Source organism: Delphinus delphis, chromosome 4 (assembly GCF_949987515.2).
Source record: "Delphinus delphis chromosome 4, mDelDel1.2, whole genome shotgun sequence".
Taxonomy (NCBI): Eukaryota; Metazoa; Chordata; class Mammalia; order Artiodactyla; family Delphinidae; genus Delphinus; species Delphinus delphis.
This window is the reverse complement of record NC_082686.1, coordinates 65,880,324-65,952,412: the sequence shown is the minus strand read 5'-3', so window position 1 is coordinate 65,952,412 and position 72,089 is coordinate 65,880,324. Positions and strand designations below refer to the sequence as shown.

The following is a 72,089-nucleotide window of genomic DNA, read 5'->3' as shown; positions in this document are numbered from 1 at the left end:
TAAGGGACTAACCTAAGACACCACAGATACAAAATGATGGAGCTGAGAGTTAAATTCAGCCTGGGCTTTGTCCATTGCAGTATCACTCATTATACCCAATGGTCCTAGGATGTGTGAAATGAAGCCAGACTCCATGTACTGGGATGGAGGCTGAATTGACCCAGGGACCCTGAGGTGTGCCCTGCATTCAGTTGATCTACTGTTTACAGTAAACCTACTGCTTACAGCACTGTTGTTCAGATCCTGTGGGGGACCCACTCCAATAGACAGTCTGATTCACTTTAATTCTACCAAGCAGCCAGAAATATTTAAACACTGTAAGCAGAGGGAGAAGTCAGATTTCATAGAAGAAAAGTTACAAGTAATATCAAATTAAAAGGTTGAGTATGGCCTTCTGTAATGTTGAACAAAAATGTCCTACAGATTGCAGAAAAAAATCACTGACTGTGCGCTGGGAAGCTCTGGAGAGGAGAGGCTTTAGAACACAGGGATTAGGAAAGAATGGTGGGATAATCCAAGAATTCATACAGAGCCCAAGGATCCGAAAGGTTCGTTTTCTCTAAGACTCACATTAAAGTGGTGAATCAAGTCCACTCTCCTTCACCCCACCCTGTCCTCTTCCCACCCCTGTCAAGGGACACCCAGTGAGTCCCTTCTGCTTCTAAACTCCCCTAAGAGGGATGTATTTGGAGCAGCTGTCTCTCCTCCCCTTGATCTTCCCCCCAGTGAATCAAGATTCCCTGCACGAGCCCTGCTCCAGGGTCCTGGGGATGATTATTCAGAAACCGTGAAAGTATGTGGAAAACTTAACTGGAGGCACTTCAGAGGCTTTAAAAGAGAACTTTTATCATTTCTCCCTCTTTTATAAGGCAAATCTGAGGTTCTGAGAAGCAGATTAATTCAGTACACTTTACATTGTTGGGGAGAAAATGTACAAGTTCCAAAACGTATACTCTCCCAAGAGAATATTCTTTCCCCTTCCACAGTGTTCCTTTTTTCTCTCGGACCTCCTCCACAAACTTCTAACTACAGCCTTAGAGCTGTTACCCCTATGGCCCTGCTCTCTCCAGTTGCCTCCACTGGCCCTGCACACATTCTGTGTATTCACATCAAACTTGCCTTCCTGCTGGTCACCGTTCCCATCCGGCACTCCCCTGTACACACACACAGTCTCCATCTTCCCTTTCCCAAGCCCAGGCCTTTGCCCCAGATGTTTCAAGTGCGTGAAAGGCCAATCATAACTTCCTTTAAAGGACCTTCAAAGTAGTATAGAAAGAGCACTGAACTTGGGACACCAAGATTCTCTTCCTAGGCTCACCATGTGATCCCTGAACCTCCCAACCTCTGTGGGGCAGTTTTCTGACCCATAAAATGGAGACTGGACTTGATTATATCTGAGGTTGCTTCCATCTCCAATATTCTGTGACTTCACCTACTTTCCTGACTGAACTGTCTTGTTCATAGACACGCAGTTCTTTTCCACCCTAATCTCATGCTCATCCTCTCTTAGAAAGAATTTACAACTGTAAGCCATCTTCTGTGTTGAGGATCTCTGTGGTGGGCGGTCGTTAGAGGAGGTTTAATCCCCTCCTCCCTGTGTGTACTTGTCTGCTGCCTCCACAAAGAGCAGTGTATGCTTAGGCAAGAGACGTGAATTTTACTGTTAGTATAAGTGACCCATATGCAGCATGTTTGTAAATCTGCTACCAGAACATAACACAGTGCATTCAAAAACAATTAAAATGCATTTTACATTCCCTGCTGTTTATAATTATCCATGTATCTGCTGCCTATATTAACATAGTTAATGTGGAGGTAACACTTGAGACAATATTAGTGCCAGAAGGAACGTTGGTATCTAGTCACTGCTATTGGTGGTGGTTTGAATAGATATATTTTTTATTAATTTGCATGTGGTTCTGACCTACCTCTTCTTCATGGATAACCTGAGGCTGAGATACTTCAAACAATGTATCTATTTGCTCACATTGGGTAGAAACATTGGTATTACTTCAGCTGTCCCTTCTGCTTTTAATATAAAGCATGTATTGGGTTGAAAAATGAAGGAATAAGGAAATCCAGACAAAAGGAAAATAGTCATAGGATAATATAACGAGCCAGAAATACCTAACACTGCACAGTTGCTATAAGTGAACCACATATTTGATTCCAAGCTTCCCAGCAGCCAAAGGAGAAAGAAGTGTACTACTCATGACATGAAAATGTTCCAGAAAAAGACAACTTTTCCTGGTATTTGAAAGGAAGAGAAATTTCCACCGTCTGTCCTCATGGAGGAGCCACTAAGTCAGTGTTGTAGACCACACCTTCGACAATATTTTACTGATACCTACAATGCTAATTTTGTTCATTTATTCAATAATCATTTATTGCATGCCTACTATGTGCCATATATGTTTCAGTGCATTACAGTTATTGTTCTTTTTGATGCTCAAATTATCCTGTCATTGACCAGTGGAAGTCTGTTGACTCCTGCATCCCTTTGACATGATTCTGTACTCTCTGTAGTCTGATAATTTTTCATGCTCTAGTATGACAAAATGTCCCAGTTTCATCTCATATATTTCCAGCTCCGTAGCTTAAATTGACTATTTCACTAAAGAAACCTGATTACTTTTAGTGAAAAATGGTTTTAGAGACTACAATCTGGGCACTTGGAGTGCTTATTGTTGCTATGTTGTACTTACTTCCAAACTTCAGTTAACAGACTAGGAAATATGAATATTTTAGAAAAAGAAAAATTTTGAGTCCATACTGATATTTCCCATTTAAGTAAAAGATTGAGAGATTTTTAACTTATTTTATTTTATATGCATTTTTTTTTCTCTTACTTTGAAATTCTTAGTTCCCATTGACAGGAACATAATTACTTATTTGCTTTATCTAATAGGTAGATGCGTGTATGTGTATATGTATTTATATCCATCTATATAAAATAGGAACAATACCCACTTAATGCCATTTAAGATTTCTTTGTGGTTATTTTTTGTCTTTCGGGTATATAATCAAATTACTTTTACTTAAAATGATTCTTCTCTATGTGGTTATGTCATTAACTTGATGATAATAATTTGTTTCAGCTTGCTTTCTAATTTTTAGATATTTATTTTCTCTTTGATTTAATTTTGTTTTTTTTTTGAAGTTTTGAATTTTATTTTATTTATTTTTTATATAGCAGGTTCTTATTAGTTATCCATTTTATACATATTAGTGTATACATGTCAATCCCCATCTCCCAATTCGTCACACCACCACCACCACCCCTGCCACTTTCCCCCCTTGGTGTCCATACTTTTTTCTCTATATCTGTGTCTCTGTTTCTGCCCTGCAAACCAGTTCATCTGTACCATTTTTCTAGGTTCCACATATATGCGTTAATATACGATATTTGCTTTTCTCTTTCTGACTTCACTCTGTATGACAGTCTCTAGATCCATCCACGTCTCTACAAATGACCCAATTTTGTTCCCTTTTATGGCTGAGTAATATTCCATTGTATATATGTACCACATCTTCTTTATACATTCGGCTGTCGATGGGCATTTAGGTTGCCTCCATGACCTGGCTATTGCAAATAGTCCTGCAATGAACATTGGGGTGCATGTGTCTTTTTGAATTATGGTTTTCTCTGGGTATATGCCCAGTAGTGGGATTGCTGGGTCATATGGTAATTCTATTTTTAGTTTTCTAAAGACCTTCCATACTGTTCTCCATAGTGGCTGTATCAATTTACATTCCTACCAACAGTGTAAGAGAGTTCCCTTTTCTCCACACCCTCTCCAGCATTTGTTGTTTGTAGACTTTCTGTTGATGCCCATTCTAACTGGTGTGAGGTGATACCTCATTGTAGTTTTGATTTGCATTTCTTTAATAATTAGTGATGTTGAGCAGCTTTTCATGTGCCTCTTGGCCATCTGTATGTCTTCTCTGGAGAAATGTTTGTTTAGGTCTTCTGCCCATTTTTTGATGGGGTTGGTTTTTTTTTTAATATTGAGCTGTATGAGCTGTTTATATATTTTGGAGATTAATCCTTTGTCCATTGATTCGTTTGCAAATATTTTCTCCCATTCTGAAGGTTGTCTTTTCATCTTGTTTGTAGTTTCCTTTGCTTTGCAAAAGCTTTTAAGTTTCATTAGGTCCCATTTGTTTATTTTTGTTTTTATTTCCATTACTCTAGGAGGTGGATCAAAAAAGATCTTGCTGTGATTTATGTCAAAGAGTGTTCTTCCTATGTTTTCCTCTAAGAGTTTTACAGTGTCCGGTCTTACACTTAGGTCTTTAATCCATTTTGAGTTTATTTTTGTGTATGGTGTTAAGGAGTGTTCTAATTTCATTCTTTTACATGTAGCTGTCCAGTTTTCCCAGCACCACTTATTGAAGAGACTGTCTTTTCTCCATTGTGTATCATTGCCTCCTTTGTCATAGATTAGTTGACCATAGGTGCGTGGGTTTATCTCTGGGCTTTCTATCCTGTTCCATTGATCTATATTTCTGTTTTTGTGCCAGTACCATACTGTCTTGATTACTGTAGCTTTGTAGTATAGTCTGAAGTCAGGGAGCCTGATTCCTCCAGCTCCGTTTTTTTCCCTCAAGACTGCTTTGGCTATTGGGGGTCTTTTGTGTCTCCATACAGATTTTAAGATTTTTATTCTAGTTCTGTAAAAAATGCCATTGGTAATTTCATAGGGATTGCACTGAATCTGTAGATTGCTTTGGGTAGTATAGTCATTTTCATAATATTGATTTTTCCAATCCAGCAATGTGGTATATCTCTCCATCTGTTTGTATCATCTTTAATTTCTTTCGTCGGTGTCTTAATAGTTTTCTGCATACAGGTCTTTTGTCTCCCTAGGTAGGTTTATTCCTAGGTATTTTATTCTTTTTATTGCAGTGGTAACTGGGAGTGTTTCCTTAATTTCTCTTTCAGATTTTTCATCATTAGTGTATAGGAATGCAAGAGATTTCTGTGCATTAATTTTGTATCCTGCAGCTTTACCAAATTCATTGATTAGCTCTAGTAGTTTTCTGGTGTCATCTTTAGGATTCTCTATGTATAGCATCATGTCATCTGCAAACAGTGACAGTTTTACTTCGTCTTTTCCAATGTGTATTCCTTTTATTTCCTGTTCTTCTCTGATTGCCATAGCTAGGACTTCCAGAATATGTTGAATAATAGTGGCGAGAGTGGACATCCTTGTCTTGTTTCTGATCTTAGAGGAAATGCTTTCAGTTTTTCACCATTGAGAATGATGTTTGCTGTGTGTTTGTCATATATGGCCTTTATTATGTTGAGGTAGGTTCCCTCTATGCCCATTTTCTGGAGAGTTTTTATCATAATGGGTGTTGAATTTTGTCAAAAGCTTTTTCTGCATCTATTGATATGATCGTATGGTTTTTATTCTTCAATTTGTTAGTATGGTGTATCACATTGATAGATTTGCATATATTAAATAATCCTTGCATCACTGGGATAAATCCCACTTGATCATGGTGTATGATTCTTTTAATGTGTTGTTGGATTCTGTTTGCTAGTATTTCGTTGAGGATTTTTACATCTATATTCATCAGTGATATTGGTCTGTAATTTTCTTTTTTTGTAGTATCTTTGTCTGGTTTTGGTATCAGGGTGATGGTGGCCTCATAGAATGAGTTTGGAGGTTCCTTCCTCTGCAATTTTTGGAAGAGTTTGAGAAGGATGGGTGTTAGCTCTTCTCTATATGTTTGATAGAATTCACCTGTGAAGCAATCTGGTCCTGGACTTCTGTTTGCTGGAAGTGTGATTTTTAATCAGACTTTCAATTTCATTACTTGTGATTTGTCTGTTCATATTTTCTATTTCTTCCTGATTCAGTCTTTGAAGGTTATACCTTTCTAAGAATTTGTCCACTTCTTCCAGGTTGTCCATTTTATGGGCATAGGTTTGCTTGTAGTACTCTCTTAGGATGTTTTGTATTTCTGCAGTGTCTGTTGTAACTTCTCATTTTTCATTTCTAATTTTATTGATTTGAGTCCTCTCCTCTTTTTCTTGATCAGTCTGGCTAATGGTTTATCAATTTCATTTATCTTCTCAAAGAACCAGCTTTTGGTTTTATTGATCTTTGCTGTTTTCTTTGTTTCTATTTCATTTTTTTCTGCTCTGATCTTTATGATTTCTTTCCTTCTACTAACTTTGGGTTTTGTTTGTTCTTCTTTCTCTAGTTCCTTTAGGTGTAAAGTTAGATAGTTTATTTGAGATTTTTCTTGTTTGTTGAGGTAGGCTTGTATAGCTATAAACTTCCCTCTTAGAACTGCTTTTGCTGTATCCCATAGGTTTTGGATCATCGTGTTTTCATGGTAATTTGTCTCTAGGTATTTTTTGACTTCCTCTTTGATTTCCTCAGTGATCTCTTGGTTATTTACTAATGTATTGTTTAGCCTCCATGTGTTTGTGTTCTTTACGTTTTTTCCCCTGTAATTGATTTCTAATCTCATAGCGTTGTGGTCAGAAAGATGCTTTATATGATTTCAATTTTCTTAAATTTACTGAGGCTTGATTTGTGACCCAAGATGTGATCTATCCTGGAGAATGTTCCGTGTGCACTTGAGAAGAAAGTGTAATCTGCTGTTTTGGGATGGAATGTCTTATAAATATCAATTAAATCTGTGTGGTCTATTGTGTCATTTAAAGCTTGTGTTTCCTTATTAATTTTCTGTTTGGATGATATGTCCATTGGTGTAAGTGAGGTGTTAAAAGTTCCCCACTATTTTTGTGTTACTGTCGGTTTCCTCTTTTATAGCTGTTAGCAGTTGCCTTATGTATTGAGGTGCTCCTATGTTGGGTGCATATATATTTATAATTGTTATATCTTCTTCTTGGATTGATTCCTTGGTCATTATGTAGTGTCCTTCCTTGTCTCTTGTAACATTCTTTATTTTAAAGTCTATTTTATCTGATATGAGTATTGCTACTGCAGCTTTCTTTTGTTTTACATTTGCATGGAATAGCTTTTTCCATCCCCTCACTTTCAGTCTGTATGTGTCCCTAGGTCTGAAGTGGGTCTCTTGTAGACAGCATATATATGGGTCTTGTTTTTGTATCCATTCAGCAGGCCTGTGTCTTTTGGTTGGAGCATTTAATCCATTCATGTTTAAGGTAATTATCAATATGTATGTTCCTGTTACTATTTTCTTAATTGTTGTGGGTTTGTTTTTGTAGGTCCTTTTCTTCTCTTGTGTTTCCCACGTAGAAAAGTTCCTTTAGCATTTGTTGTAGAGCTGGTTTGGTGGTACTGAATTCTCTTAGCTTTTGCTTGTCTGTAAAGCTTTTGATTTCTCCATTGAATCTGAATGAGATCCTTGCTGGGTTGAGTAATCTTGGTTGTAGGTTCTTCCCTTTCATCACTTTAAATATATCATGCCACTCCCTTCTGGCTTGTAGAGTTTCTGCTGAGAAATATATATAAGGAGTTCCCTTATATGTTATTTGTTGATTTTCCCTTGCTGCTTTCAGTAATTTTTCTTTGTCTTTAATTTTTTCCAGTTTGATTACTATGCGTCTCAGTGTGTTTCTCCTTGGGTTTATCCTGCCTGGGACTCTCTGCACTTCCTGGATTTGGGTGGCTCTTTCCTTTCCCACGTTAGGGAAGTTTTTGACTATAATCTCTTCAAATATTTTCTCGGATCCTTTCTCTCTCTCTTCTCCTTCTGGAACCCCTATAATGCGAATGTTGTTGCGTTTACTGTTGTCCCAGAGGTCGCTTAGGCTGTCTTCATTTCTTTTCATTCTTATTTTCTTTATTCTGTTCCATGGCTGTGAATTCCACCATTCTGTCTTCCAGATCACTTATCTGTTCTCTTTTTTTTTTTTTTAATTTTTAAAAATCTTTTCTTCTGCCTCAGTTATTCTGCTATTGATTCCTTCTAGTATATTTTTCATTTCAGTTATTGTATTGTTCATCTCTGTTTGTTTGTGCTTTAATTCTTCTAGGTGTTTGTGTTTTAATTCTTCTAGGTCTTTGTTAAACATTTCTTGCATCTTCTTGATCTTTGCCTGCATTCTTTTTCCGAGGTCCTGGATCATCTTCACTATCGTTATTCTGAATTCTTTTTCTGGAAGGTTGCCTATCTCCACTGCATTTAGGTGTTTTTCTGGGGTTTTATCTTGTTCGTTTATCTGGCATATAGCCCTCTGCCTTTTCATCTTGTCTGTCTTTCTGTGAATGTGGTTTTTGTTCCACAGGCTGCAGGATTGTAGTTCTTCTTGCTTCTGCTGTCTCCCCTCTGGTGGATCACCAATATTTTATTTTTGGAGTGTCTAATCTACTATATTTTTAATTTTGTAATTGCATTTTAATCTCTAGAATTCTGTTTGGGTTTTTAAAATATATTCTCCATTTCTCCTTTCATTTTGTTTATGTTCTGTTTTATATCTTTGAGCATATTTATAATAGTTGTTTTAAAGTCCTTATGTGGGCTTCCCTGGTGGCGCTAGCGGTTGAGAGTCTGCCTGCCGATGCAGGGGATGCGGGTTCATGCCCTGGTCCAGGAAGGTCCCACATGCCGTGGAGCGGCTGGGCTGGTGAGCCGTGGCTGCTGAGCCTGCGCGTCCGGAGCCTGTGCTCCGCAACGGGAGAGGCCACAGCAGTGAGAGGCCCGCGTACCGCAAAAAAAAAAAAAAAAAAAAAAAAAGGCCTCATGTGCCAATTATATTATTTCTGTTATTTCTTTATTTTTTTTCTATTTTTTGGCTGCGCTGCACAAGATGCAGGATCCTAATTACCTGACCAGGGATCAAATCTGTGCCCCCTGCCGTGGAAGTGTGGTGTCCTAACCTCTGGACTGTCAGGGAAGTCCCTCTGTATGTTTTTATTGAATTTTTAAAGTGTATTGTTATAGGTCTTATTTCTTGCATCTTTGCATGCCTGGTAATTTTTTATTGATGATGGACATTTTGAATTTTATGTTGTTGAGTGCTGGCTCTTGTATTCCTTGAACCAACATTGTATTTTGTTCTGGAATGCAGTTAGGTTTTTTTTTGTTTGTTTTTTTTTTTTTTTTTGCAGTACGCAGGCCTCTCACTGTTGTGGCCTCTCCCGCTGCGGAACACAGGCTCCGGACGCGCAGGCTCAGCGGCCATGGCTCACGGGCCCAGCCGCTCCGCGGCATGTGGGATCTTCCCAAACCGGGACACGAACCCGTGTCCCCTGCATTGGCAGGCGGACTCTCAACCACTGCGCCACCAGGGAAGCCCATGCAGTTAGGTTTTTTGTGGATCAATCTGATCCTTTTAAGGCTTACTTTTGAGCATTTTTAGGGAAGGTCCAGAGTAGTTTCTAGTCTAGGGTTTATTTAGCCCCATTTTTTTCTGAGAATTGTATCCAATGTCCTGTATATTATGAGGTCTCTCCACGCTGGCTGGTGGGAACACAAAGTATTCCCAACCCTGTGTGAACTCCAGGAAATGTTCAGCTACTGCCTACCAGTGGTTATTTCTTTCACTTCAAGTAGTTTCCTCTCACTCATGCCTAGATCAATACTCAGAAAAAGACTGAGAGGATCCCCTGCAGGTTTCCAAAGCACTCTCTTTCTTGGTATCTCCGTCTTCTTCATTACTCTGCCTCACAAATTTGTTTGCCTGATGTCCCTAAACTGCAATCTATTCTCCTTACCTCAGCAAGACTTCTAGGCTCTCTTTGGGTTTCCCTCCTTGTGCTGTGGCCTGGGAACTGCCTTCAGGCAGTAACTTGGGATCAATTATTGTCACTGGAAGGACATATTTATTTATTTATATTTCACTTTATATCTGTCAGTCAATTGTAGGTTCACCTCATTTGTTTTCCAAAGTCCTGTGAAATCTGTTATCCAATATCTGGTAAGAGTTGCTTTGTATATTTTGTCTGGTTTTCGAGGTGTTTACAGCAGGATGGCAATTCCAATAGCAGTTAATTCTTCATGAACAGAAGCAGAAGCTGTACCAACTACAAAACAAATTTTTAAAAGACAGTAATTGTAGGACTGTTTTTCAATAGCCAGAAATAATGTGTAGAAGAATAGGGTAGATTTTTGTGGAAAGATATGGGGGCTCTTGAGAGTTGTGAACCTGTAAAGGACCATCTTGCTCTTTGGAACAGTGTAGTTGATCCAGTATCTGTTTTGCTGATCCTAATCACCGGGCAGGATTCTGTCAAATAAATTGTAAGCCCTACCACTTCATCTTCTTGGGCCTGCTACTGTCTGTGGACTAGACAGTTTACCTCTGTAGACTTTGGTGGGGGCGGGAATTACTCTTGGAGGAGCCTGGCAGACCTTTCTCTTTGTGCCTTGGATTCTGTATCTATGTTATGGTCAAATGTCTCACTATTATCCCCTCTGACACACTACTTCCCACCCACTTTCCCAATCACTCAATACTTTTTGAAATCATTCAACTCTGTCCTCTCAATAACTAAGCCATTCACTTGTTTCACCACTTCTTCATGTGTGAATCTCTGTAAATGTGTGCTAATGTTATAATTGAATGCCTGCCCCGTGGAAGAGCCTAGTATCATGGTTTATAAAGTTCCTACACTGGATATCCATGGACTGGAGGGGTGCCTAGCATTCAAAGTTCCATGCCAGTGAGTTCAGTCTGTCCAAGGTGACCTTTAGAATGCACTCAGAAATTTATGTTCAGCTGGACAATCCTATCATGTTCACAGAATCTCCCAAAGATGATTTGGGCTTAAGGTTGTTAGCCCTTCTGAGATCCACAGTGTTGACCAGGGTTTCTCTACCTTAGCATTACTGACATTTGGGGCTGGATAAGTCTTTGTTATTTGGACCATTCTGTGAATTGTAGGATGTTTAACAGCATCCCTGGCCTCTACCTACCACATGTCGGTAGCACCTTCCTCTCAGTTTTGACAACCACAATGTGTCCAGACACTGCCAAATGTCCTCTGGATGTGCAAAATTGCCCCAGTTGAGAGTTACTGATATAGACATTACTGTTGTGGGCCACACTCCAGAGATCCCATAGATGTGAAGCTCTGGGAACTAAACATGAAGAAACCTAACAGGCCATTGGTGTCTTCTTGGGGTGAGGTCAGTCCAGGGTGTCTGCCCCATGCAGGGTATTAACTGGGAGGACATTGACCTTTCAGTTAAACTCCTGGATTTGAGTCCCGCCTCTGCAGATTTGGAGCAAGATTCTCCACTTTTCTGCTCTTCAGTTTTCTTATGTGAAAACGAGGAGATGTCTTGTTTACCTCACATGACACAGTTGTGAGAACAAAATGAGGTTTTACATATATACACGCACACATCTATATGATGTAAGGATACACAGACAGGGACTTAATAATGGTTTAAATGTAAGTGTACTTATTTGCCAGTATGATTAAAAGGGCAATACAGGAAAAATATATTTTTCAATCCATCATATAGTCCTCCCTGTGGCTTCCAGTATTGCTCTATGCTAGAAAGCACAATAGGGGATGTCTAACTTTTAAGAAAAAAAAATTATCTTTTTAGTAATTAAATTTTCAACTAAATTAAGATGCAAATAGTCAGATTTTTATATTTACTCCTTAATTTTGCATTCAGTAATCTGATCAGACTTCACAAGAATTTAAATGTCTTGACAGGAGGTAGTGGCTTTTAGTTCTCTTGGGATTTCATTGTAATGAGCCTGGTAAATAATTCAGGAAGATATGAGAGTCCAATATATGGGCAGCACCTGGTGCTATATTGTTCCTGTCTAAGCATGCAGAATCCAAAGATGGCATTCTACACCAGTCACTATTGTTCTGACTTAAACACAAGTCCTGTATTCAGTGGCCATTGGAATAATAATAATTGATTTTTTTCCTCTTCCAAGTTTCCTCCACAATAAAAGAAAACTGTGCTAAGCTGTTTCAGAAACACAAAGCAGAAGTGGCATCCTTTTTTAAATTCCCACTGGTAAAATTTCAAATCTGTTTCTCTGTTACGGGGTAGATTGCTTCAAAGTATTGGGGACATGTCTGCCTTTTCTGCTGGAGTTAATTTAAGCCTCTCTACTTTTGAGCATTTCTACTTTTGTTCTGCAAGGTAGAGCTTTTTTTTAGATCACAGTATTCATATTGCAATCATCTTCTGAGAGAAATAACACCATCCTCTGGCCACTTGCTCACTCTGTGGGAATTCTTAGAACCCTCAGTTTCTCTCCCTATTACCTGAGTAGCCTATCCCACTTCTAGTAGTCTAACAGTTAAAAAATAAACAAACAGAAAACTCTTGGCAAAGGGCTTGCATATCCTTTTGAGATCCCAGCTGACTGGGCATAGAATGTTCCTCCCTTCACTGAGCTAACAGGAGTGAACAGGACCAACGAACAGACAATGTATGCAGACGGTATGGGCACCTGAGCCTACCACCACCCAGGATCAGACAGAGCTTAATCCCTAAGTTGCATAGAAATATCTTTGAAGGGCAGGGGGGGTTTCCACTAGGGAAAAAAGAAGATGTGTTCACATATTGAAACTAAAATTCTTGTAGTGCTGGACCATAAAAGGGATCAGAAGAGGGACTGTAGAGCTGTATATCTATAAATTGTTAGGTGTGCTTTGTCTTTGTTTTTAAAGTATTGTTTATTAAAGAGGTTTTGAAATATATTTATTTAAATATATACTATATTTTAAACCTTTGTTATATATAATGTATATAACTACATATAATAAAAATATATAGTTAAAATGTGTAAAATATTTTAAATCTCTGTAATAAGCCATTTACATATATGTGTGTGTTTGTGTTTATTTGTGTGTGTTATATATAAATAACATTTGTTTTTTAACAGGCTTAATTGCATTCTTCTCCTTTGAGACCTGTGTGAGAGTACTTGGAGCAGCGACTGCCATCTGGTGGCAAGCCAGAATCATCACAGTGTGTGACTTCATGGTTACTACGATGCCCGCTCTTGACTCACATGGTCTGCACTGGCAGCAGGGGACGAGGAGAGCCTGGAGGGTGTCTGATGAAGGAGCTTAGTGAAATAACTCTCCACTTCCACCTGAATGGATTGTTCGTCCCAGATTCTGCACCAGGAGCCAGCTTCAAAATGACACCTCTGAAGAAAAGATTTGAGTTGCTCTTCTGTTTTACTCAAAGATCTTCTGGTTATCTACTGGTGGGTAACCAAGACTGTGAATAAACACATACCAAGAGGGGCATATGATGACATGGAGTCTGAAATAAGCTGCTCTGAATTGTGTGATGGTTTTCCTGGCCAGGAGCTGGAGCGGAGACCCCTTCATGATCTCTGCAGGACAACAATTGTAAGTGAGCAGCCATGGGGTGTCAGGGCTGCTTAGATGTACACGTTGTTGTTATTATTGTTGATGATGGTAGTGGTGGTGGAGGGGGGAGAAGTACGAGGAGGAAATGCTTATGCAGGACATTATGTCCCAGCTCTGGGGGTGATGGGGGCAGTTCATGTTTGATCTATAGAAGAGCCTTCGTTCCTAACAGCTTCTCTTCATTCTGTTCTCAGACCTCTTCCCACCACAGCAGTAAGACCATTTCTTCATTATCTCCTGCCCTCTTGGGTGTTGTTTGGACTTTCCTCAGCTGTGGAATTCTGCTGATAGCCTTCTTTCTTGGCTTCACAATTCGCTGCAGGAAGAACAGGTAAGCAGCCCCATATCTCGTTGCCTGAAACATGAAACCCAGAGTGTTAGTGTCATTTTGGCACCACGAGCTGCTGGCTGGTATCAGCAAAGCTTGTGTTCTACTGTGGCATTAAACTATGTGAGAAGCTGTCCCTGAAGGAGGCCTGGCCTTGCAGTACAATTCCCTCTTGAGAAGGAGAAAGGTCTGGCCCACTCTTGTGCTAACTACTACAAGGATATCCAAAGAAGAGAATGAAGAGTCTCTCCTCATAAAGGATGGTGAGATCTTTCTGAGAAGATGAGGTATTTGTATTAAAAATAGAGAGCACGTAGAGAAATATTCCAAAGCAGTAAAGTTTATGGCAGCACAATTGGAACCAGTCTGGGTAAGCTAAGGTTTCCGTAAAAATAGTGAAGCCCCACTACCTGGCTATTCTGCTAGGCAATTGTGACTGGTTGGAAAGTCACTGGCTCATCCAGGTAGGGGCGTATGGCACCCAGGACTGACAAAAGAAACAAAGTGATGGCTTTTTTTCTGAAGGGACTTGCAGAATCTTTCCTTCACTGGTATCCAGTCCTTCCCTCAAGGCCCACCCCATCTCTCCCACTCTGTGCCATCCTCCTGCCCCAGCTATCCCAGGCTCCCTCCTGAGAAGCCCTGCTCCAGCCTTCTCTCCCTGGTCTACAGGTGATTTCTGGATGGAGCCCATGTCAGATTTCAACAACCCCCTCAGAGATGCCAAACTCGCCTGTCCCCACAGCAGCCTGACACTTTGTGGCGATCAAATGTATTATGCTCCGTTGCCTGGGCGTGGCACTCAGATGAGGGTCAGTCAGTTGGATTTGTCTGCAGGTATTTTGGGGTGCCACTGGCCATCTGAGGCTTGGAGGACATGGAACTGTTAGGCAGCAGTGGCTTGATCTACTGGGTCAACCTCAGCACGGCAGTGAGGAGTGGCACTTGGCCCTGGGTGCACCCCTGAAGCTTCCCCAGCCACTTTTCATTCTGTCCCTCAAATACACTAAGCCCACTCCCATCTTAAGGCCTTTGATTTACTGTCACTTTACTGTTCCCACTGCCTGACAGTCTTCTCCAGATCGTCCCATGACTAGTTCCTTCTCATCTGATAGGTCTTGTCTCAATTGTCATCTCTTCAGGGAGGATTTCCCTGATCATCCTATCTAAGGTAGCGTCTCTACAGAATGGCCACCCAGCCCCCTACGTCTCATGCCATATCCCATCACCCTGTTTTGTTTTCTTCATAGCAAGTATCACTCTCTGATAATACCATATTTATTGATTTACCTGTTTATTGTCTGCATCCCCCACCAGAATGTAAAGTCTGTGAACACAAGGACCTTGTCTGTCATGCTCACCACTGTTTCCAGCATTTAGAACAGACTGGAACGTAGTAAGTGCTCAGTAAATATGTTTTCAGTGATCCTGGGAGTAAGGAGATTTAAATCCCAGCAGTAGCTGCTGCCAAGAAAATGACTAGGAAAATCACACATTCCAAGGTTAGAAAACTATGGAGTATACTATTTTCAGTTACAACACATTTCTGTAATGCAAGTTAGTACCCAATTGGCAAATAAGAAAATAACATCATTGGTTCATATGTAATTTTTTCCCCAGCTAATCAATAGTTTAAAGCATCCAGGGGCAAGCTTTCTTACAGTTAAAGAAGGAAGCCTTAAGCTAAGAATACTGTGATAGCAGTGCAAGCAGTAGCTGGTTTAATGGCTTCAAGAACTGGTATTCTACCTACAATGTGACGCTATCTGATGAAGTTGCAGGAGTAGATGAAGACATGAAGAAGACATTTCCTTCGTATTTAAAAACAATTGATTGCTGAAGAAAACAGAGATCCAAATTAGATTTTGATGACAATGTTATCTATTGGAGGTGAATGCCCTTCAGGACCTATGTCTTGCAGATTTAAGGCTGTAAAAATCAGCTGTGATCCTGGGTACAAGTGGTAGTGGACATTTACTGAGTACTAGGATTTTAATTGAGATAATTATTGTTTTTTATTAGTATTCTGGTTACAAAGTTAAATGTGTTTCATATGTTATGGCCCCACATTATTTTCCCATAAGCCATTACTTTTATCCACAATTTTGTAGAATGTGAGGTTTTTTAAAAAGCATTTATATGTCTGAACACTTGTAAACAGTGTTATAGCAGAAGCACCTGTATTTGTTTCATTCTACTAAAGACTTTGTTCCTTGTCTTGCTTGCAGCGGGAGCATGACTTGGCATAAAAAGTAACATATTAAGAGGCGCTGTGAGTAAAAACACATTTTGCAGTTAAGTAGCTTACAAGGTCAGACAAGGAAACATAAAATAACCCAGTTTCAAAAGTGCTTTCTTAAATAGTAAAATTTGTTCAAAGGTGCAGCATCACAGTTAGATGCCTCATTTCACTCCAGTTCTGTGGTCTCTAAATTTGTGAATGTGACTCTGTGTGTGCACACACATGCATGTGTGTGCCAGAGTAAGAAAAACATTTTAATAAAATAAAAATAATGTAGCAGTGTTCAAGTTCAGTCACCAATACTGCATTTTTGATAACATTTTAAAATGTAGTCTACAAGGGAAAATCTGTAAAGATACAGAAGACTTGAACAACTCCATCAACCAACTTGACCTAATTGACATTTGTATAATCCTACACACAACAGGAGCAGAATACACATTCTTTTCAAGTACACACAGAACATTTACCAAGATAGATCACCTTCTGGGCCATAGAGAAGATCTTATTAAATTTAAAAGGATTCAAATTATACAAAGTATGTTCTCTGACCAGAATGGAATTAAATTAGAAATCCATAACAGAGAGATCTCTGGAAAATTCTGAAATATTTGGAAACTAAATAGAATACTTTAAAATAACCCATGGTCAAAGAAGAAATCAGAAGGGAAACTAGAAAGTATTTTCAACTGAATGAAGGTGAAAACACAATATATCAAAAATTTTTGGATGCCATTAAAGCAGTACTTCAGGGGAAATTAGAGCACTAAACTCCATATTATAAAGAAGAAAGATCCACCTTACAAAACAGAAAACAAGAGCAGATGAGTCCCCAAATAAACAGAAGAAAGGAATAATAAAAATCAAAGTGGAAACTTATAAAATGAAAAACAGAAAAGCAACAGATAAAAACAGCAAAACCAAAAACTTTATGAAGATCAATAAGATTGACCAACTTCTAGACCAAGTGACCAGGAAAAAAAAGAGAGAATATATAACTACCCAAGTAAGGGAGAGAGAGCTGTCATCACTAAAGATTCTATAAATATTAGAAGGAAAATAAGTTAATATCATGAACAACTTTGGTAGGCAGTCTCTAAAATGTTCTCCAATAAGTCCTACCTCCTGGTACTCACAATATTGTGAAATCTCTTCTCCTTGAGTATGGGCTAGACTGACTGATTTGCTTATTAGTCACTTGGGATAAGGTTACAAAAAGACTATGGCTTCCAACTTGGATCCCTCTCACTCTTTCACTCACTCACTCTGAGGGATGCCACCTTCCATTTTGTGAGCTGCCCTGCAGAGAGGCCCACATGGCCAGGAGCTGATGTTCCAGTCTGTGGCCATCAAGGACCTGAGGCTTATTAACAGCCATGTCAGTGAGCTTCAAAATAGATCTTCTGAGTCCTGCTAAGAGCAGTGTGAATAAGCTTGGAAGCAGATTTTCCCCCAGTCGAGCCTTGGAGGACTGCAGCCATGGCTCACCAAGGGGTATACTTGTGAGAGACCCTGAGCCAGAGGCACCCCTGTGCCTGTATTGTAGAAATGTTACTAGTTCTACACAAAGTCTTCTAAGAAACTGAAAATAAGGAAGCATTTCCTAACTTACTGTAATGAGTTAGGAAACAAAGAATTTAGAAGAGAAAAAGGCTGTAGGCTCATGAACATAGATCCAAAATTCTAAACAAAATTTTAACAAATTGAGTACAACCAATATCAAAAGGATAATTCATCATGACAAAGTGAAGTTTATTCCAGCAATGCAAAGTTGTTTTAACATCCATATATCAATCAATATAATACACCATGTTTACCAACTAAAAAAGAAAACCATATGATCATCTTAATAGGCATAGAAAGAGCATTTGACAAGGTTCAACATCCATTCCTGATAAAATCTCAACAAAGTAAAATAGAAAAGAACTCCCTACCATTTTTTTTAACATCTTTATTGGAGTATAATTGCTTTACAGTGGTGTGTTAGTTTCTGCTTTATAACAAAGTGAATCAGTTATACATATACATTGGTCCCCATACCTCTACCCTCTTGCATCTCCCTCCCTCCCACCCTCCCTATCCCACCCCTCTAGGTGGTCACAAAGCACCAAGCTGATCTCCCTGTGCTATGCGGCTGCTTCCCACTAGCTATCTATTTTGTGTTTGGTGTGCGTTGGTGGTATAGTGGTGAGCATAGCTGCCTTCCCTACCATTTTTTTTTTTTTTTTTTTTGCGGTACGCGGGCCTCTCACCGTTGTGGCCTCTCCCGTCGCGGAGCACAGGCTCCGGACACGCAGGCTCAGTGACCATGGCTCACGGGCCTGGCCGCTCCGCAGCATGTGGGATCTTCCCGGACCGGGGCACGAACCCGTGTCCCCTGCATCAGCAGGCGGACTGTCAACCACTGCGCCACCAGGGAAGCCCCTTCCCTACCATTTTTAATGGTAGAAGACTAAATGCTTTCCCATTGTGATCAGAAGCAAGATGTCTGCTCTCACCAGTTCTATTCAACAGTGAAGGTTTTAGCCAATGCAAAGAGAAATAAAAGTCACCTAACTTAGAAAGGAAGAACTAAAATGGCTTACCTTCAGGTCACCTGATCATCTATACAGAAAATTCAATGGAATCTATTTTTTTTAAAAAACAATTAGAACTAATAAATTATTTTAACAAGTTTGCGGGGTACAAGATCAATGTACAAAACTCAACTGTATTTCTATATAGTAAAAACAATTGAAAAGTGAAATTAAAAGTAATGCCATTTACAGTAGCATAAAAAATATGAAATATTTAGGGATAAATCTAACAAACAATGTGAAATACTTGTGCATTGAAAACTGCAAAACATTGCTGAGAGATATTAAAGAAATTCTAAATAAATGGAGACATATTGTGTTCATGGGTTAGAAGACTCAATATTGTTAATTCTCCCCTTATTGATCTATAGACTAAACCCAATCACAATCACAATTCAGCTGGCCTTTTTTTATATAAATTGACAAGCTGGTTCTATGATTCACATGGAAATATGAAGCACCTAGAAGAGCCAAAACAACTTTAAAGAAGAATAAAGTTGGAGGACTAGGACCACCTGATTTCAAGATGTTACAAAGCTACAGTAATGAAGACAGTTTGGTATTGGGTAAAGATAGACATATACATCAACAGAACAGATAGAATCCAGAAATAAACCTATGCATACATGAGAAACTGCTTTTCAACAAAGGTGCAAAGGCAATTCAGTGGAGAAGGGACAGTCAGTCTTTTCAGCAAATGGTGCTGGAACAATTGGATACCCATATGCAGAAATGAACTTTGATCTACATCTTGTGCCATGTTTAGAAATTAACTGAAAATGGATCATAGACCTATCTATTAAATCTAAAAAAAATCTAAAACTGTAAAACTTCTCAAAGAAAGCATAGGATAACAATTTTGTGACCTTATAATAAGCAAAGATTTATTAGGTACAACAATAAAAGTAAAATCCATAAAACAAAGCATTGATGAGTTGAACTTCATCAAAATTAGAAGCATCTTCTCTTCTAAAGAGAAACTTAAGAAAATGAAAAGAAAGCCACATACTGGAAGAAAATATCTGCAAGTCATGTATCTGATAAACAACTTGTATCCAGAATATATAAATAATACTAAAAATTGATAATAAAAGAAGCAATCCAACAACAACAAAAAAATGAGTGAAAGGTTTGAACAGACACTTCACCACAGAAGATATATGGATGGCAAATAGACATGTGAAAAGATAGTCAACACCATTTGTCATAGGGAAATGCATATTAAAACCACAATGAGAGACTTCCCTGGTGGTCCAGCGGATAAGACTCCGCGCTCCCAATGCAGGGGACATGGGTTTGATCCCTGGTCAGGGAACTAAGATCCCACATCCCACATGCCACACGGCGCGGGCAAAAAAAAAAAAAAAAAAAAACCACAATGAAATACCACTACACACCTATTAGAATGGTTGAAATTTTAAAAGACTGGCTAAATTGGCATATACTGCTGGTGGGAATGTAATATGGTACAACCACTTTGGAAAACAGCCTGAACGTTTCTTTAAAAGTTCAACATATGGCTACCATATGATCCAGTCATTCTGCTCTCAGGTTTTCACCCAGAGAAATTAAGCTATATGTATACCATACTTGTCTACCATGTTCATAACAGTTTTATTTGTAATAGCCAAAAACTGCAAATAACAAATATCCATCAACAAGTGAACGGATAAACAAATTTTGGTATATCCATACAATGAAATACTACTCAACATTAAAATAATTATTAATATTTGGAACAAAATGGATGGATATCAAAATAATTATGCTGAGTGAAGGAAGACAGGCAAAAAAGATTGTTTACTATATAATACCAATTATACAAATTCTAGAAAATTAATCTATTGTTAACTAATCTGTAGTGATAGAGATCAGATGAGTGGTTGCCTGCAGGTCGGGGGTAACACAGAAGAGCAGGAAGGAGGGATGACCAAGGGGCATGTGGAAACTTTTGGGGGTGATGGTTCATTACCTTCATTGTGGCGAATATTTCACAGGTATATACATACATCAAAACTTAATAAATCATATAATCCTCAAAAATCATACAGTTGATTGTATGTCAGTTACACTCATTAAAGCTATTAAAAATGTAGTCCATAAACATTCTTATTTTTTTGAGAAGGTTCTCATGAGTGAAAAAGTATACCATATTTGGTGTTCTTTTCCAAAGGGCCCTGCTAGGTGACCTAAAACCCATCTGTGAAGTGTGCTAGGTATTAATGACTGATATGGGAGAATGCACTCTTTTTTCCTAGATTCCTCATGCAGTTTAATAAGGACCAAATTAACTCTTGGAGCAAAGTAGACCTTTCATGTCAAAAGGGAGGCTCTCCTGGTGCCTCCTCTGAAATGCACAAAACAAGGGCAGTGTCATAAGTTTTGCATGAAGATAAACTTGTTCAATTAAAGGACTATCTTTTATTCTAAGACCTTATCTCACTGTCATTTGTGATAATGATTTAGATGGTAGTTATTTACATATTGTTACTTCTCAGAATTGAAAGTAGCATTCCCACAATAATCCCCAGTAGCTGGGTTTTTACTACCTGGGAAATCAAAAAGTTTGAGTAATAAGAATTGTGTAGGGGGGCTTCCCTAGTGGCGCGGTGGTTAAGAATCTGCCTGCCAATGCAGGGGACACGGGTTCGAGCCCTGGTCTGGGAAGATCCCACATGCTGCAGAGCAACTAAGCCCGTGCGCCACAACTATTGAGCCTGTGCTCTAGAGCCCCTGAGCCACAACTGCCAAGCCCGCGTGCCGCAACTACTGAAGCCCATGCACCTAGAGCCTGTGCTCCTCAGCAAGAGAAGCCACCACAATGAGAAGCCTGCACACCGCAACGAAGAGTAGCCCCCATTCACCACCACAGAGAAAGCCTGCACGCAGCAATGAAGACCCAATGCAGCCAAAAATAAATAAATAAATTAATTAATTAAAAAAAAGAATTGTGTAGGGTATGAGATTTTGCCCTACTTATAAGTTAACAACTTAGCCTGTTACTGTTTTATGCTAGCAAAAGACACAAGACTCTTGGGTCAGAAACAAAGTACTTCGTTACTCATGGTAGAAAGCAGTAGTCAGAGCTTCGTGTTGGGTTTGTGCTGGTTCCCATGCCATCAGTCCCATGGGGATGATGCAGGGCCCATGATGGATGATACTTGCACACACAGGGAGCTACCATTAAAGGAAAGGAACCTAAGCCTGGGGAATTCTTCACTTTTATAGTGAATCGTAACAAGCCTATTCTTTGTCTGGGGGGTGGGGTATGTTACCTCATCTCTCAAGGTTGCTCACTGCAAACACAGCCCTGAGAAATGGTCTAGTTAAGGAGCAGTCAGGGCCTTGCCTGTGGCCATACCCAGCAAGAATGTATTTCTGTGGTGCCAGTTGTAACTTCTCATTTTTCATTTCTGATTTTATTGATTTGGGCCCTCTCTCCTTTTTTCTTGATGAGTCTGGCTGAAGGTTTATCACTTTTGTTTGTCTTTTCAAAGAACGAGCTGTTAGTTTCATTGATCTTTTCTATTGTTTTTCAGTCCGTATTTCATTTATTTCTGCTATGATCTTTATGATTTTTTTCCTTCTACTAACTTTGGGTTTTGTCTGTTCTTCTTTAGGTATGAGGTTAGGTTGTTTATTGGAGATTTTTTGTTGTTTCCTAAAGTAGCTTGTATCGCTATAAACTTCCCTCTTAGAACTGCTTTTTCTGCATCCTATAGTTTTTGGATTGTTGTGCTTTTATTTTCTTTTGTCTTCAGATTTTTAAAAAATTTCTTCTTTGGTTTCTTCAGTGATCCATTGGTTGTTTAGTAGCATATTGTCTAGATTCCACATGTTTATGTTTTTTGCAGTTATTTTCTTGTAATTGATTTCTAGTCTCATAGTATTGTGGTCAGAAAAGATGCTTGATATGATTTCAGTTTTCTTAAATTTCCCGAGACTTGTTTTGTGGCCTAGCAAATGATCTGTCCTGGAGAATATTCCATGTGCACTTGAAAAGAATGTGTATTCTGCTGCTTTGGGATGGAATGTTTTATTATATATATAAATATAAAGTTTTTTATATGTGCTCCTATGTTGAGCACATATGTATTTATAATTGCTGTATCTTCTTGTATCAATCCCTTGATTATTATGTAATGACCTCCTTTGTTTCTTGCTACAGTTTTTGCTTTAACATCTATTATGTCTCATATAAGTATTGCTGCCCCAGCTTTTGTTTGATTTCCATTTGCATGGAGTATTCTTTTTTCCATCCCCTTGCTTTTAGTTTTGTGTGTCTTTAGATCTGAAATGAGTCTCTTGTAGGCAGCATATATATGGGTGGTGTTTTTGTATCCATTCAGCCAGTCTATGTCTTTTGATTGGATCATTTTTTTTAACATCTTTATTGGAGTATAATTGCTTTACAATGGTGTGTTAGTTTCTGCTTTATAACAAAGTGAATCAGCTACACATATACATATATCCCCATATCTCCTCCCTCTTCCATCTCCCTCCCACCCTCCCTATCCCACCCCTCTAGGTGGTCACAAAGCACCAAGCTGATCTCCCTGTGCTGTGCAGCTTGATTGGATCATTTAGTCCATGTTCCTTTAAAGTATTGATAAGTATGTACTTACTGCCATTTTGTTAACTGTTTTGTGGTTTTTTTAGTTCTTTTTTGTTCCTTTTTTCTTTTGTTCTCTTCCCTTTTGATTTGAAGACTATCTTTAGTGTTATGTTTGGGTTTCTTTCCCTTTTTGAGAAGAAGACCATATATTTTATGATTCCATTTATTAAAATGCTTAGAATAGACAAATCTATATAGACAGAAAGTAGGTTAGTGGTTACCTATGGCTAGGGAAAAGCAAATTAATACTATGAGATATATACCAAATGACTTAAATTTTTAAAGATAAAGATGCAAAACTGTGAAATTCTTGTCTGCTCATGGTGAGAGTGCAAATTGGTACAACCACTTTGGAAAGTGATTTGGTATATCTTCTTTTTTTTTCCTGTGAAAATTTTTTTTCTCCCAGGTTTATTGAGATATAATTGACATATAACACTATATAAGTTGAAGGTGTACAGCATTATGATTTGTTACATACATCGTGAAATGATTATCACAGTAAGTTTAGTGACCATCCATCATCTTGTATAGATACAAAATTAAAGAAATAGAAAAAAACTTTTTCCTTGTGATGAGAACTCTTAGGAGTCACTCTATTAACAACTTTCATATGTAACATACAGCAGTGTTAATTATATTTACCATGTTGTACATTACATCCCTAGTTCTTATTTTTCTTATATGGCATATTTTCTAAAATTAACAATTCATATACCTTGTGATCCAGCAAATCCACTTCTAAATTATTCCCATGAGAAATGTATGCACATTTATACCAAAAGTTGTATAAAGAATATTCACACTAGCATTATTTGTAGTCACCCCAACTGTCCTTTAACAGTAGAAGGAATAAATGTTATGGTACATTCTTGCAATGAAGTACTATTCAGCAATGAAAATGAACAAGTTATTAACACCCAGAAACATGACCAAATCTCATAAACAAATTTTAAAAGCTAGCCACAAAAGAACATGTACTGTATGCTTCCCCTTAAATACATTTTAAAGGCATAACTAAAGTATAGTGTTAAAAGTCAAGCTAGTGGAAAAAAAAAAGTCAACATAATGGTGTACCTTTAGGGAGGAAGGAAAGGGTAATAATTATGAGTGGAGGTTTTGAGGTATTGAAATGTTCTTTTTCTTGACTTGGATGATAGTTACATAGATGTTTTCTTGGTAATAATTCACTGAGCTAAACATTTATAATTTGTGCACTTAAAAAATGCCTTTCCTGCTCCAAGATTATTTTTTTAAAAAGTCAACCTGTCAGGTATCTATAAGTGTAGAAGTCATGAATAGGAAGTGGCAATGTCTTCAGGGGACTGCTGAACATGAGGACAAAGAGTCAGCTTCTAAATACCTTCCTTACATAATGCCAGATGTCCACGTGTTCAACTGCTTCACCATAATAGCCTTTCTTACTTTGATCAGATTCCTGCATCAGGGTTTGTTCTTAAATTTCCTGTTCCCTTGGCTTTCGTAAATGTAGCTGAGCATCAGATTTTCACTTAATTTGGATGTTAACAAGGTTAGACAGTAATCTGACATTAATCAGTTGCTGATCCTATTCTATTCCTTCTTCCATCTCTGTCCCACTAAAGAGCTTGCTTTCTGGGGGGAGGGAAGTTTTCAGACAGTAGACATATTTCAGTTCATATTCTGAACTTTGCCGTGATCAATGGAGGAAGATGCTATTCCTGTGTGCGTGCATGCATGCGCACGCGTGTGTGTGTGTGTGTGTGTGTGTGTGTTAGGAGGAGGTGGTGATCAGGATGCTAATCTATGCACAGTGACCTTTGCTTCTATCTGACTGAGCAGATGTAGGAATTAATCATTGTCACTCCTGGATGCTGCGGCTGCAGCTGTCCCCCACTGCCTTTCTGTTCCTGATAGATTTATTAGTGCATTTTGTTTGCTGGAAAACATGCCTCAGCAGAGTAGAACTGGCAAATTAGAGAAGCTTATCTGTGAATATAATTTTCTAGAAACATGTTTTTCCTGCACATCGTACTTATGTACTCTAAACTCTTTAAAAGAAGAAGAAAGAGAGAAAAGAAAAACAAACTGGTAATATTGTTTATGTAATATCTGAACAGTTATGTCTCATCCTGAGAAATTTCACAGTGGACCAGTAACATTACTGTATAGCGTAGGATTGCAAAGAACTGATTGTCTTCTAACCTCCATACCCTTCTTCTTTTTGTATCTGCCCCCCCACCCATTAACTTTCAACTATCAGTTTGGTCCCACCCCTGGAATCTGGGCATAGTTTGGCTGTAGGCACAAGAAAATAAGTGGTGTAAATTAGCACTAAATTCATATTATAGCAGGCCCCACTAACAACTTTCAGACTATAACTAACACTCTCTGGACCCCAGGCATCCCCGCTGTGTAGATATCCCTGCAGCCTCACCAAATCCAACCCATGCCAATATTGACACTAGTCTGGATGGAAATCAAAGTAGCCACACCGTTTTGGATGTTGAGAGTCAGCTCCAGAATGCAGTATAAGTTTCCTAGATCTGGCCTATCTATTTACTTAAAAATTTTTTTTTTATTGGGGTGTAATTGATTTACAATGTTGTGTTAGCTTCAGGTTACAGCAAAGTGAATCTGTTATACAAATACATATATACACTCTTTTTTAGATTCTTTTCCCACATAGGCCATTACAGAGTATTGAGTAGAGTTCCTTGTGCTATACAGTAGGTCCTTATTAGTTATCTATTTTATATATGGTAGTGGGTATGCGTCAATCCCAGTCCTCCAATTTATCCCTCCCCTTCCCACTCCCTGGTAACCATAAGTTTATTTTCTTTTTTTTTTTTAATAAATTTATTTATTTTATTTTTGGCTGCGTTGGGTCTTCATGGTTGCTTGCGGGCTTTCTCTAGTTGCAGCAAGCAGGGGCTACTCTTGTTGCAGTGCACAGGCTTCTCATGGTGGTGGCTTCTCTTGTTGCGGAGCACGGGCTCTAGGCACGTGGGCTAGTTGTGGCACGCGGGCTCAGTAGTTGTGGCTTGCGGGCTCTAGAGCACGGCTCGGTAGTTGTGGCATGTGGGGTCTTCCCGGTCCAGGGCTTGAACCTGTGTCCCCTGCACTGGCAGGTGGATTCTTAACCATTGTGCCACCAGGGAAGCTCCCATAAGTTTATTTTCTATATCTGTAAATCTATTTCGGTTTTGTAGATAAGTTCATTTGTAGTCTTTTTTTAGATTCCACATATAAGCACTATCTTATATTTGTCTTTCTCTGTCGACTTACTTCACTCAGTATGAGAATCTCTGGGTCCATCCATGTTGCTGCACATGGCATTATTTTGTTCTTTTTGTGGCTGAGTAATATTCCATTGTGTATATGTACCATATCTTCTTTATCCATTCCTCTGTTGATGGACATTTAGGTTGCTTCCATGTCCTGGCTATTGTGAATAGCACTGCAGTGAACATTGGGGTGCGTGTATCTTTTTGAATTATGGTTTTCTCTGGATGGCCTATCTATTTTCATTTTCCCCCTCTCTCTTATCAAATCAACATGCCCTAGGGCAGAGGCCAGAGTGGAGCAGCCAGTGTCTATTTAGAGTCTGTTCATTCCTTTCCTCGTGGCATACTGCCTGCTAGAATCCTGGACCTCTCCCTTAGATACCTACACTAGCCTGTAGCATATCCCCCCTTTCTGGTACAACCCCTCACTCACTGGGTCCTCTGCTAATTTTCTGTACTTCCTGACCCTGCTTGGTGGACTTTGATTCTCACTCATACTTCACTATTTTGTTGACTCTTTCTTTTTTTTTTTAATTTTTTTGAAGTCTTTATTGAATTTGTTACAATATTGCTTCTGTTTATATTTTGGTTTTTTGTCCATGAGGCATGTGGGATCTTAGCTCCCTGACCAGGGATTGAACCCACACCCCCTGCATTGGAAGGCAAAGTCTTAACCACTGGACTGCCAGGGAAGTCCCTTGTTGACTCTTTCTTCTGTATTTCTCTTCCTCAAAGTGATGTCCTGGTTTTACTTTTTTAAAACATTTTTTTAATTGAAATATAGTTGATTCACAATGTTGTACCAAGATCTCCTGGTTTTAGACATCCTTGCATGTTCAATCCCTAAATTACCACTGCTTCTTCTTCCTTTCATGCTCCCAGTGTCTGGTTTGTGTGTCTTAATCCTGTGAGTCTGCCTAGATTCCTGAATTCTGGTCTAACCTCTTTGGCCACCATTTGAGCCCCAATTCTTACCAGCTTTCTGTCTCTGGTAGTGATACCAAGCACCTTATTAGGAGAAGACAGGTTAATCCTCTGGATATCAACTTTAGTATTTGGTCCCATCTTCCCCCCTGCCCCCAAAAAACAAGCTATCCAAGTGTCCATTGACAGATGAATGGATAAACAAAATGTGAGATGTACATGCAATGGAATATTATTCAGCCTTAAAAGGGAAGGAAATTGACATATGTTACAACACAGATGTATTTTGAGGACATTAAGTGAAATAAGCCACTCACAAAAAGACAAATACTGTATGCATCTATTTATATGAGATATCAAGGGTAGTCAAACTCATAGAAATAGAAAATAAAATGGTTGTTGCTAGGGGCTGAGGGGAGGGAGGGAGAAATCGGAAATTATTGTTTAATGGGTATAGAGTTTCAGTTTTGCAAGTTGAAAAAGTTCTGGAGATTGGTTACACAACAATGTCAATATAATTAATACTACTGAACTGTACACTTAAACAGGGTTAAGATGGTAAATTTTATGTTTTATTGTATGTAATTTTATTTTTATTTTACCACAATTAAAATCATTTTAAATTTTAAAGTGAAAAACTAAAACTCCTATTAGTAGTAACTTATTTTGATAAAATAATCTACTATAGGGCCATTTCCTTAAAACTGTATTTTATTGCCTGTACTATCTTTCAGGGGAATAATGATAATGATCATCCTTAGATCATTACCTGTTTTGTGAAGTTGTTACTTTATTTTTCATGTCTTAACTCTACATTTCTGAACCTTTAAATGGTATCATCTCTTTCAAGTATTCCAGGATTTCCTTGTAGTATACACAAGATCTCTTTGTGATTTAATAGGTTTCTATGACATCCCCATTGGTCTTCTCCTTTCCAGGCTGCAGAGTGGTCTGTCCTCATTCTTTAGAGACCCTGCCACTCAGCTTTTCTTCTCCAGAATTTATTTATTTTCCTCATATCCTTCTTTAGTAAAGGTGACGAAAGCCAGATGTTTCCTTCTGGCACATTGTGATACCTTACCCTGGGCTTTAGAGTCTTACCAGAAAGGGAAGGAGGTGGCCTAGTTTTGTGTGAGATATACAGCAAACAGTAGTAAAATAGAAATGTTATTGGCAAGGAGAGTCTTTCTCAAATCTCCATGGGTAAGAATTCCTCAGACACATAAGATAACAATAAGGATATACTTATTCTTTTGAGATGTAATTCACACACCATGAAATTCATCTTTTTTAAATTAATTAATTAATTAATTTTTGGCTGCATTGGGTGTTCGTTGCTGCTTGCGGGCTTTCTCTAGTTGCGGCGAGCGGGGACTACTCTTCGTGGTGGTGCATGGACTTCTCATTGTGGTGGCTTCTTTTGCTGTGGAGCACGGGCTCTAGGCATACAGACTTCAGTAGTTGTGGCTCACTGACGCTAGAGTGCAGGCTCAGTAGTTGTGGCTCATGGGCTTAGTTGCTCTGAGGTATGTGGGATCTTCCCGGACCAGGGCTTGAACCCGTGTCCCCTGCATTGGCAGGCAGATTCTTAACCACTGCGCCACCAGGGAAGCTGGAAATTCATCTTTTTAAAGTGTACAATCAGAAGATTGGACAGTTATCATCACTATCTAATTCCAGAATAATTTCATTACCCTGAAAAGAAACGTCGTACCTGTTAGCAGTCCCTCCCTATTTCTTCCCTCCCCCAGCCTCTAGCAACTACTAGTCTAACTTCTGTCTCTGTAAATTTGCCTTATCTGGACAATACGTATAAAGTCATACAACATGTGGCCCTTTGTATCTGGCTTCTTTCACTTAGCATAATCTTAGCATAATGATTACAAGGTTCATCCATGTTGTAGTATGAAGCAGCACTTCATTCCTTTTTATGGCTGAATAATGTTCTGTTGCATGAATATTCCACATTTTGTTTATCCAATTATCAGCTGATAGATATTTGGTTATTTCCCCTTTTTTGTCTATTATGAATAATATGCTGCTATGAACATTCATGTATAAGTTTTTGTATGTACATTATGTTTTCCTTTATCTTGGGTGTATGTCTAGGAGTGGAATTTCTGAGTCATGTGGTGGCTCCGTATTTACGTAAATGCTGAGCTCTTTTCCAAAGTAGCTCTAGCATTTTACAGTCTCACTAGCAATGTTTGAGGGTTCCAGTTCCCTCCACATAATTGCCAACACTTGTTATTATCCATCTTCTTTATTCTAGCCATCCTAGTGTGTATAAAGTGGTTTTGTGGTTTTGATTTGCACTTCTCTGATGGCTAATAACGTTGAGCATTTTTTCATGTACTTATGCATCATTTGTGCATCTTCTTTGGAGAAATGTCTATTCAAATCCTTTCACAATTTAAAAAATTAGATTATTTATCTTAGGAATATAAACCAGTGATATCTCAAACTTGGTTTATATTAGAATCTCCTAGGGAGCTTTTAAAAATCCTGATATCCAGGCTTCACCCTAGACCAGTTAAATCAGAATATCTGGGAGTGGGACAATAGCAGCAGTTTTTTCCAACTTTCCAGGTGATTCCAGTGTTTGAGAACCAGTGCTTTAGACTAGATGACCAAGCTGATGATACCAATATACAAATGTTAAAGATTTAGAAACTTAGAAATTATGCCAGGTATTGAACTAAATGTGAATTGTAAAAAGTCTAATCAGGTCAAGAGGTAGAGGTGAGCTTTTTAACAGAGATTTTTGATAGAATGAACTTTCCTATAACAGGAGGTTTCAAACCGCCTACAGTTATAAAAATGTCCTGGCTGTGGTTCTTGCCTTGTGACTAGGCATTGGTCTTAGGAGGTAACCATGGGTGAGCCAATTAAGGTGAGTTATCATGACACATTCAATCCATAAGCCCAGAAAATTTATCTCAATCATTCAGTGTTCAAAGGGAAACTATGACAAAATATGAGTATTAGCTAGGAGAAAATTGAAACATAGGCTTTGAAAGTCATAAGAAGATTGGAGACTGTTTTAAGAGATTCTATTGGAAGTGTAGGGAAAGAGTAACTGAGAATTTAAAAAAAATAAAAAAATCCAAGCACTTAAAAATGTGATCGTCACAATGGTTATTGTGGAGGGAAAAAGACATCTCTCAAAGACTGTAAAAAGCTACCCAGAAGAGATCAGGGAGCCCACGGAGTATGTCAGGTTAGGTACAAAATAGGAAAAAAGACTTTGAGAAGCACCTTTGAAGAGAGTCCAAAACACATAAAGGGATTATTTAAATCTATTAAAAGGAAGAAGCTTAGAATAACAGTGGGATCTTTTGCTGTTAATAATGGGGCACAGGGAGTGCTCAGAGACCAAAAGACAATAAGTCTAAACTAATTATGTGCCTCTGAATTTATTGAGAAAGATACCAGAGTGATTACCACATGCAAATTGCCTCCTATGAATGAATCAGTAGTAGTTGATCAAATAGTTTTCTCTGTTTTGCATATTTCAAGTCAGGTAGACAAATAAATATTGATTAGCCACTGGAAACTGTTGACATTCGTCTTGAGACTTTTGAAGGCCTCCAGAAGAAATTTTTCTCTTAGTCAATGCCCTTCTCTGAAGCTATTGCCCTGGCCCTCTCCTTCCTGTTACCACCAAGCTTCTTAGAAGAGTGGTATTCAGCCACCTCCACTTCCTCATCTCCAGCGCATTCTTCAACCCATGCCCTGATTCCAGTGAAATGGCCTTTGACAACATCGTTAAATCAACTCATCTCTTTTTAGATGCCATCCTGTTTAGCCTCAAGCCACGTTAACACTTAACCATCTCCTCTGTTCCTCCTTTCTGAAAACTTCTCTGCTCTTAACTTTACCATACATGATTGTCCTGGTTTTAGCTCTTTGCTTCTTACCAGCTGCTTTCACTGGCTCCTATATTCCACCTACCCATTTCATGTTGATATCATCTTTGGTTCCAGTCTTAATTCACTTCTTAGACTATACCCATCACCTGGTCTTAATCCCTCCTGTGACATATCCCCAAGCCCTGCCTTTTTCAAATCCCACATTCTAACTTCATAGTTGATATTGTTAGATGGATGTTCCTCAGTCAGTTCAGATTTGGTGACCAAAAAACAGACTCATACCTTACCACTAATCTTTCTCTACCTCTGTGTATTTCCTGTCTCCATTAATAACACTACCATCCACATTTCTCATTCTGGATTTCCTTGTCTCCCTACACATCCAGTTAGTCACCAAGTCTTAGACATTTAATCTCTGAAATGTCTCTAAAATTGTTCTCCTATTATCCACCCAAGTGCCCAAGTGTAGTACTGATCTACTTTTCATCTGAATTCTTGCAGGAGCCCCCTAACTGGTCTTGTCCATTTCCAGTTCAGCTTTTGCCCTCTTGCCAGCATTTTTTTCTTCAAACATAGACTTCTATTGCCTACCCAACTCCTAAGGTAAGCACTTAAGATCTTTTGTAGTCTGGCCCTAATCTACAGTTTCTGTTTATTCCCTTTAAATTAAGTTGTACTTGCATCATACAAGATAATGGCCATTCCTAGAGCATACCATGCACTTTCATTGCCCAGCTTTTGCTCATGCTCTTCCTTGTTTCATGACTCTTCTCATTTTTCACCTGATAAACTCCTATTCATCCTTTAAGACAAACTCTTGTCCATCAAAATGTGGGCCCTGGACCAGCAGCATCAGTAGCATCTGGGAACTTGTTAGAAATACAAATTCTTGGCGCCCTACGGTAGACCCTACTGAATCTGACACTTTGGAGGATGATGACCAGATCTGTACTTTAACAGGCTCTTCAGGTGATTCTTACCAATTCTAAAATTTAAGGACCACTGTTCTAAGGCACAATTCCTTTATCAGTGTCCACAGCACTTTGCATATACCCATGGTAGTTGCTACGTTGTTTCATAATCATATTTACCCATCCACTTATCTATTTCCTCTGCCTCATATTGAATCCTCAAATTCAAATACAATATTTGAATCTGCCAGTGTCTGGCATACAGGAGACGCTTGATAAGAATTCGGAACCTTAAGCACACTCTACTCCCCTCCAGGATTCGGTCCAGTCAGAGTGCATACAAACACACAGCGCTGATAATCAGAAGGTGTCCAAGGTTTCTGCTCTTAAAAGCTGACATGTGCCACACTAGCCAAAAGCACACATACTGACAAAACCAAGTGTCAGCAAGGATACAAAGAAACTGGATCTCTCATACATTGCTGGTGGGTAAAATGGTACCACTACTCTGGAAAACAGTTTGGCAGATTTGTACGAAGTCAAACATACACTCACTGTGTAATTCAGCAATCACACTCCTGGGTATTTACCCTAGAGAAATCAAAACTTATCTTCACCAAAAAAAAAAAAAAACTGTACACAGATGTTTATAGAAGCTTTATTTGTAATAATCAAAACCTAGAAACAATCCAAACATCCTTCAACAGGTGAATGGATAAACAAGCTGTGGTACATCTATATAGTGGAACACTACCCAGCAATAAAAGGGAACAAGCTGGGGCATTATGCCGAGGGAAGAAAGCCAGTCTCAAGAGGTTACATACTGTATGATTCTATTTATATGGCATTCTCAAGAGACGAATTTATAGTGATGAAGAACAGATCAGAGGTTGCCAGGGGTTATGGTTGGAGGGAAGGGTGTGACTTGGAGCGGGTAGTTGGAGGGAGGTTTTGTTTTGTTTGCATAATGGAAGAGTTTCGTATCCTGATTATGGTGGTAGTTATCAATGCATTAATCTATACATGTGATAAATTTCATAGATCTACACACACAAAGAGTGCATGTAAAAACTGGTGAGATTCGAATAGGGTCTATAGTTTAGTTGATAGTATTGCACCAGTGTTGATTTCCTGGTTTTGATAATGTACTCTAGTTATGTAACATGTTATCTTTGGAGAAAGCTGGGGGAAGGGTACACAGAAACTCTCAGTTCTGTTTTGCAATTCCCTGTGAGTCAAATAATTTCAAAAGAAAAAGGCTTTTGAGAAAAAGAAAGCACAGGGATTTCTGGTGAAAGCTAAATTAGAAAGCGCTGCTTGACACAACTCTAAAATGGGCCCCAGGAAGGGAGACGAGTTCGTTGCCCAGTGGAGATGGGAAGGGAGGGAAGTGGAGTGGAAATTCCTGCCTTGGAGACTGTTTGGTAGGACGTGGCCCAGGCCTGTTACCTCTCTCCAGTGTGACTGCAGGCTCCTGCTCGCTCGGGGAAGAGTGAGTACTGGGGTGGAGAGGGAGGTGAAAGCTTCCTCCTCAGCAGTTTCCCACATGGGGAGAGTGGGAGGAAAACCTTTCCTCAATAGGCCTAGGTGGGAAAATGGAAAGAGGGGTTAAGAAATGTTGACATCCTGGACTTCCCTGGTGGTCCAGTGGTTAAGACATTCTGCTTCCACTGCAGGGGACATGGGTTCCAACCCTGGTCAGGGAAGTTCTGCATGCCATGTGTGGTCCGGCCAAAAAAAAAAAAAAAAGTTAACTTCCCTTAACAAGGTTAAAGGTGTGCCCAGTGAAAGATTAAATGGCATAAGAACTCAAGCTCTGGAATCAAACTCCACCTCAGATCCCAGCGCCATCACTTATTAGGCATGTGACTTGATCACTTTAATGAACTTTGCTAAATCCCACTTCTCTATTTAAAAATAGGAGTAATGGGACTTCGCTGGCAGTCCAGTGGTTAAGACTTTGCACTTCCACTGCAGGGGACATAGGTTCGATCCCTCGTTGGGGAACTAAGATCCCGCATGCCGGGTGATGCAGCCAAAAAATAAAAATAAGTAAAAAAAAAATTTTTTTTAATAGGAGTAATGATACTGTGTATCTCAGAAGGCTATGAAGATTGCATTAGGTAGTTTATGTAGAGCACAGCCTAGCACATATTAAATATATAATTGATGTTGCCTACTCTTCTTAATATTATTCTGTATAATTATCAATATTCTAAGTAGTAGAGAAAACATGTATTCATATGATTCTGACTATAACGTAATTTTTGATGATCCAGAGGCACTTCAGGATCCTTCACTACTTCAAACATCATGAAATGAGCACTTAGTCCCTGTATGTGTACGCACAGACAGTTTAACTTAAAGGTACTAGTTGTTACTTTCTATCACAGACTTCTTATCTGCTTTTTACTTTAGGTACATTATCTCTAACCCATATAGCACTCAGGAGGATAAACTGAGATGAAGAAACCACCTTGGCATGGTTAGACAGATCACACACAGCTAGTCAATCTAGTCAGTCCAATTTCAAAGCCACGCCTTTTCCACAATTTTGTGTTACCTCAGAATTAACCTCAGTATTAACCTCAGTGTTAATCCATGAAAGCTGCTTAAACATACACACAGACTAACACTTGTTCCTTTCACATCAGATTACAGGACAGAATATGCAACTCCTGTCACAGCCTAAGGCAGATACTTCCAGGCCATTGCTGGGGCCAAGACTTGAACACTAGACAATGATGGAAACCAAGAGCCCAAAGCCAGCTGTAGCAAGAATTCAGTCTGGGGTTGCAGCCAGTAGGTCGAGCCAGGAGTCGTAGGGAACCCTGCCAAGGTCTGAGGTCCAGGCCGGCAATCAGAATTGGAAGAGGCAGGCAATGCCCAGTAGAAGGCACTCCAGGGAACTCAGACTACCTCTCTATCTCCTCTTGATGGTAAATTCCAGCTAAAGGTGAGAAGGCAGAGGTGAAAACCCTGAGCCTGGAATTTCCCTGGTGGTCCAGTGGTTAAGACTCTGCGCTCCCAATGCAGGGGGCCCGGGTTCGATCCCTGGTCAGGGAACTAGATTCTGCATGTGGCAATGAAGAACCCACATGCCGCAACTAAGACCCAGCGCAGCCAAATAAATAAACAAATAAATATTTTAAAAAAGAAAGAAAGAAAAGAAAACCCTGGGCCTGCCAGAGCTAGTGCAGGACGTTAGAAACCAGGGTCAGGAAGGCCCTAGCAGAAGTTCGTTGATCAGTAGGATGGGCACAGGTCCCAGGTGGCTGGGGTAGACTGGAGGGAAGTGAGAGAACACCAGAAGGAACAAGGAGTCAGGACATCTACATTAGCTGTCCCCACGTGGTCCCTATCTGGCTGTAAAACTGCATACTGGTCCCTTCATCTTAAAATAAGGGAATCAGGTTCACTCAGTGGTTTAAGCCATGTTCCTTAGAACCCTAAGACTCAAAGCCTGTCCTAGGCAATTTGTGGGGGGCAGAGTGGTGGGGAGCAAGCAGGTCCTGCCTTTCTAGAAGTCTCCCTTTTTCTCTTTGGAGTACTCTTCCAAGACTCATGATTTATCCAGGATAAGAGACATTTAATAGGTTTCCACCAGGTTCAGGGCCCTGTAGATGGTGCTGATAGAGACAAAACTGAGTAAAACCCAGTCCCAACATCATGAATTCCCAGATTGTGGCCCAGTGGGGAATGATTCCAGCAGTTGTAGCTGTTGGGGATTTCACTCAGATTCACTAAGGCCCAAAGTTCTAACACCACAAACCTGAGGATGAGAAAGAAGGGAAAGAGGGAAAGGAAACCTCCCCAAGATGGCAGGCCAGTCTTTGGTGCCTCAGAGAGATCAATTTACATGTCACCTGGTAAATGATAATATTCTGGTTCACAGCAGACGCCCTGTGATTGGGTGTTTCACGTGGCCAATTGTGCTGTGCTTTATGCTCTACTTAAAATCAGGGCATCTGCTCTGTCCTTTGGGAAGTGCTACAAGTCTCCTGCTAGGAATTGCTCAAGGCCTTTCCCACAGCTAAGGGGAGAAAGGAAGTTGAAATCACTGCTTCATAAATTACAGCACATGCCTACCCTCTAGGGTCTGAGGTTATATGACAGAAGAGGACTTTTTGTGTTTCTAGTGTTTCCCCCTCACCAGCATTTAAAAACACATTTAAAATATATTACAAGTGCATGAGACATAGAAACTAATTTTTTAAAAATCTATGTGGAATGTGGCCATAATACTCCTAATTAAAACCATATAAGCTCCTTTCTAGTAAGGGTACCCTTTGGTACTCTTTTTTCCCCTCTCATCACCAGCTTATCTTGAATCTATCAGTATGCTTTTTCACCACTGTCCTAAACTTGAGCTGGTATAATGACGTAATTAATGGGCATTGGGTCTTATATCTAAATATTCACATTTCAGCTTTAAAAATATTTGCAAGGCTGCATTTTAAAATTTATCCTTAGGCCTTTTTATATTCCATGAGAGCTGTGCATTTTGAAATTTGTATACTAGAAATTTATATTCATAGTCACATAAAAATATCCATATTAAACATACATTCATATATATAGATTTTGTTAAATTGCTCAGTGTATACTGAGAAAATAACTGGTAATATTAAATTAAATTTTTATTCTATTTTAAAAGGTGACAGAATAAGCAAATTGTCTTTGCCATGAAAACATTAGAAACCAGAGAGGTAGAATCCTAATGAGCTGAGGACAGAAATTAGATCTCATTTGCTTTCCTGTGTCCAGTTCTTCTTAATACCTTGACAAGTAGATATTTAAGAATTGTTGAATTAATGTCTGATGCAGAAAGTTTATTAAAAAGAGATTAATGAATAAAACATGGAGACATGAAGATCATGTTAAAGGGAAATTTAGGGGCAGGATGTATACCAAGTTTTCTTTTGCACTTAATAGCTAAATATTTTGATGGATTGATTGAGACATAAATTCTAATGCATCTCTGGTAACCAGGTCAGCCTATTGTTCCTGCTTAAGTTAGAGAAGCAGAAATGCAAAGGGTCCGAGGGGGGCAAGCGGGGGGTGGTGGTGAGATGAAATGGGAGACTGGAATTGACATATATACACTAATATGTATAAAGTAGACAACTAATAAGAACCTGCTCTATAGCACAGGGAACTCCACTGCACAGTAGAAACTAACACAACATTGTAAAACAACCATACACCCCCCCAAAAAAAATCTTTTGAAAAAAAAGAAATGCAAAGTGTGACTGGCTTATTAATAAGCCAGAGCAGGGAAAAGAAATTTGCTTCTGGAATAAGTTGAGAAGGGAAGAGCTGGAAGGGGCCCTAGATTTCATCAAGTCAAACTACTGCTAACCATTTGGCTCTTCTGCAGGCAGAATGTCCCTATTCATCTAGTTCCTCCCCAGCTTCAGTGCTATAGGCCTGAATTGACAGAATAGTTGGTAGGGACCTTGGTCTCTCCGTGTAAAACAAGGCTCTGCAAGCGCTTAATGGCTACAGGAAAGCAGGCACATTTAGAGGGGCCAGGCCCACTCAGGACAAGAAGCAGGGCTTAGTGTTTTAGTTCATGACAAAACATCGTTTACTGCCTGCAAGGATGTAAAGAGAAGGCATGCGTTGCAGCCTAGCTGCAAGCAGCAAATCAAGATCAGCGGATTTTCTGAAGTCAGAATGGGATGCGTGTTGTTAACCTCTGAGCAGATGTCACCTGAGACCCTGTAGCCTATGTGGTCATGAGGATGAGGTTTCATCCATCAATTGCTCAACAACAATCATGTCACTGGGCCTACATGGCCCTCGACACATGATGTAAGAGACATATTCGACAAAGGCATTTCCTGGGGGGATTCTCCAAGATGAATTCAGCCAATGGAAAGGAATCTTTCAAGTGGCCTGATTTCACTGGAGACAAGTGAACACATATGCATGTGTGCCTGTGTGAGTATACACATCCCCAAGATGCTGCGCTTTCCTAGAAACAAAGAATGGGAGAGCAAAAAGCTTCACAAGCATCCCATTAGGATCCTTTCTCTCATTTATTTTTAGACTCCCTTGGCACCATGCTGAGAGAGGAAGCAGAGGAGGGGCTCACCCAGATGACGCGGCTTTTCAGTGAGGGTTTGGGGGCTGGGGATTTGCCAGGTGGTTAAAACCCTGTGTCTGTGGAAGTCCACGGCACGTAAAATATCTTGGCCCTTTTGTGTGCAGTAATGCCAGGGAGTTTCCAGCCATTCTAAGAGGGACCAAGGGGATCCTCCTAAAGCTCCTGCCATTACCCAGAATGTACCCCTCTTGCCTTAGCACCCATTGAACCAGCTCTTGACTCTCCCTCTGACTGCCAAGGATCTCTGCCACTTTATGGCCATTTGGCACACTTTGGGAAGGATGAGAGCCTCCTTCCTCCACCTAACAGAGGAGAGCGTTGCCAGGGAAAAATGAGATTAGGGAAGACAACAGAGAAAGGAAGAAACAATGGGCCTTCCATGTCCATTAATGAATTCATTCATTCATTCATCCATCTAACAAATGGTTATGGAACACTTGCCATTTTCCAAAGCCTGTGCTAGGGGCTGAAATACAGACAAATAAGAAGCATCCTGGCTTTTGAGGAGTATAAATTGTCTAGTGGGACAACAAAATCAATACAATTGTCATGTAATATAACACAACAATTGTATTGATGCACCTATACCCTGGGGTAGTATAAGGACGTGGAGGAGGGCACCAAGCCTAGACTGAGGGCATCATCCAGACAGACACGTGCTCTTATTTCTTTGAATCCAATGAAGTGAGTCACTCACAAAGGAAATATGAAGAAATAACTCATAGAACAAATAAAAAGATTGACTGGTAGTACAGTAAGCTTGGCTGATTGATTTTGGTGGCAACGGTCTGCAAGGTTTTACAATTTTCCCCCACAGCAGTCAGCAGCCTGGATGTAAAAGCAGACAGTGAACTGTAATTTTTTTTTTTTTATTTAACTGTAGTTGATTTACAGTTTATGATAGTTTCCGGTGTACAGATTCTTCTGCATTACAGGTTATTACAAGATACTGAATACAGTTCCCTATGCTGTACAGTAAATCCTTGTTTATCTGTTTTGTATATAGTGGCATGTATCTGTTAATCCCATACTCCTAATTTATCCCTCCTCTGCTTCCCCTTTGGTAACCATAAGTTTTCTATGTCTGTGAGTCTGTTTTGTAAATATGTTGATTTGTATTATTATTATTTTTTTTTGCGATACGCGGGCCTCTCACCGTTGTGGCCTCTCCCGTTGCGGAGCACAGGCTCCGGACGCTCAGGCTCAGCGGCCATGGCTCACGGGCCCAGCCGCTCCACGGCATGTGGGATCTTCCCGGACCGGGGCACGAACCCGTGTCCCCTGCATCAGCAGGCGGACTCTCAACCACCGCGCCACCAGGGAAGCCCTGATTTGTATTATTTTTTTGGATTCCACATATAAGTGTTATCATATGATATTTGTCTTTCTCTGTCTGACTTACTTCACTTAGTATGATAATCTCTAGGTCCACCCACGTTGCTGCAAATGGCAATATTTCATTCTTTTTATGGCTGAGTAACATCAATGGATTGAACTTTTGATGCGAGTTTTGTCGAGCAGGTGCAACAAAAGGGCCTGTTTGGAAAGGGAATTGGGTGTTGTTGAGAGAACAGTCCCAATAACCAACCAGAGGTTTGAAATTGAGTAGAGGAAGGAAGAGAGACTGTGAGAAAACTAAAGAACCAAGGAACTGAAGGTCTGGATGTTGTCAGTGGGCAAGTGTATTAGATGTAAGCCTATGAGAATAGAGGGCTGAGGATAGGAGACTCATTCATTCATTCATCAAGTATTTATTGGGTGATTTTTTAAATTAATTTTTATTGGAGTATAGTTGCTTTACAATGTTGTGTTTCTGCTGTACAGCAAAATTTATTGACTGATTTTAATATGTGAGGTAGTGTTATAGTGCTGGGAGTACATCATGAACAATTCTAATTGGCAGGAGAAGACAATAAACAACAAGAATAATAAATACGTAAATTATGTAACATGTTAGAGGTAATAAGTACTATGGTGGGATGGGGATGGAGAGAATAGTGTGGAGTAATAAGGATTTAGTATCTAGTGGAAGAGTGTGATTTTAAGTGGGTTTGTCATCATAGCCCTGGTTGAGAGGGTAACATTTGAATAAAGATATGAAGGGAGAGAGGGAATGAACCATGCACATATGTGAATTAAAATATTCCAGGCAGGGAGCACAGCCACTTTAAAGCCCTGAAGTGTGAGAGCACCTGGTGTTTTCATGAAATAGCAAGGAGGTGTGTGGAGTGGAGTGGGCAAGGGGAAGAAGTAGGAAATGAGGTAGAGAGATAACGGGCACCAAATGTGTAAGCACTGTAGACCCTGGTAAAGACTTTGGCTTTTTTCGAGTGAGATAGAAAGCCATTGCAGGGTTCTGAGCAGAGAAGTGACATGATCACTGTGGCTGCTATGTTGAAAATAGAAGTCGGGAGGGTCCAGAGTAGAAGCAGGGAGACCAGTTAGGAGGCTAGTGTAATAATCCAAATGAGAAATGCAAAGTCAGACTTTGATCAGGGTGATGGCAGCAGAGGTGGTGAGAAGTAGTTGGATTCTGGATATGTTTTAAGGATAGAGCCAATAGGATTTCATGACAGATTGGATGTGGGAGGTGAGCTAGAGTCAAGTATGACTCCACGATTTTTAGTCCAAGCAAATATAAAGATGAAGTTGCCATTATCTGAACTGAGGAAGGATGTAAGAACAGGTTGAGGGGGGAGACCAGGAGTTACATTTTGGATGCATTGAAATCAGAGATATTGGCGTTTAAATTTTCTGAAGTGGAACCATTCTGAATGATCATAAGACCCAGGGTGTGACCCAGGGTGTCTGAAAGGGGAATAAAGTGAAGTTGTTATGATTAAAGAATTTAAACTCTGGAAGTTGAAAGGTTAATGAAATCTCCTAGGACAGTCTCCTAGGATGGTGGCCCAGGCAGGAGAGGAAGAAGCAGCACCAGGCTGCTCTCACCCTTAAAATACAGAGTTTGAATATAAATAGCTACAGGTCACACAAATATTAGTTTGAGGTGTTCAGAATTTGAATTGAACTTAATATATTAGAAATAAGCAAAATGATAAATGATCACATTTGCTGAAACACACCAGACAAAATTATGATAAGACTGTTTGGAACATATCCAGATGAGTTAGATTTATAATCCCATTGTAGCGTGGATCAAAAACAGTGGACTGAAAAATTCAATAAATTTCACAATTTAATCTTAATTGTTTTATTAAAAAGCTTTTTGGGTATGTTTTTAGATATGTTTAAAGCTCAATGATACTATTTATATCGACTCATGTAGCATTTTAGAAAGCATGGCCCTGTGACATTTTAGGAAAGTTTTCTAATAGTAACAGCAAGCCAAGAAGTACCCTCAGCCCCATTCACAGGCTATGTTTCCAAACTCTGTCCTTAAGATCATTAAGAAGAAACAACAGGATACCAGTGTCTCTATAACTCCAAGTATAATGAAAGACCAAGTTCAGAAACTGATATTTGATAAAGATTTTTAAAACATCATACTGTTAGATGTCATTTATGCATCTGAATTCATTAAAGACTTCGAAATGATAATACAGGTTTATATAGGTTCTGCAGATATAGATGGATATATATTTATCTCTATGTACTGAAACCTTACTTGAGAAGAGAGAAATCAAGAAAACTCTTGCCTTATATTGCCAATCAGTAAATGAAGTAAAAAAGATAATGAGGTAGCTATAAAATCCTTTTTTAAAAAAAATGCCACCTTGTTTCTGACTGTCAGTAACCCAGTCTGGGCTTTTTGTCTCTTCATAAATGAAACACAAGTAATCTAGATGGGCCTGGCTATTTATAAGTAGATAATATTTAAATCTTCTTCCCTTGTAGAAATTATGTTTGTGTTTATTAAAATATTCAGCATATGCAGTCTTCATCTTTTGGTTCAATAGAAAAATATAAATGATATAGGTGGTTGAATTCCTATCAAAGTAGCAAAGACATTCTCCAGACTTACATAATTCACCTGCTGAATTGGAGATGATTCACCTTTCAGTGACTTCCCAGGTGTTAACTTGGCCAAACACAATAGGTAAATCATCTTCTATTCATTTTTTTTTCTGAGGCAAGTTTTCAGTATCATTGTTTAGGAAAAATATCAAAACATATATAAGTCCATAACATGTCCATTTGAAAATTAATTTGCATCAACTTCTGAGATGTGAAGACTATGTAATGTATATTTTGTTTTTTAAGAAAACTAAATTGAGTTCCTCCTAACTAAATCAGGAGGGGGAGGAATTCTAAATCAGGATTCATGCAGTACTGAATTACACAGAGGAGACCTGATTGTACAGTAGTGTTCAAATAAAATGGTCCAGAGAGGAGTTAAGAAAGAAACCTACCCATCAGTGATCTAGACAACACAGATGTGTGGCTGTGAAACTGGGCATTTGCTTGGTGAGAACCTCATCATCAGATATTCATAGCTGATGCCTAGGAGCTTGTGAGAGGCCACGGGGAAGAAAAGCCTCAGTTCTTGGTCCTGCAGGATCCCACCCAGTGGTTTTACCACCGCCCAAGCTTCTGGCTGCACTGAGTGGCCAGTCCTGGTCAGCGGTGCCCTCTTTTCTAAATCAGTGTCAGCACTGGTCTCTCTAATGTATACTTTTCTTAACAAATGCTTTGTGAAGCTGCTGATAATCATTGTTATTTTGGTAGTCAATATTCAGCACATATTCCCCCTTCTTATGGGAAGAGACAAAGAAACTAGGGAAGATTACACTAAGCCCACAGTTTGAAGACATGATGACTGAGGAAGCAATCCTGAAGGAAGAAGTGGATAGGTAGGATAGGGCTAAATCTTAAATGGGGATACAGGAGACTTAAGGTAAACAATAGAAAATTGTTCTTTATACATGTAGCTCTCTTGGTAAGTGTTGAAGGTGGTATTTTAAGAAAATAAGTGTGAAAGTAATACGCAAGATGTATTAGGACAGGGAAAAACTGGTGTTACAGAGAGCTGAAGCTTACACCAAAAAATCTAAAGATTAACATTTTTGCATCGCCTTAGAGTATTCAAAGAGTTTTAGCACACACCTCATTTGATCCTCACAGTACCCTGTGGGTGGATACAAAAGAAGATACTATCTTCATTTCACAAATGAGGAAGCAGGAACATAGACTAGTTAAATGAGGCGATGAAAGTCACACAGCTGTGACTGGCTGAGCCAGGATTCCCATCTCATACTGACTCCAGTTCCATTTCTCCTAACACGACTGTATCCTGGATAAATGTGGTAGCAGGAATGGAGAGTGAGGGATAGCTCAGAGAGATTTTGAAATAACAAGTGAAAGAAATTGGCAATTGATTGGGTAGAGGTGGAGAAGGAAAAGGAAGAGGGAAAAGGTGATTACCAGGTTTCTAAAGCCTGGAAGATGATGAGGTTAACAGTATCATCAACTGTGTTGGCAACATGCTTGCAACATGCTTGCTACATGCTGGACCCTGTGCCACACACTTGGCTACATTGCCCCTTTGAATCCTCACAACTCTTTGGTTTGGGCAGGAGGGGAGCGTGTATTATTATTATCCCCATTTTACAAGGCAGTTGTTCTCACTTTTAGAGGAAGAGAAAAAAATCAAGATTTTTGCTCCAAGACTAGGTAAGGCTCAGCTGGACTCATTGGCTTACGGTGACTGTACTTGGGGCCTGAGTCGCAGGCAGAGGTTTGGTGTTCTTGTATGTGTGGACGTAATTATGTTGCCGGCTATGAAGTAATCAAGCTGGGCCGATGGTGGTTGTGATGGTTCTAAGTACAGCATTGCCAAACTGTTTGTTTAATGCCTCCTAGGTACGTTGCCTGTCTTTAAAGTAGGCTGTACTAAGTAGCTGGTTTTGCCTTCGCTCTGGCCTTTAAGGTGGTCAGCCAGGTAATCCAGGTACATAGATAAGAATGCTTTCCCCCTTTGTTACTATTTAAAAATAAACATATAGGGAACTTCCCTGGTGACGCAGTGGTTAAGAATCCGCCTGCCAGTGCAGGGGACACAGGTTCGAGCCCTGGTCCAGGAAGATCCCACATCTTCCCTTAGATCCCGTGGAGCAACTAAGCTCATGCGCCACAACTACTGAGCCTGCGCTCTAGAGCCCGCGAGCCACAACTACTGAGCTCATGTGCCACAACTACTGAAGCCCGCACGCCTAGAGCCCGTGCTCTGCAACAAGAGAAGCCACCACGATGAGAAGCCCACACGCCGCAATGGAGAGTAGCCCCCGCTTGCCGCAGCTAGAGAAAGCCCGCGCGTAGCAACAAAGACCCAATGCAGCCATAATTAATTAATTCATTCATTCATTAAAGAAAATTTAGGTGAGTTTAAGAAAAAAATAAACGTATAGGTATAATTACCAAATGACTAGTTGTATAAATATTGCATTTATGCAGAATACACTATTTAGACTAAAACTCTTAAGTACAGTTACATTACTTCTTAACTGTTACTAGTTATTTTTATTTCTTAATTGTTATCAATCACAGTCCAATGTAAACCTGCTTTTCCCCTTAGGTTAACCAATTCACACATTTCTGCCTTGTCCCAAGCCTCTACTGGTGCCCAGGATTTGTGTCAGACTGTGATTGTCCACATTTCCCTATAATCTTCAAAGTGCTCTATAACCTCATTTAAAAATCACTTAAGAAACAACCCTTCCCAAATTTCCTGCTTTCAATCCCTGCTTTCTCTTCCTCTCTTGGTCAAACAGAGAGAGGAAAACAATTTACATGTCAAATAAAGTAAATAGTGGATGAAAAATTCCCCAAAGTTTTGTCAGAAAGTAGTTTACCTTACAGCTCATTTTATTTTATTTTTTAATTTTATTTTTTTATTGAAGTATAGTTGATTTACAATGTTGTGTTAGTTTCAGGTGTACAGCAAAGTGATTCAGTTATACATACATGTATATATTAATATATGTATTATATATATTCTTTTCCAGATTCTTTTCCCTTATAGGTTATCACAAAATATTGAGTATAGATCTCTATGCTATACAGTAGGTCCTTGTTGGTTATCTGTTTTATATATAGTAGTGTGTATATGCTAATCCCAAACTCCTAATTCATCCCTCCCCACCTTTCCCTTTTGGTAACCATAAATTTGTTTTCTATGTCTGTGGGTCTATTTCTGTTTTGTGTATAAGTTCGTTTGCATCATTTTTAATTGGATTCCATATATAAGTGATATCATATGATATTTGTCTTTCTCTGTCTGGTTTACTTCACTTAGTATGATAATCTAGGTCCAGCCATGTTGCTGCAAATGGCATTACTTCATTCTTTTTTATGGCTGACTAACATTCCATCGTATATACATACCACATCTTCTTTATCCATTCACCTGCCAATGGAAATTTAGGTTGCTTCCATGTCCTGGCTATTGTAAATAGTGCTGCAGTGAGCACTGGGGTGCATGTATCTTTTCAAATTATGGTTTTCTCCAGATATATGCCCAGGAGTGGTATTGCAGGATCATATGGTAGCTCTATTTTTAGTTTCTTAAGGAACCTCCATACTGTTCTCCATAGTGGCTGTATCAATTTACATTCTCACCAACTGTAGGAGGGTTCCTTTTTCTCCATACCCTCTCCAGCATTTATTATTTGTAGACTTTTTGATGATAGCCGTTCTGACTGATGTGAGGTGATAACCGCATTGTAGTTTTGATTTGCATTTCTCTAAGAATTAGCGATGTTGAGCATCTTTTCATGTGCCTTTTGGCCATCTGTATGTCTTCTCTAGAGAAATGTCTATTTAGATCTTCTGCCCATTTTTTTATTGTGTTGTTTGGTTTTTGTTGTTGTTGTTGTTATTGATCCGTATGAGGTATTTGTATAGTTTGGAGATTAATCCCTTGTTGGTCGCATCATGTGCAAATATTTCCTCCCATTCTGTAGGTTGTCTTTTTTGTTTTGTTTATGGTTTCCTTTGTTGTGAAAAACCATTTAAGTTTAATTTGATCCCATTTGTTTCCTTTCTTTTTCTTTCCATTACTCTAGGAGATGGATGCAAAAAGATATTGCTGTGATTTAAGTCAAAGAGTGTTCTATGTTTTCCTTGAGGAGTTTTATGATACTCGGTTTTACATTTAGGTCTTTAATCCATTTTGAGTTTATTTTTGTGTGTGGTGTTAGAGAATGTTCTAATTTCATTCTTTTACATGTAGCTGTCCAGTTTTCCTAGCATCACCCATTGAAGAGGGTGTATATCCATTGTATATTCTTGCCTCCTCTGTCATTGTCATTAATTGACCATATGTGTGTGGGTTTATTTCTGCGCTTTCTATCCTGTCCCATTGATCTATATTTCTGTTTTTGTGCCAGTATCATACTGTTTTGAGGACCATAGCTTTGTAGTATGGTCTAAAGTCAGGGAGCCTGATTCCTGCAGCTCCATTTTTCTTTCTCGAGATTGCTTTGGCTATTCAGGGTCTTTCGTGTTTCCATACAAATTAAAAAAAAAAAAATTCTAGTTCTGTGAAAAATGCCATTGGTGATTTGATAGGGGTTGCATTAAATCTGTAGATTGCCTTGGGTAATATAGTCATTTTGACAATATTGATTCTGCCAGTCCGAGAACACAGTACATCTTTCTATTTGTGTCATCTTTGATTTCTTTCATCAGTGTCTTATAGTTTTTGGAGTACATGTCTTTTGCCTTCTTAGGTAGGCTTATTCCTAGATATTTTATTCTTTTTGATGCAGTGGTAAATGGGATTGTTTCCTTAATTTTTCTTTCTTATCTTTCATTGTTAGTGTATAGAAATGTAATAGATTTCTGTGTATTAATTCTGTATCCTGCAACTTTACCAAAATCATTGATGAGCTCTAGTAGTTTTCTGGTAGCATCTTTAGGATTTTCTATGTATAGTATCATGTCATCTGCAAACAGTGACAGTTTTATTTCTTCTTTTCCAACTTGGATTCCTTTTATTTGTTTTTCTTCTCTGATTGCTGTGGCTAGGACTTCCAAAAGTATGTTGAATAAAAGTGGTGAGAGTGGCCATCCTTGTCTGATCTTAGAGGAAATGCTTTCAGCTTTTCACTCCTGAGTATGATGTTAGCTGTGGGTTTGTCATATATGGCCTTTATTATGTTGAGGTAGGTTCCCTCTATGCCCACTTTCTGGAGAGTTTTTATCATAAATGGCTGTTGAATTTTATCAAAAGCTTTTTCTGCATCTATTAAGATGATCGTATGGTTTTTATTCTTCAGTTTGTTGGTGTGGTGTATCACACTGATGGATTTGCGGATATTGAAAAATCCCTGGGATAAATCCCCCTTGCTCATGGTGTATGATCCTTTTAAAGTATTGATGGATTCGATTTGCTAATGTTTTGTTGAGGATTTTTGCATCTATGTTTATTAGTGATATTGGCCTGTAATTTTCTTTTTTTGTGGTATCTTTGTCTGTTTTTTTCAAATAGTAGTTTACCTTACAACGCATTTTTAAAGGCTCCAAACTGTATCTCTTTAGGTATCTACCTGCTAGTTATTTATTCACTAGGCTGCATAGAGCAGTCTCTTAGCAACCATAAACTTCATGGAAAAATGCTAACTCTTCTCTGATACCACCTAAAAAGGAAGTGACCTTCTTTTAAAAGACTTGGAGTTTATACAAGCAAGAAATACCAGAGTTTAGTTCTTTTTGAAAATAAATTTAAATAAGTCATATTTATTTAATTTTTAAAAAATTTTATTTAAATTTTTCACAGATTTGTAAAGTGGTTTCTTCCCTATGACCTTTTACTCTGAGGCTGCATTGGAGATTATTCTGGCCCACTCCCAGGGCAAATGACATGACTGTAGGTATCTTTCTTCCTGGTTTCCCATAGGATTGTGAAGATGTCCAGTCCCAATCTGAACATTGTGACCTTATTGGGCAGTTGTCTGACTTACAGTAGTGCTTACCTCTTTGGGATTCACCATCAAGGTGCTTTAGCAGGAAGGTCAATGGAAACTCTCATTCAGGTAGGTGAAGTCTTCAATTTTGTTTTGAATATGATGTGGGTGGTGGTTACATTTATCCTTGCTGTGGGCACTTTCAGAGGCAATCCCTGGAACGCTGAGTCAGTGAGGTCCACTTTCTGCCCCAGGTCCTCTGTGGACTGAGGCTTTACAGATCAGAATGTATGGAGAACCACAAAGGATTCTCCCCTGCCTCTTGCTTCTGTCCCTTTCCGCCTATAGGTAAGACTGTCCATGTTGTGCATTGGGACCTCCCTTGTGTTTGGCCCCATTCTGGGAAAGAGCTGGCGACTCTACAAGGTGTTTACCCAGAGGGTTCCAGACAAGAGAGTGGTGAGTAGGCAACAAGTACACAGTGCTTGATCACAGACAGCAGCTCTACTACTGGTTAAAAGCTAGAGAAACTTGTGCCAGATTACTGGGTCTGGCCCTTTTATGATGACCTGAAGTTCCTGCTCCTTACTTCAAACCTTGGAGTCACATGGCCGGTGTCAGTGCTATTGGGATATAGGTCTTTAAACAAAGGTTCTGCTTCATATGCACCCCAGGCCCCGGTACTGCTCTGGGGGATGTGTGAGCTGGCCCATATCTGGCACCAGTTTGAGGGAGAGCAATATGCCCAGAGAGGCTGTTGCTTGGCACAGGTGTGAGCTGAAAGTGGACAGAGGGAGAGTGATTACAGAGAAGGTATAGCAGATAAGCAGTTATTTCCCTCTCTGGAGCCTGATTCTTTTCCATTTAAGAAGGCCATTCTCTGCACTAAGAAGGATGAGCCTGGAGCAGTGAGCAAGGAAGAGCATACCCATTTCAGCAGACAGAATCAACCCTAGAAGCTATGTGGCAGCCAGACCACCTACATGTGCCTGACATCAGGTGTCATCCTAACCACATTCCCCCATTTTATCAGGTTTCCTGATAGAGCTGCCCGCACCTCAAAGCCTGATCATCAAACGCTTTGTCTATGTAGGCCCTGCCCAGACCTAACATATTACTCAGTTGGAGTTTACTTCTCTGGACTGACAGGACTTTTTTTTTTAGCAAACATTATTAAATTGTGGTGAATATTTATCAAAAGCTCCACTGTGAGTAACCATACATATGAAAAAGTTTGTCTAAAGGACAGTAAGTTCATTCATTCCTCTAGAACACTAATTCCTTTTTTTAAAAATAGCTTTATTGAGGTATAATTGACATCCAATGAACTGCACATATTTACTGTTTGATATGTTTTGACATATGTATACACTGTGAAATGTGGGATATTATCTACAAGTTTCCTCATGCACCCTTGTCATCTCCCTCTCCTGTCCAATTCTTACATCCCCTGTCCCTGTCCCCAGGCAACCATTGACCTGCTTTCTGTTACTATAGATTAGTTTGCATTTTCCAGAATTTTATATAAATGGAATTATATAGTATGTATTTTTTTATCTTTCTTTTACTTGGCATAATTATTTTGAGATTCATCTATGTTGTTACTTGCATCAGTGGTTTTCTTTTTATTGCTAAGTAATTTTCCAATGTGTAGATGTAACTACAGTTGGTTTATACATTCACCTATTGATGGATGTTTGGGTTTGTTTCCAGTTTGGGGCTATAAAAATAAAACTGCTATGAATGTTTGTGTACAGGTCTTTGTGTAGACATATGCTTTCATTTCTCTTGGTTAAAAACCTAAGCCTAGGGGCTTCCCTGGTGGCACAGTGGTTGAGAGTCCGCCTACCGATGCAGGGGACACGGGTTCGTGCCCCGGTCCGGGAAGATCCCACATGCCGTGGAGCGGCTGGGCCCGTGAGCCATGGCCGCTGAGCCTGCGCGTCCGGAGCCTGTGCTCCACAACGCGAGAGGCCCAGCAGTAAGAGGCCCGCGTACTGCAAAAAAAAAAAAAAAAAAACCTAAGCGTAGAATGATTGGATCATATGGTAGGTATATGTTTACCTTTTAAAGAAATTGCATGACTGTTTTCCAAAGTGGTTGTACCATTTTACATTCCCACCAAAAGTGTATGAGTCCCTTTCCTCCACATCCTTCCCAACATTAGACTTGGTTGGTCATTTTCACGTTGATCATTCTAATAGGTATGTATGGTAGATTCTCATTGTGTTTTAATTTGCATTTCCCTGATTCAGTGTTGAGCATCTTTTTATATGCTTATTTGCCATCCATATACCTTCTTTGGTGAAGTATCTGCTCAAATCTCTCACCTATTTTTTAATTTAATTGTTTGTTTTCTTATTATTGCGCTTTGAGGGTTCTTTTTATATTCCAGATACAGTCCTTTATCAAATAAAGATTTTCTTCCAGTTTGTGACTTTTCATTCACTTAAGAATGTCTTTCACAAAGAAGATGTTTCTAATTCTGATGAAGTCCAGTTTACTACTTTGTTCTTTAATGGATCATGTTTTTGGTATCAGATCTAAGAAACTTTTGCCTAACCCAAGGCCCCAAAAGTTTTTCTCCTATGTTTACTTCTAGACGTTTTAAGAGTTTTTGTTTTTACATTTAGGTCTATGATTTATTTTGAGTTAATTTTGAAATATGATGTGATCTGTGGATTGAAGTTCATTTTTTATATATGGATATCCAATTGTTCTGACACCATTTGTTGAAAAGAGTGTCCCTTCTTCAACTTTGCACCTTTGTTGAATCTGTTTCATTGATGTCATTGTTTATTTTGACACCAATACCATATTACTGTAGCTTTATGTTAAATCATTTTTTTTTTAATTTATTTTTGGCTGTGTTGGGTCTTCATTGCTGTGCACGGGCTTTCTGTAGTTGTGGCAAGCGGGGGCTACTCTTCATTGTGGTGCATAGGCTTCTCATTGCGGTGGCTTCTCTTGTTGCGGAGCACAGGCTCTAGGTGCATGGTCTTCAGTAGTTGTGGCACGCGGGCTCAGTAGTTGTGGCGCACGGGCTTAGTTGCTCTGTGGCATGTGGGATCTTCCTAGACCAGGGCTCAAACTTGTGTCCCCTGCATTGGCAGGCGGATTCTTGACCACTGTGCCACCAGGGAAGTCCTATGTTAAATCTTGAGTCAAGGAGTATTAGTTCTTCTCTTTCAGTGTTGTTTTGGCTAATCTAGGTCCTTTGAATTTCCATATGAATTTTTTAATCAGTTTGCCAATTTCTGCGAATTTTTTGCTGAGATTTTGATTGAGGTTGTGTTGAATCTGTAGATCAAATTGTGGAGACCTGATTTCTTAACAATGTTGTGTCTTTTAACCCATGAACACAGTATAATTCTTCATATATTTAGGTCTTTTCTAATTTCTCTCAGCAATTTTTTTGTAGTTTTCAGTGGAGGTCTTTCATATCTTTTATCAAATTTATTCCTAAGTATTTTATTTTTTATGCTATTATACATGTTACTGTTTTTTATTTCACTTTCCAATTTTTTGTTGCTAATATATAGAAATACAATTGATTTTTGTAAGCTGATCTTACATGCTGCAATCTTGCAAAACTACTTATTAGTTCTAGTAGCTTTTGTGCAGATTCCATCAAATTTTCTATATAGATTCATATCTTCTGTAAAAGAAATTTTCTTTTCAATCTTGTATGATGTCACTGGCTAGAAACACCAGTACAGTGTTCAGTAGAAGTGCTGAGAGCAGACATCCTTGAGTTGTTCTTGATCATATGGGGAAAACATCCTATCTTAGTCAAAACTAAGAATGATGTTAGCTGTAGTTTTATCATAGATGCCCTTTATCTAACTGTGGAAGTTCCCTTCTATTCCTATTTTACTGAGAGTCTATAAAGAATTAATGTTGGGTTTTGTCAAATGTATTTTCTGTATCTGTTAATCGTATGATTTTTCATTTTTAGCTTGCTCATATGGTGAATTACATTAAATGATTTTAGGATCTCAAACCAACCTTGCATTCCTGAAACAAACTCCACTTGGTCATTATGTATTACCCTTTTATATTGTTGGATTCATTTTCATAAAATTTTGTCTATAATGTTTGTGTTCATGTTCTTAAGGTATGTTGCTCTGCAGCTTTCTTTTCTTATAAAATCTTTTTCTGGTTTTCTAACAGGGTAATGGCAGCCTTGTAGAATGAATTGGGAAGTATTCCCTCCAATTCAATTTCTGGAAGAGTTTGTGTATAATTATATAATTGGCATTTACTTATGGCATAAGTATTTCATTTACAATAGTGTGCTTCCAGTTCCCCACTCTCCAATCTTTGTGTTGTTTTTACTTTTACATATGTTACAAGCCCCACACAATTGTTATTAATTTTTGTTTAAACAATCAGTTATGTTTTAAAGATATTTAAATAGTAAATATCAATCATATATTTTTCTATGAAGTTAACATTTCCAGAGCTCTTAATTTCCTCGTATAGATCCCTATATTCATCTGGTATTATTTTCCTTTTACTTCAAGGATATCTAACATTCTCATGCAAGAGTGCTAATGCTGAATTCTTTTGGCTTTTGTTTATCTGAAAAAGTCCTTACTTCACCTTTATTTTTGAAAGATATTTTTTCTGGATATAAGATTCTAGGTTGATATTTTATTTTCTTTAGTTGAAGATTTCCCTCTACTGTTTTCTCACTTGTCCTTGTATCTCATGAGAAATCTGATGTCTTCCTTATCTTCGTTCCACTATACATACTGTGTCATTTTTTGCTAGTTGATTTGAAGATTTTCTCCTTATCACTGGTTTGGAGCATTTTGGCTCAGCAACTGATTTGTTTTTATCTTACAAACACCATGAATCATGTAATTCGTTGTGCTTCCTTCTTTTCATTGGTTGTCAAAAATGCAGACCCATGTTTCTGCCCCAATTCTTGAATGGTATGTGCTCTCCTCACCTGAGCATTCATCATAATTCTCCTTATTGTCTCTTTCCTTAATATTTTTCATCCTGTTGCTGCATACATTTTTTTAAATCTTATTTTTGTAACCACAAAAATAACACATTCTTTTTGTATTAAGTCAAATGCTTCACATATGTTTAAAGAAAATGCTAGTAATCTCTCCTCCACCACCATCATCTCTCAGTCTGACCCTCCAGGTTAATGGTTGTTAATAGTTTTATGTAAAATTTTCCACATCTATCTATGTGCTATATAAACATATAGAAATAATAGTGTATTTATTTTATAATATCCCTTGAATCCTTTGTGGGAAAAGGCAGGATATGGAAGGGACAAACAAATGAAAATGTGTAATGGTGCTAATGATGATATGCACATAGAAGTCACTGCATGTGTTTAGTGTCTGTTTCATCTTTGATGGCTGGATTTGAAGCCCCTTTGGAAGGTTAACCCTGGAGCCTTTATCTCAGAGCACATAGGACACTCTAGCCCCTGTGTTGTATAGCCAGTGAGCAAAGGAAAGTTATGACCTTGACTCTTTTGCAGATAATCAAAGACCTGCAGCTCCTGGGGTTGGTGGCAGCCCTGGTGGTAGCAGATGTGATCCTGCTCATGACGTGGGTGCTGACTGATCCCATCCGGTGCCTCCAGATTCTCAGTGTCAGTATGACGGTGAGGGGCCCAATCCCTGGAGAATCTAGTTCCTGAACTGGAGGGACTGGCTTCTGTGGGTACACGGGAATCATTCTCCCAGTAGCGTTCACTGTGTGGACATCCTCCCAACGAGAAGATAAATGACCCAAAGAGGCTGGCGAGTCAGGAGCTGTGGCCACCATGAACACCTGCCCCTTGTCTGCAGGGTCTGCTCCGCTCCCACTGCTCCTCCCGCCCCAAGTGTTTTCCAGCAGCAACCGCTGAGATGGCATCAGACAGAGATATGCCTGGCAGTTATCTCTGCTTCCACCTTATCAGTAATGAGAGTTTTCAGCTATAGAGAGCTTCTTTACCCTAACTGTTGAAAGGTAAAGGTAGTATTTTGAGGTGTTCTTTGGAGTTAGTCAACCCCAATTCAAATCCCAGCTCTACCACTTACCAGCCTTGGGAAAGTTTTTTAACCTGTCTAAGTCTCTATTTCCTCATAGGTAAAATGGAGATAATAATACTACCTATTTCATAGGGCTGTGGTGAAGATTAAGGGAAACAATGCAGGTAAAGGACTCAACTGTGCCCAGTATATAGTGTTCAATTAATAGGAAGCATTATATCTCCAGCCTAACAAAGGAGCTGAGGAATACAGGGGAATCTTGACAGTGCAGATTCAATATTGAAGGTTTCAGCTGTTAACAAATAGCAGAAAGAGGATGTGAAATAATTTGTAATTTTGCTGATGCACTAACTTGAATCACTGTGGTAGCAAAGCACATAACAGGGGTAAGCCCTGCTGGCACCAAGAATCCACATGTCAGCCCAACTTTGTCGTCTTTTCCTGCAACTCATGGTTACTCTCATTTAGATTCTAATGGAGTCACCTAAATGGTATAGTTTTTACATATTAAGGGAGAAATTATATGCTATAGAGGATTTCACAAACTAGAATGTTTACAAAGATCTGCTGTGTATGTGTGTTCCTGGTAACTGTGGGTGCCCTCAGTCCTGACTCTGTGTCCCTTCTAGGTGACAGGTAGAGACGTGTCCTGCTCTCTGACTAGCACACACTTCTGTGCTTCCCGGTACCCTGATGTCTGGATTGCTCTCGTTTTGGGATGCAAGGTTGGTAACTTCATCTCCTGGGGATACTATCTCTCTGTTACCAACAAAATGGATATAAAGAGGAATTATAGGAATTAACGAGGTGATTTCTGCAAAGAGTATTGAAATCAGAAGAGACCTCTATTGATGCATACATCTCAAAGCCATGAGCCTTATTATTGCTGTACTCTATTTGTTTTGAGGGTCACGTTTCCAAATCTTTGGACTCCCTCATTGAGTCCTCCCCCAAATCATGTGGAATTCACCCACTGTTTCTCCCATTTCTTGGTCTGGTTTTTTCATTGATTTGTCAATACCAATTTTCTCCCCAACTACCTGCAAGGGGAATTATAAGGAGACATTGTAGCCAGCTTAACCTATTCTCTTAAGTGCCCTTATTACTCCTCTTGGGTCTTTCTTCAAGATTTGCGTCAAGGTAACCTGCTGCCTTCCACTTGCCTAACTTTCTTGCTCTGATTGGAAGCATGGTTGGCCCTAAGACAAATGGGAACATCCATGGTGTCCTTTGAGTGGTTCCAGCTGCCTCAAAGTGTCTCCTATACTGCCCTGAATCTCCCATCATTTGACTCATTTATCTCTGTTAGATGGCAAAAGGAGGATATTGGTTCTAGAGGGTACAGGATACTATACAGGGCACTAAAGGAGAACCAACTATCCTGTTAGCTGGTTTTCAGCTTGGAGGGACAGAGAATCTGGCTTGGGGCGGGGGAGGGGGGGAGTGGCATAGGGCAGGTCTGTTTCAATGAACAGGCGAGCCCTGCATGGCAGGAGGCTACCTGTTGAGTATTAGGAGAGAGGGGCCTGGTTGATTGATTGCTGGCAGAGGAAAAGGAGGTCTTGTAGAAATAGATGGCCTCTAAAGGTAAACTTGACTCACTTCACCACTAGGAAAGTGTTCAAGTGGTTGCTTCTGAGAAATAGGCCTGAGGATGGGCAGGGCTGGGACAGGGAAATGTTGCTTTTTAACCATGTGCATGTATTACTTTGATAGAAATATCTTTAAGAGAAAATGGTAGGAAGTGAATAGCTTTTGATCTCTAGTTTCTTACTAGTGGTTAAGAAAATGAGTTTCAAAATATGACAGAACAGGCAGGGTTTGAATAATGACTCAGCCCCTTCCTAGCTGACCCTGAACCTCATTTGACCTCCCTGAGCTTCGATTCCTTCATACGTGAAATGGGGATGATGATAACATCCTCTCAGAAGGGGTCTGAGTTTTGAAAGGATTAATGCATGTTGAGTTTTTGTTCACTCCTGGCCCATAGTAAGAGCTAAATACATGTTAGATGCTTTTATTATTAATCTTCCACTGCCCACCCCTGCCCCCAGACAGTTTTGAAAGCACAGTGCCTTTCCCATTCTTCGAGCCCCTGTAGAAGAGCACGTCCTTCCCGGCACAGAAACTCAGCACTTCCCCCATAGCAACTCCCTCTGCAAGTCAACTTGATTTATTTTCTCCATTGCCTTTTATATAATCCCATTTCCATTTTATTTCACTGCAATATCTTTCTATAGGACAAAGAAAGAAAAAGGGGAAAGAGTGCTGAGCCATCAGGAAGGTGACTGAGCCAGGCCCCCATGGGCTCCCTGTTCGGGCAGCTCCTGAGGAGGACCCCAAATTTGCACATTAAGTCCCCGGACCGCCACCCCACGCTTCTCAGCAGTGAGGGCGAATGACACACAAATATCAGATGTGATTCACTCAGACACGAGTCATGCGTGTATAGATGCTTTATTCACACCTGATTCACTTTTGGAAAGAATTTTAATGGAGTTAAAACATTTTAATAGAATCAGATTTGAGCATTTCAGAATCATAGAATTAATTTTATTTGCCTTTGATTAAATTACTAATGATCTAACTCTGCCAAATGCTGCCTGATGGCGTCAGTTATCCAAAAGTCAGGCCCCACTGGCCTGCTGACTTGTATGTCCTCTAGTCATTGACGATCTCAGGGCGGCCACATTTGGCCCCCTTTGGGACACTGAGCATTCGGGGCACCCAGACAGCATCCCTGCTGTGCTTACTCCTTCACTGTAGGCACAGCCAGTCCTCCAAACAGTTGTCTTAAGGGCCATCCCTGCAGATGAAGTTGGTCAGATCGTGTGATTTCAGGGCCACTGGCAGGTACCCTGCTGATACCTGACCTTACTTTTATTATTAGTTCTCACTCTGAGTCCCTGTAGTTCCCACCCCACCTCATCCCCCGTGGCAGCTTCATATCCTGTGTCATAAAACATTGATATTTGGGTGCTTGCCTTAAATCTCCCAACCAGACTGAGCTTCTTAAAAGCCAGAACCATGACTTCCACTTGGCAACACTGCTTCCTGCCCTACACCTACCCCAGCACAGAGCTTTGCCCCGAATCTGGCGAACATACATTGAATCTATATATTATGTATTATTGATTAAAGCTTTGATTTCTGTTTAAATGTAGCTCCTTCTAGGAGAGGCAGCACTTTAAGAAGCTGTGAGCCATTTTCTGTGTAGCACAAATGAGAAATCTGAGAGCGGGTTTACATTCATGACAAAGAGGAAAGAATAGGGCCCTGGGTTCTGGGGGGGCGGGGCAGGGAATGTCACAAAGAGGGTGAAGGGTATAGATGAGGCCTTTGCTGCCTGTGCCTGTCCCACGGTCCTGTCCAGGTCCCAGCCTGCCTTTGTTCTCTTCTTTTTTCACTCTTCGTCTCCCATAAACACCCACTGGCACAGAGCTGCTGCTAGCCTATAGAGATCCTTTGTGTGAATTAGAAAAAGGCATCCCTTCCGGGCAGATGCAGTCTTGCAGGTGCAGGGCTTGGCAAGCAGATGGTGCCTTTGGGAGCATTAGAAAAAAGAGCCCCTTCCTCCAGTGCTTCCCCTGCCGTGGCACATGGCTTGACAAGGGGACCACAGGGCTATTTCAGCTTCTGCATGCCCCTCAGCTCCATGCAGTGCAGAAGCACACAGCAGCATGGTGCGCCCCTTGCCCTCCCAGTGCCCGGCAGTCCTTTCTGTAGGGCTCCTACCTGCATGTATCATCCTATCCTGTACCTCATCCTGGCAGAGTCCTCTCTGATGGCTGACTTGCTGACCTCTGATAAACGAATTCTCAGAGGAGAGGAAAATGAAATTTATCACGCATACATGAGGTGTAAGGGGACCACCCTAAGGGTAGTCCCAAGTGCTATCTTAGTAAATCCTCCTCATAGCAACCCTTTAAGGTAGGTATCATTATCCCTATTTTACAGGTGAGGAAATTGGTCCCAACCCTACTGCTCTTGGACCCCAAGCCTGATATTTCACTTCTCTGAGCCTCCGGTTCTTCTCCTCTTTGTCCAGGGCCTGCTGCTGCTCTATGGGGCCTACCTGGCTGGCTTGACTGACCATGTCAGCTCTCCTCCTGTGAATCAGTCTTTAACCATCATGGTTGGGGTCAACCTCGTGGTGCTGGCTGCGGGGCTTCTTTTTGTGGTCACCAGATACTTGCACTCCTGGCCCAACCTGGTCTATGGACTCACATCTGGAAGTATCTTTGTTTGCACAACCACAATCAACTGCTTCATCTTCATTCCCCAGGTATGCTCTAGGGAGAACTTGGAGGACCGATCCACCCCATCATTCCAGAGACTTTGCTGGGTGTGATAAATTGTTCACTTTGTTTCCTACTGAGACTTTTGGGTGCCATTGATTAGAGAGTCAGAAGGAAGGTGGGGTTGCTAGTGAGCTGGCTCCCTCTGTTCTTCCCTCCTCGCTGTCCTGAAGCAGCCACTCTGCTCCCGGTCAGTAAGGAGGGCTGACCAGAGTAGCCAAGTAGTGGCACCCGCTTCTGCCCAGGTGGGTGCCTCACAGACCTGCTTTTCTACCCACCCTCCAGTCTGCTGCATGCATCCCCAGTTCCCCCTTCATCCTGATAATGTCATTTCTTGTACTAGCCTGGCAGTGAGGAACCTTTCCTTCTTTCCTGTTTGCAATTGCACATTCAGAGAAAAGTGCATTTGGGTCTTTATGAAATTTAAAATGCCTTTTCTTTCTTTTTAATAAAAACAGGAAAATGTAGAACCTTCCTTTTCTTTTTACAATAAGGAAAAAGTAAAAACTAAATTTAAAATGTATTTCTTAACCATAATTCAAAAAGAGTCATGTACCACAATGTTCATTGCAGCACTATCTACAGTAGCCAGGACATGGAAGCAACCTAAGTATCCATTGACAGATGAATGGATAAAGGAGATGTGGCACATATATACAATGGGATAGTACTTAGCCATAAAAAGAAACGAATTGAGTTATTTGTAGTGAGGTGGATGGACCTAGAGTCTGTCATACAAAGTGAAGTAAGTCAGAAAGAGAAAAACAAATACCGTATGCTAACACACATATATGGAATCTAAAAAAAAAAAGGTTCTGAAGAACCTAGGGGCAGGACAGGAATAAAGATGCCGACGTAGAGAATGGACTTGAGGATACGGGGAGGGGGAAGGGTAAGCTGAGACAAAGTGAGAGAGTGGCATGGACATACATACACTACCAAATGTAAAATAGACAGCTAGTGGGAAGCAGCCGCATAGCACAGGGAGATCAGCTCCGTGCTTTGTGACCACCTAGAGGGGTGGGATAGGAAGGGTGGGAGGGAGACTCAAGAAGGAGGGGATGTGGGGATATATGTATACGTATAGCTGATTCACTTTGTTATAAAGCAGAAACTAACACAACAATGTAAAGCAATTATACTCCAATAAAGATGTTAAAAAATAAAATAAAATGTATTTCTTATTATGAGGATTAAGAAAAAATCAAACAAGGGAGGAAGATAGAAGGAGAAATATCCAGACAGCAAACAGAAAGAAAGGGAGTCAGAGAGAAAGGTGAAGGAATCCATAAGCTCTGAAAGGAAAGTGATGTTAAATTATTCACGTTATACCCCAGGGTACCACTGAGCCACATACATCCAAGTTAATGAGCTTGGCATTAAGCACTTGTTTTGTGTCCCTTCTAGTTCTCTTTTTCTTCCTCCCAAGGCTTCCCTCATCCCACGACACCCTTACTACCCTATCCTTATTCCCAGTGCAGTTACCAGTTGACCATGTATGACTTCTCCATGAGGGAGCTAACCAGTAATTAAAGTGTTGCCTGATGGAGGGTGGCAGTGTATTTATAAAAGTGAAGAGTGCACTTTGGGGCACGATAGTATGACACAGGCAGAGGCCCTTTACTTTTTTTCCCTTTCATAAATTCTCATTAAAATACTCAAGAGGATGAACAAATATGGAAAGCTCTGTAGCAGCAGCACTAAAAATCAAGGATGGGGGCTTCCCTGGTGGTGCAGTGGTTGAGAGTCCGCCTGCCAATGCAGGGGACACAGGTTCGTGCCCCGGTCCGGGGAGATCCCACATGCCGCGGAGCAGCTGGGCCCGTGAGCCATGGCTGCTGAGCCTGCGTGTCCGGAGCCTGTGCTCCACAACGGGAGAGACCACAGCAGTGAGAGGCCCACGTACCGCAAAAAAAAAAAAAAAAAAAAAAAATCAAGGATGGGCATTGCCTCTGAGCCAGAAACTAGAGGAATTTTTGTTGAATCTTAATGTTATAAGAACTGGATTGAAGGAAGCCTTTGAGAGCTGAGTCTTATTTGTCTGGGATGTAGCAGAAAAGGGCTATGAAATGCCAGGGCTGTTCCTCCCTGGGAGATGGGTAAAAGAGAGTGGAGAGGAGACTTTTGGGAAGCCCACTCCTTAGGCCCTGGGGCCAACATTGTTGATTGGTAACCCATCCACCCATTGCCAAACCTTTGTTCCTCAATTCATCTCTACTATATAGTCTGAAAGAGCTAAACACTTGCTTTGCCAGCCTCCCTTATAGCTAGGTGTACCCATGTAACACAGTTTTGAACACCAAAGGTTTTCTGGGAGGCTTCTGAGAAAGTTTTTGCTTTCTAAAAAAAAGCTATGGGGGTGGCTGGCGTCGCCTCTTCTACTTTCTTCCTATCTTGAATGTTTTTGATGCTTGCAGTTATGGCAGCCATCTTGTGATGATGAGGGAGAAGCCAAGAGAATGTATTTATTATATACCAGGAAACTATAGCTTTTCCCACGGAAGACTATGAATTCAGGGGGAAAGGATCTATGAAGAGATTCTGCAGTTCACAATAAAAGGACCACAGATTTCTGAAGATTAGAGAAGCTACCTTCCTCTGAAGTAAAACAGAATGTTTTTAGAAGGTATCTGATTAGTCTTATCAATAGGATTCAAAGGTTATTGCCCCTCTTTGACTAAAGCAAACCATTATGAAAATGACATAATCTTAGATCATGAAATATTGAATAAGGATGAAAAAGATTGTGTTAAATTTAAAACGCCAATAGAAGCATTGAATAGGCAGCTGGACATGGCAAAATACTGAATTAGTGGGTTAATTTAAGGAAACAGAAAACAAGGACACAGGACAAAAATGAGAGACTAGAAAATATGGAGAACAGGTCTAAGGATATGATTTAAAGCTAATAGGAGTCTCTGAAAGAGAACAAGATAATTTAGAGCAGAAGTAATCACCAAGGAACTATTAGAAGAAAGCTTTCCTGATCTAACACAAGACCTCCATCTGAAAATTGAGTGAATCAGTAAACTCCCTGATGTGGCCCTACTTAGGTTTCCTCTCTCCCCCCACACTCGCCTCTGTCCCTCTTGTATCCTAAGCCTCAGACACAAGATTTCCACTTTCCTCCGTGTTTAAATCTTCAGGACCTGGGACCATAGTGATATTTAGGTGCACTTCCATCTTATACACAGACATAAAAATACAAGATGAAGTTCATCTTGGAATCTGGCTTCCGGGTTTGAACTAAGGACAGGCACTTGGTTTGTTGAAGCGGGAGTGGAAATGGAATTACTGGGGCTGGGGTACCGGAACTGGGCAGATGGACTGTGTTGGCCTTTCTCTTTCCTTCTCTCTATCTCAGTCCTCCTAGCTGTCTTGAGCTTCCTTTCTCATACTGTATCTTTTCTATTTTCTCTCTCATGCTTTTCCTCCTCTTGAACTGACCATGATCTGAAACAAAAAAATATATTTTATAGTCAATTGTATTTTAGGTGTAGGAGGTAAATTGTTTTTCAAAATGTAAAAGTAACTGAGGTTTTTCAGGTTTTCTGTGTGCCCCTGAATTGATTTTCCCCTCTGACTCTGTGGCCTTTGGTTGAAGTAATATTCTCCCTGTGAGACCAGAGACTGGATATTCCTAGGACAGTAGGACAGCTGAGCGAATTTGGAGAAGTGTGTGAGGAGAGCCACAAGGAGAGGGAAGGGAGCAGGGAGGCAGGCTTCTTTCTTGCTACGGAGCCTTCAAACTGGACTGTGATGGGAGGGATTTATGAAAGCAAAGGCACAGACACCTCAAGGGCAGGTAGGCAGTGCCAGAAAGCTGGGTGAAATGGACGATGTGACTGAAGAGCTAAGTGGACTAAGTAGCATTCTCCACAGGCCCTCAGGAAATGCCTAAGTGTTTACGCCAAACGCTGAGGTCACCACCAGTAGTGAGCCAGCCTCTGCTTTTGTGACTTAGATGTGACCCATCCTCCCACACACACACACCCCTCCCTCCACCTCTGAGAGGCAGGTGGGTCCTGCGGTAGGACATTATTTTATCCTCTAAACCTGCAAGTGTTTCATCTGCTCCTCCAGGAAGGTACTCACGACTTTCTACTCTGCCTTATAGTCCTCTGTAAATGTCTCAGCACCTTACCAGACAGATGAGCTTTTTAAAGGAAAGCTTCCTTCATTTGTCCATGTATCTGTCCATCCAAATATTAACTGTTGGGAACAGGCAGTTAAACACACGGCCTCACTCTAGGTCTAGTTGGGAGCTGACATGAAAGGATTTATAACCCTTGTGTTATAGTGTTTGAGGATGTTACACGATGTCAAGGAAGGGGTACCCCAGCCTGTCTGGGAACTCGGTAACACCGTCTCAGAAAATGAGGTGCTTGGGCCCACCTTGAATGAGGAGTAAGAAATGTTCACAGCACAGACTGGGGAAGAGCAGTGGGTAGCATTTCCGACAGGGGAAACCCTCTGACAGAGGCAGAGAGGTATGAGAGAGAAGAGGAGGTGTTTGGAACACCATGAGCCTTTGCTCTTTTCGAAGCACAAATTGAAACAAGGGGAGAGTGGCAGGAGGTGAGAGAGGCACATGGGGTGAACTTCTGAAGGCCCCAGTGCACCCCATTAAAGACCCGAGACTTAATCCCACTGCTTGGTTTCCTATTGCTGCTATAACAAATTCCCACAAACAGAGTGCCTTAAAACAATACACATTGAATGCCTTATAGTTCTGGAGGTCAGAGATCTAACATGGGTCTCATTTGGCTGAAATCAAGTTGTTAGTAGGTCTGCGTTGCTTCCGGGGACTTTGGGACAGAATCTGTTTCCGTGCATTTTCCTGCATTTTCTTCGATCCACGGCTCCTTCTTCCATGTTCAGGGCCAGCAGCACAGCATCTTCAAGTCTCTCTTTCTGACCTCTCTTTCCATTGTCACATCTCCCGTCCTGCCTCCCTCTTATAGGGACTCTTGTGATGACATTGGGCCCACCTGGATGATCCAGAATAATCTCCCCATCTCACAGTTTTAAACTCAATAACGTATGCAGAATTCCTTCTGCCATGTAAAGTAACCTATTTTACAAGTTCCTGGATTAGGAGGGAAGCGTCTTTGGGGGGCCATTTTCTGCCTGCTACACGCACATACCCAGATGCCAAGAAAACAAGACTCCCTGTCCTTCTGAAGGAAGGGCCGTGGGGAGGTCCTGAAATTATGACCTAAGGGTCATTTCTAGCCATATTCCAGAAATCCTGAAGAGTCAAGTCTCAAGGACCAGGACCTTCACAAATGGGGAATTAAGGGGGAGGGGGTTGGAGGGGCAGGGGGCTTTAGTCAGGGGCCACCCTGGCTCCACCCAGCCAGCTTAGGGTGAGACAGACGAAAAGCCTTGGAAGTGCCCTTACACCAATGTTGAGCAGTTCCTCCAGCAGCTCTGCAGGGAGGGCTTGGTCTGGAGGTGCTGGGGGGAGAGAAAGGAAAAGCTGTGCTGCTAGGGAAATGAGGGGGCCCTGAGGAGACATAGAGATAGTGCAACACTGCTAGGGCCAGTGCTAGGAGAGCAGCGCTGGCGGTCAGCGCCATCCACCCATGGCTGTACAGTGACCCTGTAGTGCTGGGCTCCAGTAGCTCCTGAGCAGGGTGTTGAGAGGACAGCACCCTGGGGAGGGGGCCTTCAAGAAGGGCATCTGACAGGGCGGTTCCTGGTCCGACCCAGCACAGGTCACATAGACTCCTGGTACCATGAAGGACTCATGCTGAGTTAACAGAGGACCCAAGAGGACTTGGGCAGAATGTGGTATTGAAATTGATGGCAGGATTTAGAATCCTATCTGAGATTTAGGTTACTTTCCATAGTCAGAGCTCAGTAAATGTTTGATGAGCAAACAAAGACATCCCAGGATCCCTGTGAGGTTCCCCACAGGTATCTCAGCATCATTTCTAGAGCTAAGGTCCCAGAGTGCCCAGCGTCCATCACTAGGACTCTTAATTATGAGAATCCCTAAGGGAAAAGAGGCCTCCAGCGCTGTGGCCTCCCCTGGCATCATGTCCCTAGCATTCGCCAGGAGGAGACAGTGTCCCACGGGCTCAGGAGCGTGTCCCTGTTTGTGAATGTTCTCTGTTCAGTCCCATCCCTGTTAAACTAAACCAGCCTGTGCATCCATAGACTGGTTCTCAAAACCAGTATCTCCTGAAAAACGTTCCCTAGGACCTCACAGTTGACAGTCTCTCTCATCAGCTGTGTTGAGGACGTGCAGTGTGGCACAGTGCCCTCGTTACAGCTGTGACTCTGAGGCTAAGTAGCCATGTGGACCTAGACAAATCATCCTCCTTCTGAGTCTTTCCTCATTTGTCAAGGAAAAAAGACAGATCGCAGACCTGATGTTCTATCATTTTTATTAATTTTTATTGACATTTGTGGTTTTCTGTTTCTCTGAGCCTTGATCACTGACTTGGGTTAGAAGTCCTCTAGAGGGAACAAACGTATGGACACAAGCAAGGAAGACAGGGGTGGGGGTGGGATGAACTGGGAGATTGGGATTGACAGGTATACACTAATTTGTATAAAATAGATAACTAATAGGACCCTGCTGTATAAAAAAATAAATGTTAAAAAAAAAAAGTCCTCTAGGAAGAACTGGGTTTTCTTTTTTTTATTTTTTGTGGTACGCGGGCCTCTCACTGTTGTGGCCACTCCCGTTGCGGAGCACAGGCTCCGGACGCGCAGGCTCAGCGGCCATGGCTCACGGGCCCAGCCGCTCCACGGCACGTGGGATCTTCCCAGACTGGGGCACGAACCCGTGTCCCCTGCATCGGCGGGCGGACTCTCAGCCACTGCCACCAGGGAAGCCCGGACCTGGGTTTTCAATAACAGTAAGCACACCATCACTCAACACATGAGAATAATTAAGAACAGCTGCATACAACTAAAACCAGCTTCATTTGAAATACAGTGTTCAGGTTACTTAACCCTGTTATAGCTCCTAAACTCTGGCTTGAGAATGTGGCTCTAGACGTCCACCTCAGCTCTGGTTTTCTTTGACCAGTCCAGCAGTGGGTTGGTAGATGGGTCCAGCCGATGGTTCTGTTTCATCAACCTGTCATCATCTTCCTTTGGCATTTTTTAAATGATATAACCTTTACATTCTCTAAACCTTCTGTCATTGCTGTCTGTGAACTTTCCAGAGTAAAGTACATTTTGAGGAGAGAATAGTTTGTGCATTTATCTATGATACTGTCATTCCTTGGTGTTTTTGAGGAAGAGTGAGAGAATGTGTTTCTGGGTGTGTAATTAAATAAATAACATGTGTTCTTTTATCCAACAGCTGAAGCAATGGAAGGCATTTGAAGAGGAAAACCAAACAGTCAGACGCATGGCCAAATATTTCAGCACTCCCAGCAAAAGCTTGCACACCCAGTATGGTGAGGAACAGAGTTGCCACGTTAGAGGAGAGAAAAACTCCATGGAGAGACTCCTCACAGAAGTAAGCGAGACCCTGCCTGCTGGATTCTCTATAAAGAACTCCAGTCATGCATTGGTGGGCCCCATATGCCTCATTGCTAACATTCTTTCTCCTCCCATTTCCCCAATTCCTAGCCATTCTGGTCTCCCTTAGCAGCAAGCAAAACCTCAACGTTTCGCCAGTGCCCCTCCCATTGCTGACCCTCACCCACTTCATTCATTCATTGGACAGATGTGTGCCAGGCATTGTGCTAAGTGCTGATGAACAAAACAGAATCCCTACCTTCATGGAGCTCACAGTGTAGTGGAGGAAATAGATATGGATCAAGTAGCCATATAGTTATAAATGGTGATAAGAATTATGAAGGGAAAAATCAGAGTGGGAAGAAAGAGTGGTGAGGACAAGGGAACCTAATTTAGAGTGGTTGGAAAAGACTCTCTGAGCTGAGAGCTGAAGGTTAACTACAAATTAGCCAGGCAAAGAGTGCAGGGAAAAGCATTTCAGGTGTGGGGAACAGCATTGTAAAGGCCCTGAGGAGTAGTGGATGCTAGCTTCTGCTGTGTGATACACTCTTTCTTTACATAGATTAGTGCCCTTGTTTCCAAGATCCTATGGGGCTCCTTACTGTCTTTTCCAGGTGCTAACTAGAAATCTCAATCATCCTACCAACCCAGAAAATTAAGAGATGTCTAAAGATGGGGAGGAAGGATGAATAGAGCTTCTGAATATCGCAGTAGCGCCAAGGCAGAGACAAGGGAGCCCCCAGTCCTCTTTCTTCTGTTCTTCAGCCAGATTTGGCACCTCTCCCAGAACTGGGCAGAGTGATGTGGGCTTGAAGAAAGCACATGGGAAAGCTTGAGGCTGCACTGCCTCAGAGAGGAGGCACGGGGCCCAGAGGAATTAGCCAGTTTTGTCACACTAACTAAATTATATTCCATATTTTTGTTTTAGTAGAGAACATACCTGAGTAGGTGCTATATGGGAAATTATGCTTTTTCATATTGGACTGACACTGGGTGCCAATAGTCCCTATGCGAAAGGATGGTGTGATGGGGACCTAAGGAACGTAAGCAATGAAGGGATTCAGCTCCCCAAGCACCCTCAGTCCCTCGCACCATTCCCTTGGTTCTGGACCTGTTTTTCCATCAGAGTAATACTTGTCCTTTCTTTACTATTTCTTTACTATCCTTTACTATTTCTTTACTATTTATCAAGCATTCAGGACCTTTTTTCAGAGCCAGATTTCTTCCCACCTGGCAAGGGAGTAGCATTGCCATTGATACTCTCTGAAGTCTTCAAAGAAACATTTTTTTTCAGCTAAACAGAAGGCCAGAAACTTGGCGAGAACACCCAGGATGGTTTTCATTCACAATCAGCTAATGTTGGAACAGCCAAGTGGCCTGACTCTTTAGCCTTATGGTAATTTGTGACGTTCTTTTTGTACTCCTGCCATGCTACCCTGTTTCCCATGCAGTGACTGAATCTGCTCTACCAAAAAGATGCCTTGAGTCTGCAGAGGCAGGGCCCTAATAGGGAGCAGATGCTTAGGTAGTAAAATGCTGGACTCCTGTCCCCAACACCCCACACCTGAACACCTTTCCCAGAGCAGGCCTGAGAACCAGCAGCCCATCCCAGAGCCCTGCAGCAGGCCTAGAGAGTTTCCGGTATCTGAATCCCCAGCTCCAGCACTGCCCAGTGGATGAACACAAGAATCTCTCCTGCCTCCGTAACCCCAGCTTCTCGGCTGCATTTCCCTCCTCTGCAGCCCCTCTGCTGCCCCAGTGTCCTCCTCCTACTTTCACACCATCTGGGCAGTCCATCTTCTCATTCTTGCCTCCCTTTCCCCATGGCAATGGTCCCCAAAGGCTGTTTGGGGCAGCATCCATCCCTGACATCCCAGGCTGTGTGGAGGCCAGCAGGTAGAACCTCCCCAGAGCTTGAAGAACCTCCCTTCTACGCTCTGCAGCAGAGGAAACTCACCTTTACTTTTCTTCCTTGGAACACAGAAAGAGGGGGAGATTCCATTTCTCCCTGTGGCCTGCACCTTATGAAACATGCCTGTGGATGTGTTGCTTCCCTGGGTGTGCCAAAAGTGATCATTAATAAGCTCGTTTCAGTGCAGCTGCCGTGGTCAGTCAGATTTCGGTCTCACCGTGGCAAGCCACGCTTCTGATTAGTATGCAGCCATGGTGAAAACAGAGTCCCACTTCCTTTTCTGTAAGAAGGGAGATTTACTGATTAGGCTGGTGTTTCTAAATCTGTCACCAGCCAGCTTCAGATGTTTGGTTTGCTAGAGAAGAGTATTATTCCCAACTCAAGGTTTATACTGTTTTCCTATACTCTAAGGAATTTGTGGGTAAGGCACAAAAAGGCAGCACTCATATGGTAGTTCTATCTGTAGTTTTTTAAGGAACCTCCATACTGTTCTCCATAGTGGCTGTACAGGGAGATCAGCTCGGTGCTTTGTGACCGCCTGGAGGGGTGGGATAGGGAGGGTGGGAGGGAGGGAGACGCAAGAGGGAAGACATATGGGAACATATGTATATGTGTAACTGATTCACTTTGTTATAAAGCAGAAGCTAACACACCATTGTAAAGCAATTATACTCCGATAAAGATGTAAAAAAAAAAAAAAAAAAGGCAGCACTCAGAGTTCACTTGCTGGGGTAGCTGTCATCAGCTGATGGCTCCCTCCCAGCTCTGTGAGGCGGTAGGGCCTCCTGAAGCCAGCGTGAGAATGTGCCATGTGGGCTTCACGAGGAAGGGCTGGTGAGGAGGAAGAGAGTTGGGGTTCCTCCAGTGCAGCCAGCGCAGTCACCCCCGTGAGATGCTCAGAGAGATACCTGGCACCACCCAGATATCACGAAGAGCCTGAGTGAATGTCTTCCTGTTACTCACCCGCTCTGCTCCTGGCGAGTCCTTGAGTCACCTACACTTCCGCGACAACGCCCAGCCCTTACCGCTCTGTGGCTGAGGAAAAGGGAGAATGAGCAGGCAGGTGCTCAGCTGCAAATCCTTCCGCTTATTCACCAGTTGCTCACTGGTTCGGAACTCCCTCCTGAGGATAAGAGAAGTCTAAACCAGGATGAAACTGGGAGTACCAATAATCAGAAAAATCACCTTCCTGCTTATAAGTAGGGAGCAGTAGGTTTGCCTTGGAGTTGCTGCCAGAGGACTCTTGCTGGACTGGTTTACCTAATTTACTGTTCCCTCAAAGGTTCACTTCTGGGCAACTCTTCCATATCTACTTGAGAAGAAACCACAAATTCAATTCATAGGCAAGTTGTGTCAGGAATCCGAAAGAAGGGAAACATCCTTTTACTTCTAGGGCATAATAAATGGACATCCAAATGCTCATCCTCAGCTTCCAAAGAGGATGACAGCAGAGAGGCAGCATTTTGGTATTTGGACAAGCACTTCTTATTATCTTCTCCAAACTCTCGACCCCGTGCCATCTGCCCCGAGACCCATCAGCTCCCCACGATGATCTCTCTCCTGCTCCACTGCCTTTGAACATCAGAAATTCCAGAAGGTGGACATCAGGTCTGAACCAGACGATCAGCTGCTGTAGCACCGAAGGATGCTCAGGGCACACCCACTGCTGTTACTCTTCCTCCTACTTCATGCCCCATGGTCCTGCAGTTAGAACAGGCACATCTCTGCAGCTGTCACCTGCCAGCCTCCCGGGCACTGCCTGTTTATCAACTGACAGCCATGCAGCAGGTAGGCAGCTCACCAGCAGAACTGCCCAACTTCATTTATCTTCTGGGCTCCCTTCTAGTTCTACTGAATCAAGCTATCAGGGACTTAGGCCCAATAATCCTTTTTTTTTTTTTTTTTTTGAGCTTCTCCAGTAATTCTGATGCCTGCACTCCTTTGGGAGATACCGACAGCTGATAGTGCCACATTGGTAGCTTTGGCCTCCTACCCGCAAGTTCCAGCCAAGGGAGGTGATAACACCAACCTGAGATTCTCATTCCCCCCTAAACCGCACCCCCTACCCCTGGCTCCAGTCTTTTCACTTTGGCCCAGGAATCTCCATCCTTCTTGTTCTTCCCATTTTCTAGGCTGTTTAACAAGTGGCAAAATGCTTGTTTCCCTATTCCTTCATTCCCTTCAGAGATGCCTCAAGGTCATCTGTATTTTGCAGAAGTATGATAGACCCAGAGTTGGGCCATCCCAAACACTGTTCTGACTGGTGTCCTGCAGAGTGACCTGACCCCCTGTGTTCTGAGCAAAGTTGAGCGGGTGCTGCAGCAGCCAGCGGGCAGCCAGACTGTGCCTCCCCTGACCGCCCTTCTCGCAGACAGTGCCACAGTCTGGGGATGTATGAGGAGACTGAGATCATACAGCAGTAAATCATAGTAAACCGTTACTGAGCACACGTGGCAGCTCTTGTGCCAGACGCTTTGTATGCATCATCTCATTTCACCTCACGGAGGGACCTCCTCAGAGCCTAAGATCACCAGCTAATACGTGGAGAAACTGGGATTTAAACCAGTGTCTTCTGATGCCACCCTTTCTCCAGCATGGGAGACAGTGTGAAAGCCCTCAGCAGCATCTTTTGTTGACGGTTTTGCTTTTGTTTTACAGAAAAATGCTGTGATTGAAAGCTTGCAAGAACAAGTAAACAACGCCAAAGAGAAGCTGGTGAGGCTGATGTCAGCTGAGTGCACCTATGACCCCCCCGAAGGGGCTATCCCGCCTGCCTCTTCCCACAGCAAGGACATCCTGGCTGCAGCCCCTCCCCATAGCCTAGCAGCTCAAGGGTCTTTGAAATGTCTCCCTGACTCTCTGAGTGACACCACCCCGGCCACCCAGGACTCCCAGAGTACCTCAGCACCCGCCTCAGGTGTACAAGGCGTCAAGGGGCCTGTGGAGGACACCAGCCCCTCACCGGGGCAGAAGGAGAAAATTGCTGCCTCCCAAGACTTTTCTGACCATTTAAATTTGGGCTGCAGCCAGAAGCCGCGGGCTGAGCAAAGCCAGGGTGTGGAGAGAAGAGACCAGGTACCCATGGCCCTCCAGCAGGGTCTCACGCCAGGTGGAGAAGGCTCTGTTCCTCAGAGACAGGGGCAGCTGGAGAACTCAGAGGGGCCCCAAGCGCGACCGTCAAGGGTGAATTCAGTGATCAGGGAGAAGCTTCAGGAAGTCCTCCAAGATCTGGGCCTGGGCCCTGAGGCTCCCGTCCCCCGTCCCCCGTCCTGTCCCCAGCAGCCCTGGAAGAGCAGTGCCTGCTGCAGCCCCCAGAAGATGCCCCTCTCCAAGGAGCTGGGCTTCAGCCCGTACATGGTGAGGAGAAGGGGCGTGGCACAGCGGGCTCGCTCGCACTTGCCAGGTTCTGTGCCCTCCTCTGTGGGGCGTCGGGTAAACAGGGCTGATTCTGGGGCACGCACTGGGCGAAATGTGCAGGACAGGGACAGCCCCTGCCTGGACCCCCAAACTGCAGATTCCAGAGTAGCAAGACCCTCTTCCAGGAAGCCTTTACTGCTCCCAGCTCCTCAAGGCAAGGCAGACTCCCCGGAGGGCAGCAAACAGTGCCAGACAGAGCCCCAGGGAGCCGAAGGGAGCCGCGCAGCCCTTTCTCACCAGCCTTCTGGTCCTGGCCAGGCACTGTGCCCCGCTGCCCCACGCCGAGCCAGAGCCTCGCCAGACCTGCCTGAGCAGCGGCTGCAGCGGTCCCCAGTGCCCCCAGGCTGCCCTTCCCTGTCTCCTCCACACAGCTACCTCGACACAGAATCCAGCAGCTCGGATGAGTTCTTCTGCCGCTGCCACAGGCCCTACTGTGAAATCTGCTTCCAGAGCTCCTCTGATTCCAGTGACAGTGGCTCGTCAGACAGCGACCCTGAACCTGCTGGGAGGCTGGCTTCCTGGGAAAAGCTGTGGGCCCGCTCGAAGCCTGTCGTGAACTTCAAAGATGACTTGAAACCCACACTGGTGTGAACAGCAGAGCAAGTCTGGACGTAGAGCTCTGTCCGGGACAAGCCGTACCATGGCCTGTTGTGGCCTTCGGGGAATAGACCAGTGCCTTGCATTGGACCAGCCCTTACCATGTTTCAGCTATGCTCACTTGAGCACTGTGGTACCTGGAGCACTTCTCGATCTATACAAAGAGGGGTATTGCCTGTCTTGTTCCTACCTCATGGCATTCCTGTAAAAGACTCCAGCCGAGTGCCCATAAAGGATACCCTTGGATAAAAGGTGCTCAATGAGCACAGAGGGTCTTCTGTCCTGGTCAGCCTATAATGTACAGAACTCTTCATATATACCCGATGGATGGCTGGGTGGACAGACAGATG

General features: G+C 41.3%; 1 protein-coding gene across 2 annotated transcripts; it reads left to right on the top strand.

The window, feature by feature from the left end:
* The first annotated feature begins 13,196 nt into the window (after positions 1-13,196).
* GPR156 (G protein-coupled receptor 156) lies at positions 13,197-71,733 on the top strand. Of its 2 annotated transcripts, none has more exons than XM_060009906.1 (9): positions 13,197-13,292; positions 13,508-13,644; positions 48,016-48,151; positions 48,371-48,481; positions 53,532-53,645; positions 54,660-54,755; positions 58,079-58,315; positions 65,653-65,811; positions 70,384-71,733. In XM_060009906.1, exons 1-9 carry the CDS (start codon positions 13,197-13,199, stop codon positions 71,731-71,733), a joined length of 2,436 nt encoding a protein of 811 aa, XP_059865889.1. The 2 variants fall into 2 exon arrangements, with proteins under 2 accessions (XP_059865889.1, XP_059865887.1); XM_060009904.1 differs by having other exon boundaries at positions 53,532-53,657.
* Positions 71,734-72,089: the final 356 nt, after the last annotated feature.

What these genes read in the sequence shown, in the direction of transcription:
- GPR156 (XM_060009904.1), top strand. Translation starts at nt 13,197, where the DNA reads ATGGAGTCTGAAATAAGCTGCTCTGAATTGTGTGATGGTTTTCCTGGC. An exon ending in CAATGGAAACTCTCATTCAG is followed by an intron (nt 48,152 to 48,370) that starts GTAGGTGAAGTC and finishes TTCCGCCTATAG; the next exon opens with GTAAGACTGTCCATGTTGTG. An exon ending in TGGAGAGACTCCTCACAGAA is followed by an intron (nt 65,812 to 70,383) that starts GTAAGCGAGACC and finishes TTTGTTTTACAG; the next exon opens with AAAAATGCTGTGATTGAAAG.